General features: G+C 50.4%; 1 protein-coding gene across 1 annotated transcript; it reads right to left on the bottom strand.

Moving 5' to 3' along the window:
• Positions 1-43,225: 43,225 nt before the first annotated feature.
• On the bottom strand, positions 43,226-51,396 carry LOC115311837. Its single transcript, XM_040213472.2, has 5 exons — positions 51,295-51,396; positions 48,195-48,361; positions 48,018-48,112; positions 46,590-46,679; positions 43,226-43,461 (listed from the first exon to the last, which is right to left on the bottom strand). Exons 1-5 carry the CDS (start codon positions 51,394-51,396, stop codon positions 43,226-43,228), a joined length of 690 nt encoding a protein of 229 aa, XP_040069406.2.
• Positions 51,397-66,528: the final 15,132 nt, after the last annotated feature.

The following is a 66,528-nucleotide window of genomic DNA, read 5'->3' as shown; positions in this document are numbered from 1 at the left end:
CAGTGTAACCCCGGCTTTACGCTACGTTAGCGCGGCTCGGTTCGTTAATGTACCTCCGTCGGTGCCAATGAAAGCTATATAGTATGTCTTTCTCTTTCTCTCCAATCTAGCAGAAGAGGAGACACACCCACCAGAGTAAAATTATGACACTGTTCAAGGGTATTTATTAAACACTGTTAAAAGCAATGCTACGTACCATCCGAAATGCCCCCCGCGCCGGCAAGGTAAGAAAAGGTTCTTACCTGGCAGACATGAGGCGCTGAAGAGCCAAGATGTAGGAAGCATCGGAGAGGTCGCCAATTAAAGGGAAGCTACGGAACTTCTTGAAAAAAAATGAGCTAGAAGTGAATTCTAATGGATTTTTTTATTTTATGAACCCGAATACCCAAACCATTTGCTGCGCAAGAATTGTTGTACGCGAAAAAACGCGAAAGACAGTCGCTGTCCGTGACGTCATTGACGGATATTCGGGTGCCCAAGGCTGGGGAGGCGTGGCTTGAGCCCTATTTTGAAATTGCTCTTATAGCTCTCCGGCGCGTCGCATTGAAACATAATTGTGATATCTTATTCTAACGGCAAAATGAAAAGAATTCGAGTGTTTTTTTCTCAAATGCAGAACCGCCCCATCTTCTCTTTAGGGCCGGTTCAATCCAAACAACAAATCAAGTGCGGGACACGGACGGAACCCGTTTTTTTTATATCTTCCGGAGCCCGCTGTGGCTGGAAAGTGTGGGGTTGCGTTTCAATAAGGCAGGTGCACTCCGTTTTATGATAACTTGGGCGAACTGTGGAGGCTACGGGCCCCGCAACCCAATAAGAGCTTCGGAGCCAGGCACGTGACCTCACGTCACGGGAGCGTTTGAGTCGCTGCGCCAAATGCGAGGCCCTAAGAAACCGGCTGCCGTCTGCAGGCCAAAACTCTGCTGTAAAACCAACCAACTTGAAATGAACGTCCGCCGCCGCAACATTGCCGTCCGGTAGAGTAGCGAGCTCTTCGGGAACGGTTCATGAAACTGTTTCCGAAAAGGTTTTAGACTTCGCGGCAGGGCAATGGCGTGGTGCCCGCCGTCGTTGTTTTTGGAACATTTCGCGCGTTCGAAAGGAACCCAGATGCCAGGGTGTTGCGTCTTCGGGTGTAATAACAGACATGAGGCCGGAAAACAGCTTTTTCGTATGACGGAAGGTGAGAAACACTGCAAAGAACGACGTCTTTGCTGTTGTGGATCAGTGGGACGGGCTTCACTCTCATCTTTTGTACTCGGCTGTGTAAGGTAAGTTATATTATTACGATAATTTTTGTAACAGTTTAAAGAACTGAATGCACGCAAACTGCGATGTTCATTTTGACGAAGATCGGTTTTCTGGGGGCCGGAACCGCGGCAAAGGAAATTTTGCGCGAAATGCAGTGCCTTCGATCTTCACCCACAAGCCACCGAGAACTCGTTTTTTCTGAGGAACCGAGAAGAAGATATATTGCATGCGTAGCCTTTAAAACCTACGCGTTACTCGACTGCTACTGTACACACTTGCCACTAGCTGGCCATGAATTCCTCTGGTCATGTGACTTCATTAGCTCTTGTTAGCTTGGAGCACATAAAACCAAAGTTCGCGCTGTAGAAATCAAGAATCCTATGCTAAATCCTCGCCCCTTCCTATTTCGATCCGAATGAGCATCGTATCGACACGCTTTCGTGCATCACTACTGCATGGTGCACGTTACAGACACCGGGCTAGCAGTTGTATTGCAATGCACTCTTAGAAAAAAGAGTGTCGATAGTCCTCCTTAAAGGGATACTTCAACGAAATTTGAAATATTCCCGTCGTGTTCAAAAATAGGTTGAATATGATCCACAATATCCGTAAATGACAATCGCACGTTTGTATTTTGATCCTGGTGGCTGTATTTTTCGTTATAAACGGCCCACTCTGGCAAGCGCTCGGAGAAGGCCCAGCTTAGAGCACGTGACATCCAACGCAATCGTGACGTAGGTCGTCTCAAGACGAGCAAAGCTACAGCGAGGCTGAGGTCGAGAGGATGGTCTAGTCGTTCCAGCCACCGAAGCGGCTGCTTTTGTACGAATTTTGAGTGACGGGTTAACCTTCTATAATCTTCTAGGGGGGCAATAGCGACTTCTGCGACACACAAAAGGGATTCTCGGGAAGAGGGGAGTTCCTCCTTCCTCCCTTCTGTCGTCGTGGCCGAAGACGAGACAACCTCCGTCACTAGCTGTCAAGGTTGCTAGACGAGCATTACAAACGAGGCGTTAGCGACATCCACCAGGTGCTCTTTGCTAATCGTTTAATTCGTTTTAAAATTTCTTTTCGAGGCTTTTTTTAACAAGATATTGGTATGTTCCATGTGATACTGCTTTTTTGAACACATATAGACCAAAAAATGAGCGCCGAAATTTCGTTGTAGTATCCCTTTAAGGGAGGAACGGTCTTTAACCTATGTTCCTTTAGAAAGAGAGAAACTTTCGTCCCTGAAGCAGGGAAGCAAATAGTTCGTCCGTCGCCTGCATTTCATTATGACGGCCCTGAATCGAGCAAATCGAGCTCAATAAGGCTTAGCGAGGACGCTACGTCTCTTGTACGAGACGAGAGGAGCAGCAAATAAAAAAGCGTAACACGAGCTTTCCGCGAACTGTGTTTAGTTCCGAAGCCAGATTCCCCCCGAAGGTACAGGAACTTGGGCTTCGAAAGTAGTTACTCAGTTTTTTTGTCGTCAGCACTGCGATGTTGAAAGAATACAATCGATACCCAGTTACTTCTCGCACTTTACGTCTTACCTTTGCTGTTCCTCGAGTCACGCTTCCTTCGTCAACCGCACATCACAGAGGAATGGCTAACCGAGCCGCGAAACCATACGCCGCACTCAAAAGGACAAAATCGAAGCCGCTGTTTATCGCGTAGCGTAAAAAAAGGTTAAGTCGCTTGTCTCCAGATGGCAGGGTCAAGCAAAGTAGCCAGGATAGGTTGCGCTAGGTACCACCCAATTCATGTTCTGCAAAATATATTTTTATTTCCTCAGGCTATCATTGTGCTTCGGGATCTTCGGGAACCTATTCACACATGTAGACACATTACGCATACCACAAGCATCAGGTGAACTTACATTGAGCGCATACACATACATGGCACATACAAACATCAATACAACGGCACACTAACCCAAACACCACACCCTAGCTCTGCGTTTCCGTCTTTTATACTGGTCTTTATAACGTACGGAATTTCTCAGTGACTGCCTAAGCAATAAAAGATATTCCCAGCTTGTTGATTTTTTCCCAGCAACGTCATACCTTTGAGAGTATTCTGAATGACTCAAGGGATGAATCTCTTATTAAAAAGTAAACTCTCGATCATGTCGATATTATTTGAAAGCCAATAAATTAAGCCGCTCCAATGCGGTTCGAAGCCATGAGTTTGTTTCCCCGCACGGCACGTTCTAGCCTGCATTTCTATTGTAGTGTTTGTTTTTCTATTTGTGCTGTTCGCGCACGGCTACAATTGCCGTCTTGAATTAATCTCTGCAGAGCGGGTGTTTACTCAGCTGGAAGTGATGCTTCACGGGCAGAGAAATCGCTTTTCGATCAACCTGAATGCAGTCAAAGCTGCGACTTTGACTGCATTCAGAAGACAGAATTGCAGGAGGCCTTCGCTGCCGCTGAAGTTCAATCAACTCGACAGCATTTTTTAAACAACGTGCGCGACCTGCTCGAAAAACGAAACCGAAAGAAGATGAGTCAGGAGGGCGAAAGCTTTCTCCCGTCTGCCTGGAGAAGGAGAAAAACGTTTCGTCCCTTCCTTTTTCTCGTGTCCGCTTGGGGGCGCGTCAGTAGAAGGGAGGAAGACGCGCCGTTGCTACTTTTTTCCTCCATTTTTTCTTAGAGTGCGCAACCAGTTACGCAAGCCAGAACTCCACAGTCAAGGCCATCGGCGCGCCGGCGCAGTAGTAACTGCTTCGTAGAGCAGGGCTTAGTGGAGGTGGGAACGCGGTCTACAAAAACTCCCTATCAGGGAGTTGTAGATCGTTTTCCTCCTCCGATACGGTATCCGTGAAGAAAACGTTGCAGGTGCGCGTGCGCTCCGCAAGCCTTGTCTTCATACTTGAAAATCCTGTGGCGGATAACAAAGCTCCATACGGGTGCTTTGCGAGCTGCGGAAACGGTCTACTACAATTCTCTACTAGGCAGTTTTCGTGGGATGAGGTCGATTCGTCACATGTGCAATCGTCACAGGATGATTGGTCACAGGACGATTCGTCAGATAGGAATATTCGTCACAGGATGACTAGTCATGCGGGCAACTGGCCAAATCGATCGGGCAGGGGACTATAGTAAATTGCAAATTTCAACAACTGCCCACATTCCCTGAGGAGAAGTTTCACGACTTCCCACAACCAGATAAACCAGTGGTTAAAAAAATGAAAGCCGTTTACAAATCCCTGTAATGCCGAATTGGAGCGCAGCTCTTGAGGAGGAGGAGGGAAAGGTACTTAGGGGGGTCATGTCGCCTGCGGGTAGTCACGTGACCCCGGGGGGTCACGTGATCTCGGGGGAGGGGGGTCACGTGACCTCGGGGGGGATCACGTGACCTCGAGGGGAGGGGGTCACGTGACCCCCCGGTTACGCCGACGGCGACGCCGACGCCGCTCAGGCTGGAAACGGGCCCCTAAGAGCTGCGCTCTAATAAGGGGAGGAGGAGGAGAAGGAGAGAGAGGAGGAGGAGGGGAGGAGGAGGAGGGGGAGGGGCACTTTTACGCCGACGCCGAAGGCGACGTCGACGCCAACGCCGACGCCGCAGAGGCTGGAAACGGGTCATGCGACCCCCTACCCCCGAGGTCACGTGACCCCCTCGGACCATACTAGACAAAGGGGAGGAGGAGAGGAGGAGGGGGAAGAGGAGGAGGTGGAGGAGGAGGAGGGGAGAAGGAGGGGGACGGAGGAGGGGAAGGGGCGCGGTTACGCCGACGCCGACGCCGACGCCGCTCAGGCTGGAAACGGGTCATGCGACCCCCTCCCCCCGAGGTCACGTGACCCCCTCGGACCATACTAGACAATGAGGGGAGGAGGAGAGGAGGAGGGGGAGGAGGGGGAGGTGGAGGAGGAGGAGGGGAGAAGGAGGGGGACGGAGGAGGGGGAGGGGCGCGGTTACGCCGACGCCGACGCCGACGCCGACGCCGCTCAGGCTGGAAACGGGTCATGCGACCCCCTCCCCCCGAGGTCACGTGACCCCCTCGGACCATACTAGACAATGAGGGGAGGAGGAGAGGAGGATGGGGAGGAGGGGGAGGTGGAGGAGGAGGAGGGGAGAAGGAGGGGGACGGAGGAGGGGGAGGGGCGCGGTTACGCCGACGCCGACGCCGACGCCAACGGCGACGCCGACGCCGACGCCGACGCCGACGCCGCACAGGCTGGAAACGGGTCATGCGACCCCCTCGCCCCGAGGTCACGTGACCCCCTCGGACCATACTAGACAATGAGGGGAGGAGGAGAGGAGGAGGGGGACGGAGGAGGAGGTGGAGGAGGAGGAGGGGAGAAGGAGGGGGACGGAGGAGGGGGAGGGGCGCGGTTACGCCGACGCCGACGCCGACGCCAACGGCGACGCCGACGCCGACGCCGACGCCGCTCAGGCTGGAAACGGGCCCCTAAGAGCTGCGCTCTAAAAAAAAACTAATCGTACAATACTCATCGGCTTTTTCTTGCATTATATTACGAGTCTTCAGCAGGTTGATCTCAGTTGCTGGCTTGAACGACTGGCAACCAAATCAGTTTTTACTTTTGAATTGCATACATCATCATGGCTCTACATCTCTCTGTTGCGATCACCTCCATCCTTTTGAATGTAGCCTGAATTCAAAAATAGTCGCCCTTATGCGGCCTCCGCATTCACCGTTCGGGATGGACCCAGAAGCTAACACGTCTGTTACAAATTCTTCGCCTTTCAGAAGCCACAGACATACTAAGGTATGAGGTGAGCCACTTTTCCGCTCGAACGAAATTGAACACTACATTTTTGGGGGGACTATCTATTCCGGGAGGTTGGCCGTGTGACGAGTCATCTTATGACGAATGTTCCAGTGTGACGAATCGTACTGTGACCAATTGTCCTGTGACGAGTGTGCATGTGACGAATGGACCGTGTCCTAGTTTTCGTAGACGGCGTTCCCTCCTCCGCTAAGCCCTCCGCAACGAAGAAGCCGCGACTGCTCCTGCGCACCGATGGGCTTGTCAATAGAGTTCCGGGTATCGTAGCGGATTGGCGGAGAGTGCTGCGCGACGGCGAAAACGATCTACGAAAACCGCCTAATGTCGCTGCGCTCTCGAGTCGCGCGCGCTAACGTCACAGCGCTCTTGAGTCGCGCGTTCTAACGTCGCCGCGCTCTCGAGTCGCGCGCTCTAACGTCGCGGCGCTGTCGAGTCGCGCGCCGTAATGTCGCGGCGCTCTGGTGTCGCGAGCTCTAACGTCGCGTCGCGTTAGAACGCTCTCGAGTCGCGCTCTAACGTCGCCGTGTTCTCGAATCGCACGCTCTAACGTCGCCGCGCTCTCGAGTCGCCCGCTCTAAATCAAAGCGCTCTTGAGTCGCGCGATCTAACGTCGCCGAGCTCTATTGTCGCGCCGCTCTCGAGTCGCGCGCTCTAAGGTCGCGGCGCACTCGAGTCGCGCGCTCTAACGTCGCGGCGCTCTAGTGTCGCACGCTCTTACGTCGTCGCGCTCTCGGGTCGCGCGCTCTAAAGTCGCGGCGCTCTAGTGTCTCGCACTCTAACCTCGCGGCGCTCACGAGGTGCGCGTTCTAACGTCGCGGCCCTCTCGAGTCGCGCGCTCTAATATTACGGCGCTCTAGTGTCACGCGCTCTAACGTCGTGGCACATCGAGCCGCGCTCTCTAACGTCGCGGCGCTCTCGGGTAGCGCACTCTAACGTCGCGGCGCTCTAGTTTCACGCGATCTAACGTCGCGGCGCTCTCGGGTCGCGCACTCTAACGTCGCGGCGCTCTCGGATCGCGCGCTCTAACGTCGCGGCGCTCTTACGTGCCGCGCTCTAACGTCGCGGCGCTCACGAGGTGCGTGTTCTAACGTCGCGGCGCTCTCGGGTCGCGCGCTCTAACGTCGCGGTGCTCTAGTGTCACGCACTTTATCGTCGCGGCGCTCTCGTGTCGCGCGCTCCAACTTCGCTGCACTCTCAAGTCGCGCGCTCTAACGTCGCCGCGCTCTCGAGTCGCGCGCTATAACGTCTTGGCGCTCTCGAGTTGCGCACTCTAAGGTCGAGGCGCTCTCGAGTCACGCGTTCTAACGTCGCGCCGCTCTCGGGTCGCGCGCTCTAACGTCGCGGCGCTCTAGTGTCGCGCGCTCTAACGTCCTGGCGCTCTCGGGTCGCGCACTCTAACATCGCCGCGCTCACGAGTCACGCGCTATAACGTCGTGGCGCTCTCGAGTTGCGCACTCTAAGGTCGAGGCGCTCTCGAGTCACGCGTTCTAACGTCGCGCCGCTCTCGGGTCGCGCGCTCTAACGTCGCGGCGCTCTAGTGTCGCGCGCTCTAACGTCCCGGCGCTCTCGAGTAGCGCGCTCTAACTTCGCCGCGGTCTCAAGTCGGGCGCTATAACGTCGCGGAGCTCTATTGTCGCGCGCTCTAACGTCGCAGCGCTCTCGAGTCGCGCGCTCTAACGTCGCCGCGCTCTCGAGTCGCGCGCTCTAACGTCGCGGCGCTCTCGAGTCGCGCGCTCTAACGTCGCGGCGCTCTCGAGTCGCGCGCTCTAACTTCGCCGCGGTCTCGAGTCGGGCGCTATAACGTCGCGGAGCTCTATTGTCGCGCGCTCTAACGTCGCAGTGCTCTCGAGTCGCGCGCTCTAACGTCGCCGCGCTCTCGAGTCGCGCGCTTTAACGTCCCGGCGCTCTCGAGTCGCGCGCTCTAACTTCGCCGCGGTCTCGAGTCGGGCGCTATAACGTCGCGGAGCTCTATTGTCGCGCGCTCTAACGTCGCCGCGCTCTCGAGTCGCGCGCTCTAACGTCCCGGCGCTCTCGAGTCGCGCGCTCTAACTTCGCCGCGGTCTCGAGTCGGGCGCTATAACGTCGCGGAGCTCTATTGTCGCGCGCTCTAACGTCGCCGCGCTCTCGAGTCGCACGCTCTAACGTCGCCGCGCTCTCGAGTCGCGCGCTCTAACGTCGCGGCGCTCTCGAGTCGCGCGCTCTAACTTCGCCGCGGTCTCGAGTCGGGCGCTATAACGTCGCGGAGCTCTATTGTCGCGCGCTCTAACGTCGCAGCGCTCTCGAGTCGCGCGCTCTAACGTCGCCGCGCTCTCGAGTCGCGCGCTCTAACGTCGCGGCGCTCTCGAGTCGCGCGCTCTAACTTCGCCGCGGTCTCGAGTCGGGCGCTATAACGTCGCGGAGCTCTATTGTCGCGCGCTCTAACGTCGCAGCGCTCTCGAGTCGCGCGCTCTAACGTCGCCGCGCTCTCGAGTCGCGCGCTCTAACGTCGCGGCGCTCTCGAGTCGCGCGCTCTAACTTCGCCGCGGTCTCGAGTCGGGCGCTATAACGTCGCGGAGCTCTATTGTCGCGCGCTCTAATGTCGCCGCGCTCTCGAGTCGCGCGCTCTAACGTCGCCGCGCTCTCGAGTCGCGCGCTCTAACGTCCCGGCGCTCTCGAGTCGCGCGCTCTAACTTCGCCGCGGTCTCGAGTCGGGCGCTATAACGTCGCGGAGCTCTATTGTCGCGCGCTCTAACGTCGCAGCGCTCTCGAGTCGCGCGCTCTAACGTCGCCGCGCTCTCGAGTCGCGCGCTCTAACGTCCCGGCGCTCTCGAGTCGCGCGCTCTAACTTCGCCGCGGTCTCGAGTCGGGCGCTATAACGTCGCGGAGCTCTATTGTCGCGCGCTCTAACGTCGCAGCGCTCTCGAGTCGCGCGCTCTAACGTCGCCGCGCTCTCGAGTCGCGCGCTCTAACGTCGCGGCGCTCTCGAGTCGCGCGCTCTAACTTCGCCGCGGTCTCGAGTCGGGCGCTATAACGTCGCGGAGCTCTATTGTCGCGCGCTCTAACGTCGCAGCGCTCTCGAGTCGCGCGCTCTAACGTCGCCGCGCTCTCGAGTCGCGCGCTCTAACGTCGCGGCGCTCTCGAGTCGCGCGCTCTAACTTCGCCGCGGTCTCGAGTCTGGCGCTATAACGTCGCGGAGCTCTATTGTCGCGCGCTCTAACGTCGCAGCGCTCTCGAGTCGCGCGCTGTAACGTCGCCGCGCTCTCGAGTCGCGCGCTCTAACGTCCCGGCGCTCTCGAGTCGCGCGCTCTAACTTCGCCGCGGTCTCGAGTCGGGCGCTATAACGTCGCGGAGCTCTATTGTCGCGCGCTCTAACGTCGCAGCGCTCTCGAGTCGCGCGCTCTAACGTCGCCGCGCTCTCGAGTCGCGCGCTCTAACGTCCCGGCGCTCTCGAGTCGCGCGCTCTAACTTCGCCGCGGTCTCGAGTCGGGCGCTATAACGTCGCGGAGCTCTATTGTCGCGCGCTCTAACGTCGCAGCGCTCTCGAGTCGCGCGCTCTAACGTCGCCGCGCTCTCGAGTCGCGCGCTCTAACGTCGCGGCGCTCTCGAGTCGCGCGCTCTAACTTTGCCGCGGTCTCGAGTCGGGCGCTATAACGTCGCGGAGCTCTATTGTCGCGCGCTCTAACGTCGCAGCGCTCTCGAGTCGCGCGCTCTAACGTCGCCGCGCTCTCGAGTCGCGCGCTCTAACGTCGCGGCGCTCTCGAGTCGCGCGCTCTAACTTCGCCGCGGTCTCGAGTCGGGCGCTATAACGTCGCGGAGCTCTATTGTCGCGCGCTCTAACGTCGCAGCGCACTCGAGTCGCGCGCTCTAACGTCGCCGCGCTCTCGAGTCGCGCGCTCTAACGTCGCGGCGATCTAGTGTCTTGGGCTCTAACCTCGCGGCGCTTACGAGGCGCGCGTTCTAACGTCGCGCGCTCGAATATCGCGGCGCTCTAGTGTCGCGCGCTCTAACGTCCCGGCGCTCTCGAGTCGCGCGCTCTAACTTCGCCGCGGTCTCGAGTCGGGCGCTATAACGTCGCGGAGCTCTATTGTCGCGCGCTCTAACGTCGCAGCGCTCTCGAGTCGCGCGCTCTAACGTCGCCCCGCTCTCGAGTCGCGCGCTCTAACGTTGCGGCCCTCTAGTGTCTTGGGCTCTAACCTCGCGGCGCTTACGAGGCGCGCGTTCTAACGTCGCGCGCTCGAATATCGCGGCGCTCTAGTGTCGCGCGCTCTAACGTCGCGGCGCTCTCGAGTCAAACACTCTAACGTCGCGGCGCTCCAGTGTCGCGCGCTCTAACGTCGCGGCGCTCTCGAGTACCGCGCTCTAACGTCGCGGCGCTCTCGAGTCGCGCGCTCTAAGGTCACGCCGCCCTCGAGTCGCGCGCTCTAACGTCACGGCGCTGTAGTGTCGCGCGCTCTAACATCGCGGCGCTCTGTTGTCGCGCGCTCTTACGTCGCGGCGCTCTTACGTGGCGGCGCTCTCGAGTCGCGCGCTCTAACGTCGCGGCGATCGCGGGTCACGCGCTCTAACGTCGCGGCGCTCTAGTGTCACGCGCTCTAACGTTGCGGCGCTGTAGTGTTACACGACCTATCGTCACGGCGCTCTCGGGTCGCGCGCTCTAACGACGCGGCTCTCTATTGTCGCGCGCTCTAACGTCACGGCGCTCTCGGGTCGCCCGCTCTACCGTCGCGGCGCTCTCGAGTCGCGCGCTCTAACGTCGCGGCGCTCTAGTACCGCGCGCTCTAACGTAGCGGCACTCTACTGTCGCGCGCTCTTACGTCGCGGCGCTCTCGAGTTGCACGCTCTAAATTCGCGGCGCTCTCGATTCGCGCGCTATAAAGTCGCGGCACTCTATGGTCACGCGCTCTAACGTCGCAGCGCTCTCGAGTCGCGCGCTCTAACGTCGCCACGCTCTCGAGTCGCGCGCTCTAAAGTCGCGGCGTTCTAGTGCCTCGCTTCCTAACCTCGCGGCGCTCACGAGGTGCGCCTTCTAACGTCGCGGCGCTCTCGAGTCGCGCGCTCTAATATCGCGGCGCTCTAGTGTCGGGCGCTCTAACGTCGCGAAGCTCCCGAGTCGCACACTCTAACGTCGCCGCGCTCTTGAGTCACGCGCTATAACGTCGCGGCGCTCTAGTCTCGAGCGCTCTAACGTCGCGGCGCTCTCGAGTCGCGCGTTATAACGTCAGGGCGCTCTCGAGCCGCACGCTATAACGTCGCGGCGCTCTAGAGTCGCGCGCTTTAACGTCGCGGCGCTCTCGAGTCGCGCGCTCTAACGTCACGGCGCTGTAGTGTCGCGCGCTCTAACGTCGCGGTGCTCTAGTGTCGCGCGCTCTAACGTCGCGGCGCTCTAGTTTCACGCGCTCTAACATCGCGGCGCTCTCGGGTCACGCGCTCTAACATCGCGGCGCTCTCGGGTCGCGCGCTCTAACGTCGCGGCGCTCTAGTTTCACGCGCTCTAACATCGCGGCGCTCTCAGGTCACGCGCTCTAGCGTCGCGGCGCTCTCGATTCGTGCGCTCTAACGTCGCGGCGCTCTAGTGCCGCGCGCTCTAACGTCGCGGCGCTCTAGTGTCGCGCGCTCTTACGTCGCGGCGCTCTCGAGTCGCACGCTCTAACGTCGCGGCACTCTCGGGTCGCGCGCTCTAACGTCGCGCCGCTCTCGAGTCGCGCGCTCTAACGTCGCAGCGCTCTACTGTCACGCGCTCGAACGTCGCATCGCTCTCGCGTCGCGCGCTCTGACGTCGCGGCGCTCTAGCGTCACGCGCTCTAACGTCGCGGTGCTCTCGGGTCGCGCGCTCTAACGTCGCGGCGCTCTAGTGTCACGCGCTCTAACGTCACGGCGCTCTCGAGTCGCGCGCTCTAATGTCTACGCACTCTTGAGTCGCGTGCTCTAACGTCGCGGCGCTCTAGTGTCGCGCGCTCTAACGTCGCGGCGCTCTCGGGTCGCGCACTCTAACGTCGCGGCGCTCTCGTGTCGCGCGCTTTAACGTCGCGGCGCTCTAGTGTCACCCGCTCTAGCGTCGCGGCGCTCTCGAGTCGCGCGCTCTAACGTCTACGCACTCTCGAGTCGCGTGCTCTAACGTCGCGGCGCTCTAGTGTCGCGCGCTCTAACGTCGCGGCGCTCTCGGGTCGCGCACTCTAACGTCGCGGCGCTCTCGTGTCGCGCGCTTTAACGTCGCAGCGCTCTAGTGTCACGCGCTCTAGCGTCGCGGCGCTCTCGAGTCGCGCGCTCTAACGTCTACGCACTCTAACGTCGCGGCGCTCTCGTGTCGCGCGCTTTAACGTCGCGGCGCTCTAGTGTCACGCGCTCTAACGTCACGGCGCTCTCGAGTCGCGCGCTCTAACGTCTACGCACTCTCGAGTCGCGTGCTCTAACGTCGCGGCGCTCTAGTGTCGCGCGCTCTAACGTCGCGGCGCTCTCGGGTCGCGCACTCTAACGTCGCGGCGCTCTCGTGTCGCGCGCGCGCTTTAACGTCGCGGCGCTCTAGTGTCACGCGCTCTAACGTCGCGGCGCTCTCGGGTCGCGCGCTCTAACGTCGCGGCGCTCTAGTGTCGCGCGCTCTAACGTCGCGGCGCTCTCGAGTCGCGCGCTCTAACGTCGCGGCGCTCTAGTGACGCGCGCTCTAGTGACGCGCGCTCTAACGTCGCGGCGCTCTAGTGTCGCGCGCTCTAACGTCGCGGCGCTCTAGTTTCACGCGCTCTAACATCGCGGCGCTCTCGGGTCACGCGCTCTAACATCGCGGCGCTCTCGGGTCGCGCGCTCTAACGTCGCGGCGCTCTAGTTTCACGCGCTCTAACATCGCGGCGCTCTCAGGTCACGCGCTCTAGCGTCGCGGCGCTCTCGATTCGCGCGCTCTAACTTCACGGCGCTCTCGAGTCGCGCGCTCTAACGTCGCGGCGCTCTAGTGACGCTCGCTCTAACGTCGTGGCACTCTTGAGTCGCGCGCTCTAACGTCGTGGCGCTCTAGTGCAGCGCGCTCTAACGTCGCGGCGCTCTCGATTCGCGCGCTCTAACGTCGCGGCGCTCTAGTGTTGCGCGCTCTAATGTCACGGCGCTCTCGATTCGCACGCTTTAACGTCGCGGCGCTCTCGATTCGCGCGCTCTAACGTCGCGGCGCTCTAGTGTTGCGCGCTCTAACGTCGCGGCGCTCTCGATTCGCACGCTCTAACGTCGCGGCGCTCTAGTTTCACGCGCTCTAACGTCGCGGCGCTCTCGGGTCGCGCGCTCTAACGTCGCGCCGCTCTCGGGTCGCGCTCTCTAACGTCGCGGCGCTCTAGCGTCACGCGCTCGAACGTCGCGGCGCTCTGCGGTTGCGCGCTCTAACGTCGCGGCGCTCTCGTGTCGCGCGCTTTAACGTTGCGGCGCTCTCGAGTCGCGCGCTCTAACTTCGCGTAACGTCGCAGCGCTCTAGTGTCGCGCGCTCTAACGTCACGGCGCTCTCGAGTCGCGCGCTCTAACGTCTGCGCACTCTCGAGTCGCGTGCTCTAACGTCGCGGCGCTCTAGTTTCACGCGCTCTAACATCGCGGCGCTCTCGGGTCACGCGCTCTAGCATCGCGGCGCTCTCGGGTCGCGCGCTCTAACGTCGCGGCGCTCTCGGGTCGCGCACTCTAACGTCGCGGCGCTCTCGTGTCGCGCGCTTTAACGTCGCGGCGCTCTAGTGTCACGCGCTCTAGCGTCGCGGCGCTCTCGAGTCGCGCGCTCTAACTTCGCGTAACATCGCGGCGCTCTAGTGTCGCGCGCTCTAACGTCACGGCGCTCTCGAGTCGCGCGCTCTAACGTCTGCGCACTCTCGAGTCGCGTGCTCTAACGTCGCGGCGCTCTCGGGTCACGCGCTCTAGCATCGCGGCGCTCTCGGGTCGCGCGCTCTAACGTCGCGGCGCTCTCGGGTCGCGCTCTCTAACGTCGCGGCGCTCTAGCGTCACGCGCTCGAACGTCGCGGCGCTCTGCGGATGCGAGCTCGAACGTCGCGGCGCTCTAGTGTCACGCACTCTAACGTCGCGGCGCTCTCGTGTCGCGCGCTTTAACGTCGCGGCGCTCTAGTGTCACGCGCTCTAGCGTCGCGGCGCTCTCGAGTCGCGCGCTCTAACTTCGCGTAACGTCGCGGCGCTCAAGTGTCGCGCGCTCTAACGTCACGGCGCTCTCGAGTCGCGTGCTCTGACGTCGCGGCGCTCTAGTGTCGCGCGCTCTAACGTCGCGGCGCTCTCGGGTCGCGCACTCTAACGTCGCAGCGCTCTAGTTTCACGCGCTCTAACGTCGCGGCGCTCTCAAGTCGCGCGCTCTAACGTTGCGGCGCTGTCTAGTCGCGCGCTATAACGTTGCGGGGCTCTATAGTCGCGTGCTCTGACGTCGCGGCGCTCTAGTGTCGCGCGCCTTAACGTCGTGGCGCTCTCGGGTCGCGCGCTCTAACGTCGCCGCGTTCTCGAGTCGCGCGCTAAAACGTCGCGCCGCCCTCGAGTCGCGTGCTCTAACGTCGCGGCTCTCTAGTGTCGCACGCTCTAACGTCGCGGCGCTCTCGGGTCGCGCACTCTAACGTCGCGGCGCTCTAGTGTCACGCGCTCTAACGTCGCGGCGCTCTCGAGTCGCGCACTCTAACGTCGCGGCGCTCTCATGTCGCGCGCTATAACGTCGCGGCGCTCTAGTATCGCTCGCTCTAACGTCGCGGCACTCTACTTGTCGCCCGCCTTAACGTCGCGGCGCTCTCAGGTCGCGCGCTCTAACGTCGCAGCGTTCTCGAGTCGCGCGCTAAAACGTCGCGCCGCTCTCGAGTCGCACGCTATAACGTCGCGGCGCTCTAGTGTCCCGCTCTCTAAGGTCGCGGCGCTCTCGAGTCACGCGCTCTAAGGTCGCGATGCTCTGGAGTCGCGTGCTCTAACGTCGCGGCGCTCTCGGGTCACGCGCTCTAACGTCGCGGCGCTCTCGAGTCGCGCGCTCTAACGTCGCGGCGCTCTAGTGTCGCGTGCTCTAACGTCGCGGCACTCTCGAGTCGCGCGCTCTAACGTCCGGGCGCTCCAGTGTCACGCGCTACAACGTCGCGGCGCTCTCGGGTCACGCGCTCTAATGTCGCGGCGCTCTCGGGTCGCGCGCTCTAACGTAGCCGCGCTCTAGTGTCGCGCGCTCTAACGTCGCGGCGGTCTAGTGTCACGCGTTCTAAAGTCGCGGCGCTTTCGGGTCGCGCTCTAACGTCGCGGCGCTCTCGAGTCGCGCGCTATAACGTCGCGACGCTCTCCAGTCGCGCGCTCTAACGTCGCGGCGCTCTCCAGTCGCGCGCTCTAACGTCGCGGCGCTCTAGTGTCGTTCGCTCTAATGTCGCGGCGCTCTAGTGTCGTTCGCTCTAACGTCGCGGCGCTCTCGAGTCGCGCGCTCTAACGTTGCGGCACTCTCGTGTCACGCGTTCTAACGCCGCGGCGCTCTAGTGTCGTTCGCTCTAATGTCGCGGCGCTCTTGTGTCGCGCGCTCTAACGTCGCGGCGCTCTCCAGTCGTGCGCTCTAGCGTTGCGGCACTCTCAAGTCACGCGTTCTAACGTCGCGGCGCTCTAGTGTCGTTCGCTCTAATGTCGCGGCGCTCTTGTGTCGCGCGCTCTAACGTCGCGGCGTTCTCCAGTCGCGCGCTCTAACGTTGCGGCACTCTCGAGTCACGCGTTCTAACGTCGCGGCGCTCTAGTGTCGTTCGCTCTAATGTCGCGGCGTTCTTGTGTCGCGCGCTCTAACGTCGCGGCGCTCTCCAGTCGCGCGCTCTAGCGTTGCGGCACTCTCAAGTCACGCGTTCTAACGTCGCGGCGCTCTAGTGTCGTTCGCTCTAATGTCGCGGCGCTCTAGTGTCGTTCGCTCTAACGTCGCGGCGCTCTCGAGTCGCGCGCTCTAACGTTGCGGCACTCTCGTGTCACGCGTTCTAACGCCGCGGCGCTCTAGTGTCGTTCGCTCTAATGTCGCGGCGCTCTTGTGTCGCGCGCTCTAACGTCGCGGCGCTCTCCAGTCGTGCGCTCTAGCGTTGCGGCACTCTCAAGTCACGCGTTCTAACGTCGCGGCGCTCTAGTGTCGTTCGCTCTAATGTCGCGGCGCTCTAGTGTCGTTCGCTCTAACGTCGCGGCGCTCTCGAGTCGCGGGCTCTAACGTTGCGGCACTCTCGAGTCACGCGTTCTAACGTCGCGGCGCTCTAGTGTCGTTCGCTCTAATGTCGCGGCGCTCTAGTGTCGTTCGCTCTAACGTCGGGGCGCTCTCGAGTCGCGCGCTCTAACGTTGCGGCACTCTCGTGTCACGCGTTCTAACGTCGCGGCGCTCTAGTGTCGTTCGCTCTAATGTCGCGGCGCTCTTGTGTCGCGCGCTCTAACGTCGCGGCGCTCTCCAGTCGCGCGCTCTAGCGTTGCGGCACTCTCAAGTCACGCGTTCTAACGTCGCGGCGCTCTAGTGTCGTTCGCTCTAATGTCGCGGCGCTCTTGTGTCGCGCGCTCTAACGTCGCGGCGCTCTCCAGTCGTGCGCTCTACCGTTGCGGCACTCTCAAGTCACGCGTTCTAACGTCGCGGCGCTCTAGTGTCGTTCGCTCTAATGTCGCGGCGCTCTAGTGTCGTTCGCTCTAACGTCGCGGCGCTCTCGAGTCGCGGGCTCTAACGTTGCGGCACTCTCGAGTCACGCGTTCTAACGTCGCGGCGCTCTAGTGTCGTTCGCTCTAATGTCGCGGCGCTCTAGTGTCGTTCGCTCTAACGTCGGGGCGCTCTCGAGTCGCGCGCTCTAACGTTGCGGCACTCTCGTGTCACGCGTTCTAACGTCGCGGCGCTCTAGTGTCGTTCGCTCTAATGTCGCGGCGCTCTTGTGTCGCGCGCTCTAACGTCGCGGCGCTCTCCAGTCGCGCGCTCTAGCGTTGCGGCACTCTCGAGTCACGCGTTCTAACGTCGCGGCGCTCTAGTGTCGTTCGCTCTAACGTCGCGGCGCTCTCGAGTCGCGCGCTCTAACGTTGCGGCACTCTCGAGTCACGCGTTCTAACGTTGCGGCACTCTCGTGTCACGCGTTCTAACGTCGCGGCGCTCTAGTGTCGTTCGCTCTAACGTCGCGGCGCTCTCGAGTCGCGCGCTCTAACGTTGCGGCACTCTCGAGTCACGCGTTCTAACGTTGCGGCACTCTCAAGTCACGCGTTCTAACGTCGCGGCGCTCTAGTGTCGTTCGCTCTAACGTCGCGGCGCTCTCGAGTCGCGCGCTCTAACGTCGCGGCGCTCTCGAGTCGCGCGCTCTAACGTTGCGGCACTCTCGTGTCACGCGTTCTAACGTCGCGGCGCTCTAGTGTCGTTCGCTCTAATGTCGCGGCGCTCTTGTGTCGCGCGCTCTAACGTCGCGGCGCTCTCGAGTCGCGGGCTCTAACGTTGCGGCACTCTCGAGTCACGCGTTCTAACGTCGCGGCGCTCTAGTGTCGTTCGCTCTAATGTCGCGGCGCTCTAGTGTCGTTCGCTCTAACGTCGCGGCGCTCTCGAGTCGCGCGCTCTAACGTTGCGGCACTCTCGTGTCACGCGTTCTAACGTTGCGGCAATCTCGTGTCACGCGTTCTAACGTCGCGGCGCTCTAGTGTCGTTCGCTCTAATGTCGCGGCGCTCTTGTGTCGCGCGCTCTAACGTCGCGGCGCTCTCGAGTCGCGGGCTCTAACGTTGCGGCACTCTCGAGTCACGCGTTCTAACGTCGCGGCGCTCTAGTATCGTTCGCTCTAATGTCGCGGCGCTCTAGTGTCGTTCGCTCTAACGTCGCGGCGCTCTCGAGTCGCGCGCTCTAACGTCGCGGCGCTCTCGAGTCGCGCGCTCTAACGTTGCGGCACTCTCGAGTCACGCGTTCTAACGTTGCGGCACTCTCAAGTCACGCGTTCTAACGTCGCGGCGCTCTAGTGTCGTTCGCTCTAATGTCGCGGCGCTCTTGTGTCGCGCGCTCTAACGTCGCGGCGCTCTCGAGTCGCGGGCTCTAACGTTGCGGCACTCTCGAGTCACGCGTTCTAACGTCGCGGCGCTCTAGTGTCGTTCGCTCTAATGTCGCGGCGCTCTAGTGTCGTTCGCTCTAACGTCGCGGCGCTCTCGAGTCGCGCGCTCTAACGTTGCGGCACTCTCGTGTCACGTGTTCTAACGTCGCGGCGCTCTAGTGTCGTTCGCTCTAATGTCGCGGCGCTCTTGTGTCGCGCGCTCTAACGTCGCGGCGCTCTCGAGTCGCGGGCTCTAACGTTGCGGCACTCTCGAGTCACGCGTTCTAACGTCGCGGCGCTCTAGTGTCGCGTGCTCTAACGACGCCGCGATCTCGAGTCGCGGGCTCTAACGTTGCGGCACTCTCGAGTCACGCGTTCTAACGTCGCGGCGCTCTAGTGTCGTTCGCTCTAATGTCGCGGCGCTCTAGTGTCGTTCGCTCTAACGTCGCGGCGCTCTCGAGTCGCGCGCTCTAACGTTGCGGCACTCTCGTGTCACGCGTTCTAACGTCGCGGCGCTCTAGTGTCGTTCGCTCTAATGTCGCGGCGCTCTTGTGTCGCGCGCTCTAACGTCGCGGCGCTCTCGAGTCGCGGGCTCTAACGTTGCGGCACTCTCAAGTCACGCGTTCTAACGTCGCGGCGCTCTAGTGTCGTTCGCTCTAACGTCGCGGCGCTCTCGAGTCGCGCGCTCTAACGTCGCGGCGCTCTCGAGTCGCGCGCTCTAACGTTGCGGCACTCTCGTGTCACGCGTTCTAACGTCGCGGCGCTCTAGTGTCGTTCGCTATAATGTCGCGGCGCTCTTGTGTCGCGCGCTCTAACGTCGCGGCGCTCTCGAGTCGCGGGCTCTAACGTTGCGGCACTCTCGAGTCACGCGTTCTAACGTCGCGGCGCTCTAGTGTCGTTCGCTCTAATGTCGCGGCGCTCTAGTGTCGTTCGCTCTAACGTAGCGGCGCTCTTGAGTCGCGCGCTCTAACGTTGCGGCACTCTCGTGTCACGCGTTCTATCGTCGCGGCGCTCTAGTGTCGTTCGCTCTAATGTCGCGGCGCTCTTGTGTCGCGCGCTCTAACGTCGCGGCGCTCTCGAGTCGCGGGCTCTAACGTTGCGGCACTCTCGAGTCACGCGTTCTAACGTCGCGGCGCTCTAGTGTCGTTCGCTCTAATGTCGCGGCGCTCTTGTGTCGCGCGCTCTAACGTCGCGGTGCTCTCCAGTCGCGCGCTCTAGCGTCGCGGCGCTCTAGTGTCGTTCGCTCTAATGTCGCGGCGCTCTCCAGTCGCGTGCTCTAGCGTCGCGGCGGTCTAGTGTCGTTCGCTCTAACGTCGCGGCGCTCTCGAGTCGCGCGCTCTAACGTTGCGGCACTCTCCAGTCACGCGTTCTAACGTCGCGGCGCTCTCGAGTCGCGCGCTCTAACGTTGCGGCACTCTCCAGTCACGCGTTCTAACGTCGCGGCGCTCTACTGTCGCGCGCTCTAATGTCGCGGCGCTCTAACGTCGCGGGGCTTTAATGTCGGCGCTGTTTTGTCGTGCGCTCTAGTGTTGTTCACCCACCATTCTGCGACGTCGACGTGGAATGAATCGCAGCATGCCACGTTTTTCAAGCAAAGTTTTGCGGTATTACAAACCTCGGTAATTTCGCTGACGCAACTAAAGTAGTCAGACATTGCTACCAAGCCGTACAATCAACAATTCCAGCGCAAAAAAGAGCGCGGTGGCTCTACCCACACCGAAAACATCGCATTCCAATGGATTTTTATGGGCGAAGGTGCGCCTCTTGCCCACACTTCGTCGCGCATGCGCACCGCCGTTGGCATGCCGCTAGGGCGCTCCGGTGTGTTTGTAAACATGAACGAAGAGAGGGTAAGAGAAAAAAGGGAAGGTCTGGCGGCGCATTCATCCCATATAAAAAATGTTCTATGGTCGGCTATAGAAAATTCTTTGTATTGTCGGCTTTAGCTATTTGGCCCAATTTTCTGAAGAATTTTCTATGGCTGTCTTTAGCATTTTATGGTCCTTTTTATGGGCCTATTTGGCTTTGTCTATGGAACTATCCCTGTCAAGTCATAGCGCTCTCTAGCTTGTCGAATGGTTGGCTAAAGACTTCTCTCTGGCTTACCCTATGGCTCTGTCTAGGCAGCAAACGCTAGAAAAAATTTACTTTAAGTTCCCCCAACTTGTGAACGCTACATGGTAGATATACATCCATCTCTGAACACCCGTACAGAATACACAAAACCGAAGCAGAACACTACCCCACAATATAGCATGCAACGCAGCGACACCGCACCGACTCTACATATGCTATGTTCGCATTAGGTGTATATATGGCATTTTAATTTTTAAATCCGACTTAGCCGGTGACCCATCATTTGTCGCAAAAACACGAAGAGGCGGAGCAAATATTACTCGTACTTAATACATTATTTGTATTGTCTCTGGAAATAGCCCCCATCTCTTAGTTCAACACCCTGAAAAAGGCAAATTTAGATCATTAGGCTTATGAACTAAAATTTATTACTTATCTTTTTAATAAGTGTGATGAATAACGTTCACAATGCAGTGATGACATGCAGTACACCGGTGTTGAAGATTGCGATCAAGCTGTTGCTTGATTGCAGTGTTCGGCGCCATTGTAATTTATTTCCACTTTTGGAGGGTAATAATTAATTTTAATTGTTGCGCAAGTATTTTAATGGATTTTTCAAACAAACAATGTTACGGGTTTTCACGACTCGTTGGTACAGCAGAGAACATATCTTGGGTCATGGTTTCTCACCTGAATTCCAGAAATTCAGTATTGATTTAATTAAAAAGTAAGCGCCGGAAGGGTTTTTCTATAGGCGTGGAAATAACATTTATTGGTTCTTAGTCTTTAGACTCGGAGCCATAAATTTTCTATTGACGGGTTTAGACAAATTATTGGTTTCCAGTCTTTAAACTTGGGGCCAAAGAATTTTCTTTAGGCGGATAAAGAACATTTATTGGCACGCTGTCTTTAGACACAGTGCCATATATTTCTCTATAGCTGGCTGTAGCTCTACTTATGGATTTCTATGGCCGATCATAGAGGGGCATAGGGGGTGATAGCCTGCCATATTATTTTCCATAGACGACCATAGAGCTCCCTGCTGTTTTGTGAGCAAAGAGGGGAAGACCCGCATGAACGACTTGGACGTGTGTGTTGTTCCAAGTTCGTTAATTTTCTTCGCGGTTTCCTTCTATTTCTTTATTTTCAGATTTAATTTGAGCTAACAGATTTAATGATTAATATCCCCATGTGATTGGGACACCATTGTTCGGTAATATGTTGCACGAATAAAAACCGAAATGCAGGATGTTATCAGACGACATCTATATCGCGCACCTGATGCGACAAGGCAACTGCGGCTGCAATGTCTTCAAACTCCATCGCTTTCCAAATCATCAAGACCTCCGGCGGCAGTAGGTTGCGTCTGTAAACCGGCAAGACTTCCCCGACGCCATCTTCTAGAGTCTGCTCGGAACATTTTGTGAATGGAGCGCGCTCTACCGTCGATGAGCATGGGATATGTACTCGGAAGAGGGGTGCAAGTTTTCTCGTGAGAATCCCCGTTTCAGCTTGTAACTATATCATCATTGTATAATAACTGTATTATTTGCAGGTAACGCTGATGATTTGCAGGGGTGACATTTACTCGATTTTATCGTATACCGCTTAGTTTAAGGCTCATTTTATTCGCCGGGTCTGGCTGGAAATTTACAAAAAGTAAGGTGTAAACCCACCGATCATGTCAATATGCTTATTTTTGAGACCCTTAAACTTTTTATTTATGCAATGTTCGATTAATAGCCCTTATACCAAATTAAAGAGCTGCCATTCATTAAAAAGCTCAATGTCTAGAAAATAGGGTTATCTTTAGCAGCCTTTTTTCCTTTTACATCTTAGTGGACATCACTTTCAAAATGCAACATTTATTTTCTCTAGCTAGAGGGGCATTTTGGATGGGGCGCAGCATTGCTTTTAAGAGTGTTTAATGAATATTCTTGAACACTGTCCTTACTCTGGTGGGTGCGTCTCTTCTTCCGCTATAATGGAGAGAATGAGAAAGAGAGACTATTTAGCTATCATTGGCACCGACGGAGCTATTTTAACGAACCGACCCGCGCTAATGTAACCTAAAGCCGGGGTTACACTGCTTATACATTATGCAGAAGACAGTCTCCATGCAGATTCGAACGCGAGTCACAGCGAGGCCGGTGCTTCGAATGCCACATGGAAATGAGTTCAAGGAGAAAACTTGGCACGTGGCATTCGAACCAGGGATACTGCGGTGACTCGTGTTTCCAGACTGTCTTTTTTTATGATGTATGAACAGTGTGCCCCTTGATTAAGGCTGCATTCACACTGACGTTCGAATTGCAACCGCGAAGCGCGTCCGCTCGTTTTCATCATCAACTGCGGCGTGAATTCGTATAGTGTTTATACGCAACAGCGTTCGCAACTGCTTTGCGGATGCGGTTAAGTCGCCAGTGTGGATGCTACATAAGCGTCGCCAACAGCACTGCCGCGGAGATCTGGGACCGCGATACATAGGCTTAACATCTGCTTAGAGGTCGCAGCCGCTGTTGAAAGAGCCCTTTGGCTATGCTCGGCGACAACTTTTCTTGGCAATGCAGTGGAAGGTACAGGCCCGCGTCCCCTCTCCCATTTTGAGTGTGCGCAGGCTTTCCTCCTCCCCCATTTCCGGGGAGAGGAGGAGAGCCTGCGTACACTCAAAATGGGAGAGGGGACGCGGGACGTACCTTCCACTGCATTGCCAAGAAAAGTTGTAGCGGAGTATAGTCTCTCAGTACCTCTGTTGGTAGCGAACACCCCACAAGATATACGTGCATTTCTGGAAATTTCAAAGGGACGGCAGTGGTCGACGGAGCCCTCGAAATGGCGCCGGTCGCCCTCCCGCGGACGAACGGAGAACCAGAGGAGCGGGGACGGCAGCGGCGGCGGCGGCGCGGAAACGGTGGCAGGGACTCTCGGCCTTGATGCGTGAAGCCGTTTTAAAGAAAAAAGTCAGCGCGTTAAAAAAGGGATTCCTATGCTCCGCCTTGCAACAGCCTTGCACGAAGGACCGTGTTGTCTAATTTCATTGGAGACTTTTCGTGTATCGCATACGCTGCGGATTTCTGGTCTTGTGCATGGCCGCCAGATCAATCTCTGCTCAACGTGACGAAAAACGCTCCCGCTAATAATGGACTCTATAGTGCGGTCTACAAAAAGTCTATTCTTTGCCATAAGTACGAGAAAACTGGTCGCGCAACGGTATGCCGACCAATACAAATCGGGAATGGGTTCGCGTTTTAAGGCCGTTACAAGGAACATGACCATTTATTCCAAGCACTTTAAAAAGACAGAATACCCGTACTCGCTTTCAGGGAATTACAAGGCAAATAAAGAAATGCTCGAAGCATTTTAAGCGCGTCTGTATTAGCCAGCCGTTCGTGACGAGAGCTTAGAACGCCCAGTTTTGGCTAGAGGGACCGCAATGTTGCAAATAACAAGGTACAAAAATGTACTGTATATTAAAATATTCCTTTTTGATAGAGCAATAAATAAACCACCTAAACACGTCGATTATATTAAAAGGCAGTTTTTGCATAGCGTACGACACCCCTAAACTTCAGTTGGACATACAGCGTACTGACGTTCAACCGGCGCTACCAACTTTCACGAGATGCTTGATAGCCGAGTTGTGTAAATGGCTGTAAAGAATAAAAAGGATCGGGCCTTTTTTTAATCTTACTGCAAAACCTCTGCGTTTTTTTCTCGGTACTCTTTGATGCGTACTGTAGCTGTTTAATATCTTATATTGGGCTGTCATCAAGCCTCTCGTAAAGGTTGGGGCCGTCAGTTTGACGTCAGTGGGCACTACGGCGAACTGAAGTTTTGGAGTGTCGTATATGTGACAAGAAACGTAAAATCTACAACATTTTTTTTTTTTTTTAGAGTGATGAGCACGGCAGCGCTCCTGGCGCGCACTGAAAATTGTGCTTCAAAGGCGCAGCGCGAGCTTGCGGTTGTAATGCTACACCGCACGGTAGCCTGCGGTAACAAACTTTCCATCAATAACCATAGAGTAGTTTGATTACGTGTTGCAATACACTAAAACCGAGACGGTCAGCAGCGGGTTTTGAGGCTGTGACTAGAAGACACCAATACTGTGAACGCTGCTCTTCCGAAGCTTAGCGGTCACCGTTCGCGGCTCTCCTTTTAGAGCACTAATGGCCAGGCAAAGCGCAAACATAACTTGATTACCCTCAAAAATATTCTGCCACAAACAGTAACGTGGCCGGTGCCTAAAACGCGCTCGCTCACCGCAAAGCTTCGCAATTTGAGGTTTCTGCAACTTCTAATTAACAGCATGCTCGTCTTTCTAACGTGCACCAGCATCTCCGTCACCTGTAATATGATCCCTCCCTAACCGCTTCGCATTTGTAGACAAATAAATCCTTTTTAGCGCGCTGAACAGCGTCAGCGAGTAGGCACACGGGATACCCTGGAGAATCTATCCCCGTCTCTTCCGCCATCTTGGAACTACCGCCCCGCCAACTATAGGGCGTTGGAGTTGCGAATAAGAATGGGCCCCATTTTTACGTTCAAATTTTTAAAAATACTTATAACTTTTGAATAAAGTAAGGGTTAACTCTGCGACGTCGGAGTCTGGTTAGATCCGCTAGCGCTCCATTTGGGTCAGGCTGAGCGTTCGGTGATACGTTGTTTACTTTTGCGGTGAAGAAAACACTTTTTTTTTTCACTGCATTTTGATCTTGGGATTCGCTCTACAGTCAACTGGCCGTGTGCCGTCAATCATGTATCAAGTCAAAATTCGGAACAATATAACACTACATTTCTCTGTTGACGACAAGGCATATAAAGTTCGTGCGTTTGATATTTGAACATGATGCTCAGCGCACATTTCGTTTGAGCTCATGTCACTTTTCTCATTGTTCCTTATTTTCCTTATACTATGTCTTGTCTAACAGGACAAGAAAATTCACAAATATATAGACGAGCAGCTGTCCCCCCGATGCTCTAGAGACGGGATTAACACCGTATAGTCAGCTAATCTGGGCATACAGGACTTTCGCAGTAACCCTAACTACACCGTACTTACACGGGGTAAAGAGATACGGGAACGATATTTAGGAGCTCATTTTGTTATTTCGTTGCTTCAACTTAATGCGGGTTGAAGAAGAACTTCACAAATATCAATATTTTGTAGGAAAACGCATGAAAACGTGTTTTAAGCTGAATAAAACGATAACCAAAAACCCCCTTGTGGAGGTCCATGAAGTTTCGACGGAATGTCGGGACGGCATCAGATCAGCAAGAGCAGCTCCACAACCGAAAGCACGCCCACTCATAAATACTAAATACTCAGGTCTTGACGCAGTACCAGGGCGATTTGGTGAAAGAAAAAAATCAAAGCAAAGTTGACCACCCTTTGTTTCAGTTTTAGGTGACCTTTCCGGCAAAGTTTGTTTGGGGTGGTTTGGTACACGACCGTGGTTTGGGGATTTTGTTCGTCCGATGTGTCGACGCTACGAAATTTCAATTTAAGCCGGCCTGATTTGCAAACTCTGCCGATGACGGGATAACCGCCTTGATATAGTACTGGTACGAACTCGATCGCTACGAACACAACTACCATTGATGCTAAAGGAGGCGGCCCGCACGGCTATCTGCAAATGTGCACTCACGGAAATTAGACGCTGCGGCATTTTTCCTGGCCTCGGGGATGCCGGAGGGAGCCGACGTCATGGAAGATACGTTTAAGCTACTGGAGTGTCAGCAAGAGCCACGTAAATGCATTTTCATAATGGGAGCGGAACCGCGCTGGCACCGCGCTGTTGGACTGTGTCTTACAATTTGGGAACAATCATTTACAGTCAAATAAATTAAGAGCTGGGCGACTAGAAAATCGCAACTCGATGCTGACGTAGAGGAAGCTCGGTAGAGGAAGATTGGACCGGCATTGAGTCGCTTTCAAAAAGTGCTCTAAGCCGACATGTGTTGGCGTACTGTCATGTCGGAATAGAAGGGGCTAAGCGTACGTACCCATGTTGTCAATGCAATTCATATGGCGTTTATGTGCGATATGTAACTTGCATTCCGTGTTTTCGGAGCTTATTTTTCGTCAAATCCGGTCTGGCGTGGAGGCGAAAGTCGCCATGATGGCTGATTGCTGTGTTGTTTTGGAATAAACCAGAATAAAACCTGCCCTCTCAGCAAAACGCCGCGACTGGGGAAAGACGTTAAGATTAGTTTTTACGTGTTTTCTGCCTGTCCGGTTCGTCCGAGGACGTGAATAGCTGCCATGAAAAGGGAAAACCAGACGCCGTCGGACCATGACTGCATGTGAGGGAAGCACTTTGGGTTGAATTTATAAAGAATCGCGTTCGTCTTGTTTATTTATTTTATTCCAACATGAGCGCCGGAAAACCGCGAAGTTGCCCGAACCAAACGCGTACCACGTTCAGTGCGTCTTCATGTTCAAACGGCCGTGTTATCGTTCAAACTGTCGTCTGCTTTTTCAAACTTTCGTCTGCAGGTTCAAACGACAACGGCCCGCAGACCACACGCTGACGCGGTAATTTCGATCTGAAGTCGAGGCTTCTAAATACTTTTAAATTTAAATTTTGTTTGGGGCAACTAGGCTCGATTTAAACAGTGGATAGAAAGGTATTATATCATTGTTACCAGTGGTCACCGCCCACTTATTATGCCCGATTGATATGGTTCGATTCTGCTTGCCGTTTTCAGTATTGACGTCGAGCATCGCAACTACCGTCCACGCCAGGCTTGTACACGTTACTAAAAAAGATTAACGAATTACATTTACAAATACTCAAGACTAAATTGTAATTAGTTGCAATTACAATTACCCTCCAATAAAAGTAAGTGAGCGTTACCCCCACAAGTAATCCCTTACTTTTGTGGCGTTCCTTCCGACATGGCTGTTCTTGAGTAAGAAACAAAAAACATAGTGTTATTCAAGCGTTCATTGTTGCCGCCAGTAACGCATTATTGACTCAGTATCTTGAGTGGCAGCTGACTCTCAAAAGCCTCGTCTGTCGTCTTGCCTGGTTTCTTCGGGAAGATGTCGACTGCCACGCTGAACACCCTTTCAACTGAGGCATGGACTGGCAAAGTCGTATTGTTCTTCACGTATGTTTGATACACTGCATCGTGCTTCTCAAGGGAAGCGATAGAAGCGATTTTTACCCTCGCGAAAGAAAAAAGCACCTTTGCAGCCTATGCTTGACGCTGTCGGGATAGTGAAGATGTAGGAATCGTAAAACCACTGAACAGACCTGGAATAAGAATCGATTTATGTACATCTAACTATGCCAGCCGGTTGTACTCATATTAAGGAGACGTGGAAGACTAGCTACACGTGACAATTAAATAATAAACAAAGTTTGTACATTCGTTTTCCTCTGGCTCTGAACACGTCGAGCCTCGGTTAAGACGTTGGAGAAAAATAGGAATAAACTTTTTATGATTGAAAAGGTTTACTCCGACTTAACATAACAAATTAATAACAAAAGGTACAGACGTTTCGCCACCTATGCAGGTGGCATCTTCAGTATACACTGACACAAATGAGGTGAGGTCGACCAGTCTACTTATCACACACGTCCCCGTAAACGTCCGGCAGGGGGCCACGGTTGGTGTTGCACACCGATGAGTCACGGCGAATGCACCAGGACTCGACGAATTTTCTTTGTCCCCACCTTTGTTCTCGGGCCAGCGTCGTCGCATTGTCCAGGTCGAAAGTGTGTCCTGTCGTCCAGCAGTGTTCGACAAGTTCCGTCTTGGACCGCGTGGCATGGGTGGCCTTGGCAACGTCCCTTTTGTGTTCTTTCAATCTCGTTGCCCTCTTTCTGCCCGTTTCGCCGATGTAGGTCGCGTCACAATCCCCGCACTGCACTTTGTATACGACCCCCCTCTGACCGTCTGCAGAGGTGCGGTCCTTTGGTTTCGGGAACACATTCGCTAAGGTATAATGTGGTTTAAGGTATAATGTGGTTTCGGGAACACATTCGCTAAGGTATAATGTGGACAATGCGACGACGCTGGCCCGAGAACAAAGGTGGGGGCAAAGAAAATTCGTCGAGTCCTGGTGCATTCGCCGTGACTCATCGGTGTGCAACACCAACCGTGGCCCCCTGCCGGACGTTTACGGGGACGTGTGTGATAAGTAGACTGGTCGACCTCACCTCATTTGTGTCAGTGTATACTGAAGATGCCACCTGCATAGGTGGCGAAACGTCTGTACCTTTTGTTATTAATTTGTTATGTTAAGTCGGAGTAAACCTTTTCAATCATGAATTCACCCGGCTTTTGGAACATTTTTGCATAAACTTTTTAGATATAAATATAAATTATATAGTAATACAAACACCAGGGCACTCTTAAAAAAATAAGTAGACCATCATATAAATGTAAACGCACGTTTACGTGCCGTTTCTTTATACGGTTTAAAAACTTTATGAAGCACGGGCCGCCAGTAGTACACTCAAGTGCTCTTGAGGTGGATGTCCGCTGAGGCAACTGGAGGCTTGAACGGCGGAGAGCTAAGCCCCACTCAAGGGTTCGGAATCTCAAACCAACCATTTCGCATTTTTTCTTACTAAAAATACGCATTAAAAAAAATGTATCCTGCTGTGATAAAAAAAAAAACAGAAAAAGAACAACATACCATTACTATTTTTCAAGAGCTCACTAATAGCTGACGTACAAAAAGGGCTATGGTAGGGATGCAGACTACTTAAGGCAGGTCCTAGAGGTGTGACTACAAAAATGTTAGCAGCTTTTAAAAAGAAATTTGTCTTGGTCAAATAAAATTAAAAGCAGCACAAAAAATAGAGACATCCTGTTATTGAAGTGAAGTGTTCCATTGTCCTCTGAGCAGAAACGCACGAGGATGCTTGTGGATATTACACCTTCATTAACTATCCCATCGCTTTCAGTGCGCTGCCTTCAGTCGTGACAATATTAAGATGGTCGTATTCACAATAGCCGAGAGGGGCATTGTTCGTTATTTTCATAGCACTTACTGCCGAGAACTTTCCGAAGAGGCAAACAATCGCTTGGTGGCCTACTCTTAGGATCCTCGATCAGAAATTAACAGAAAATCGGAAAAAACAAAGCTGTTATAAATACACTACGAAAGCTTCCTCGCACTTTGAACATATTTTCTTTTCTTTTCTTAGAAACAACAACATCAACAACCTTGCTGTTACGTTCTGCAGAAACAATAAAAAAACAAGAAAAAAAAAAGAAATCGGTCTAGGCATTGTAAGGAAGGCTTTGAGCAGCGAAAGAGCGCCAGGTCACTTGCTACGTTTGTCAATGCACAGAAATGACCTTTTCTTATGGATAAAAAGTAACGATTTATTGTGAAGCCGTTATTTATATAAGTAAGGAAATTACAATTACTTCAGAAAATATGTAATCATTCCGTTAAAAATTTAATCATAAATATAGGAAATTACAAGTAACTTCGTTTCTTGTAACGGATTACGTACAAGTGTTGTCCACGCTTCTTTCATAGCCCGAGCGACGTCGCCACTGAAAATTGCGAGCACAATCTCATACCGTAAATCAGGCGTTAGTGTCCGTTCTGCGAGAGAGGGTAAGAATAAAAGGGAAAGGGCTGGCGGCGCTTTCCTCCTTGCTGGGTGGTTAGCAAGGAGCGGAAGACCCGGATGAACGACTTGGACGCGTGTTGCTTCAAGATCGCTAGTTTTCTTCGCGGTTCCTCCATATATTTCTTTTTTTTCACTTTCAGATTCAGTTTGAGCTAGCGAATTCAAACGCCACCATCCCCAAAGCATTGGGACACCATTGTTCCGTAATATGCTGCACGAATAAAAACCGAAATACAGGATGTTATCAGACAACATCTGTATCGCGCACCTGATCCGACGAGGCAACTGCGGCTGCAATGTCTTCAAACTCCATCGGTTTCCAAATCCCCAAGACTTCCGGCGGCAGTAAGTTGCGTCCGTAAACCGAAAAGACTTCCCCGACGCCATCTTCTAGAGTCTGTTCGGAACATTTTGTGAATGGAGCGCGCTCTACCGCCGATGAGCATGGGATATGCGCTCGCAAGGGGAGGCAAGTTTTCTCGTGAGAAGCCCCGTTTCAGCTTGTAACTTTATCAGTCTTATATAATAACTATATTATTTGCAAGTAACGCTGATATTTTGGAGTAGTGACATTTACTCGATTTTATCATACACCACTTAGTTTAAGGCTCATTTTAATCGCCGGGTGCAACGGGACATTTTCCAACTTCAGAGCCAGATCCAGCACAAACAAAATAATAAAAAACAAAAACGTTAATTTTAGACCTTTTTGAAACAAAAGAGATCTGCATTACAGGTCGAAGACTTCACGGGGTATTGATGCATACCAAAGTTGGTGGCAAAAAAGGTGCGCATCTATTTAGAAAATTTGCGCATTGACAAACACAAAGGAGGCAAGTCTAAGGTAAAATGTTGTGTGGTGTACCGGTATGACACATTTATTTAAAAAAGTAAAAGTCAGTGGTCCCTGCTTTCTCGTTTAAGTGCTTGTTACTCATTTTATTGTTGGTAGGCTCCTTTGTAGCTTTGTTGGTTGCAGATTACCTTTTTAAGCGATTTCGCCTAGGTAGCTTTATGCCATCTTTTTTTAACTGGCGAACCTGTGTGCATAGACCAAAACCGGTAGGCATAAAGGTCCTGTACGTTTACAGGTCCTGCATGCATGGAGGTCCATACTGAGTACGGGTCCGGTATGTGTACGGGAAGACTAGTTTCAATACAAGTCCTGTATCCCAAGACACCATATGATTTAAACTGGGCAACCCGCGTACATATTTTACATGTTTTTGTTTTCGGTAGGGTGAAGTATACGTTCAAAGCACAGCATGACAAAGCAATGAAATCAATTTTTAAAAGAGGCTGCTCGGTTATCTATTGGGGGGATACCCTTCGGGAGAATATAAAAGAAGGAAGAGCTCCCTAAAGAGAAATATCGATGGCTCTCCGCGCTTTCGTTCCTTTTTTTTTTTTTTTTTTTCTTTTTGCATTAGCATTGGCAGGGCTGTTTTGTTTTTGATCACCGTAGTACCATCTCGTCCCACTTCATTACTCTACTGTACTGTTTCCGAGTAAATTGCGCAACACAGCGTTTTATACATAATTATACTTACCTCTTTTAATTGATATTTGTCCTTAGTGCCCTTGTGCATTTCTAATTGTACTCCATCGCTTACGCAGGCATTTTTCCTGAATAGGGAAAGGGAGCGCAAGAGAGACCTATTAGCCGTGAATGAATACCACACTTTACGGCTCATCGTAATCCGTGTACTCAGCAGACTGGTTAAGCTGGCTGTCAAGAAGGACATTTAGGACTGGTGGGCTTCTATGAGACTCTGTGCCTGGAGATTTAGGAGATCTTTCAGTGCGACCATTGCAAGGCCAAGGGACACAGGTCGTGGGTGTGCCTCAATTTCAAGAGTCGCTGTTAGTGTTCCGCCTTTGACAGGCTCCCTCGTTAGTTTCCCCAGGACAAAGCTATTTGTTTTGCACACTGACTTTTTCGCTTGTTCTCGCTGTCTTCGCCACACTTTAGTTACACAGGAAGTACATTTTAGTTACCACAGAAGCACATTTGCATCTATGTAACGTTTCACACATCTTCTCCTTCCTCTCTGCTGCTAGCAAGCCGAGCCGTTCACCGCCCACCTTGACCGAACTTCCACCCAATGGTCGGCGGGCTGTCAGCCTCGTCGACCGCCGCCACTTCAACGGTCAAAACCAAATTCGTTGTACAGTCGCTACATACTGTGCTCGCCGCCTGGCCGACGCCACACAGCTGAATTATTGCCTCGGGTAAAAAGCGAAACTTCGACACCAAGCGTTGAAACACACTAAATACAAGCACAAACTGTTAAAAGCTAACAGTGGGGCCGGAGCCCGACCCGGGTTCCCAAAACTGCATGTCTGGAGCAAAGCACGAAACCCAGTCCGTTTTTTTAACGGCCGGGGGTTTCGTCTTGTCCCAGAGCGCCCCGTGAAAATTCCGACGCGCTCCAAGCGGTCGGCCTAGCCAAACGCTCGCTCCAAACTGACAACACATTCTAGACAAATAACTTTTCTGTAAACTAACCTTAAATTGTAACCGAAAAAAAAAAAAAAACGCGTTTTCTTAAACAGCCTAAATGAGACAAGCAGGCCGCAAAACAAACCTTCCACCAAATTTTTTTTTTTTTTAGCAATATTTACGCCACAGGACGTAATTTAGTCGGTGTCATAACCTCTCCATATTTTACACTCCCGCTCTATCGGCCGACGTGGAAACGTACGCCCGCCCCTCGCTCTTGGATTTTCTCTTGGATTGCCTTGGCTGCGGAGTTGAACGACGTACGCAGCGTCTCGAGTCCCGGTGTGTCTAGTGTGCGTACCACAGCCTTTTGTAACTTCTGTGTGCTGTGTAACTAGTAACGTTGGCTCTGTGCGAAATACGCGCAAAATGGAACCTGAATTGAAGCGTCAGCTTCTTGGCCGCTGCGAGCAACCTGGACTTCGGGCATACGAAGATACGCCGCGGAGGACGACTGCCAGCAACGAAAACGGCGCACCGTTTGAGCCTCCCGAGCCTTCGGCGCGCTCGGTAGGAAAAGCGTCGGGACCACCCACTCTCTCAGTCGCAGACGTTCGGTGCACCCGGTGCGAATCTCGAAGGCCTCCGGAGCGAAAGGACGAGATCATTTGTTTTGACTGATTTCCAATCAGTCAAAACCGAGATAAATCTGAATAAGTTAAGCCTTAGCTTCTCCCGCCACGCGGGTAACCTCGAATTCAACAGAAGTGTCGAAAACCCGTTTGTTGCGCATAACGGGTAAGAGGCCAATTTGTCCAGTATTTCGGTAGTTGGCATATTTCCGGAACCCAGAATTTGGCTAAGGTTAAGACTGAAAGTTGGTCTAGTTGGAATTCTAATTTATCAGCAATTTCATGCCAAAACCAATTTGACGAAAAAAATAGTGCAACACGCGACAAGGCTTTGTCGCCTTGCCTGTGTTGCCTCGCACATTTTGTCGCTGTATTTTCTGGCGTAAAACCTCCATATGGGCTAAAGTGGCATTCCATTGGGCTCTTAGGGAAACGCCGGTGACCACTCTGAAACATCCAAGAGGTTCCAATTCAAATTATTCTTTGCAGTAGCTTCCATGCAAGCTCATTCAATTACATACTGTAAACGACTTAATTTTCGCGAGTACATAATTTTCTCAAATTTCGCCAATCGCCTAGAGTTCGCGAAAAATAGGTCCCGGGAACAGTTCTGGTAAAATGAAAGCACATTGGATCTATAGTGAGATCCTGCCGCGTCGCGAAAATTAGAACCTGCGGATTATTCCGAAACATCAGCATCGACCTAAATCACGAAATATTGAGCCCGCGAAAGATAAGTCGTTTACAGTATATAATTATCTCTAAACGCTGTCGAGTGTTTTTGTGCTTATAACAACATCACGACGAAACCGCAAACGGCAAAGTAGCAAGCGCCAAGGCGGCATAGCATCAAAAGATGGTAGCGATAAAGCAAAAATCTTCAAAATAGCAAGGAAAAGCAAAACAGCGTGCAAACGACTTAGCATTAAAGAATAAAACATGGAAACGACACAGCGACATATGTAAGCTTGTCGAAATAGCAGAACCTCGAGACTCTAAATTTGATATACTAACTATATAAAAAATGTTATTTACCAGAATAGTTTTTGCCCAATATACGGCCATGGCTGCTAACAGTGGCCACGTAATTGTCCCTCTGGCACGTCTGGGGCTCCTAACTGTGCTGAAGTAATGGTAATGCTTTACTTGAACTTTTTAAGAAGGATACCATAAAGAGGTCCCAGGATCAATGCCCAAACCAAGCAGATTCTTTCTGGCACACCAGTCACCTAGAGATTGAGCGGACTGCAGTCCAGTCCAGGTGGAAGTCAATTCATTAATCGGTATTCCGGAATAATAGCATGCACAGTGCCAATCACAGGAAAAACTGAACCCCAAACAAACTTACTTCCGGATTGAAGTGAGGTTTTCTATTTTTGACTACTTTTCTTGGTAGCATATGGTTCATAGGCATCGCTAATAAGCTTTTGCTCGCGAGATTAACTGACTCTGGTCAGCATTAAATGGCCACTGCGTCATCACGTTATGATATATTTTCATGGTGTTCATTGGCCATCAAAGAAGTGTTAAGTTTTTGTAACTTTCAAATGTGCATATTTACACTGAAACTATTCAACAATAACATTTTATTCGGAGTTGTATTGTGGCGAACGAGGTGACGTGTATCTAACATCTTCACTGAGGGGATCCAGTAGATTTTGAATTGATCGTACTTTAAAAGGGTCAACTAGTACTGAAATAGGGTATAGTGCTAAAAATATTAATGTAAACGCTCTTTCAAACTCAAAATCAGCATGTTTATGATCCTGCATGGAGCCAACTTTCAGGTGCGATGCAAACATCACTTTACCCACGCGCTTGCTGCTTCAGTGCGGTGCAGTATTTATATACACGTGCTCTTCTGTCGCTGTGTCGTTTTCACTCGCGCCGTACTCTCGCATGTTAGTTTGAGGCGAGTTATTTTGCCGCGGTGTTGTTTTTCTTTCCTGCTGTTTTTAAGCCTGGTCAACCTCTATCTTCGGGATGTTTACGGCACCCCTAGCAGTCACGTCACGGTGGACCACCGGTTGATTTCGTCATTTTCTGACGAGGAATGGTTACTTCAGAGGCAACATTTCACTTCCGCACAGGTCATAGGCTATGGCTCCCTTTATTTAAAAAAACAAACACATTTTCATACTTTTGTACCTTGTGTGAGTGTTCAATTAACGCTAACCTCTGCAGTTATAGTTATCTAACATGTATTTCTAAATACCCTGCTTGTACGCATTGCAGAACAGCAGATGTTTTCGGCTTGTTTCTTTATTTTATTTTAGATTACATTTCTTTGGTACCGGAGACTCATGCATTGATGTCATTAACGTGAAGTATTATATTTAACAATATTGGTTTTTGAAAGAGTATTGTTTTATTCTTCGTTATTTCCATTCCCCATTTCTTCACGTTGCCCATCGGAAGAACGGCGTCGGAGTCAGCATCGTTCTTGCGACAGCTGCCGGCGATTATCGTCAGTCTATTTTGTTTAAAAATGGTTGTGAACTGGTCCATCCCCGCTTGCGCAAAACGCTTCTCGCCGCATTCGAGCCTACAACGAGCTTGTTTTTGGTGGTTATTCCTGGTGGATGATGTCGGTCAAGAGGTCCTGAGGGCAGATGTTTTGTAGCATCATTCGCTGCTAGTCGACTATTCGATATCAAGAGACCACGCCTACTCAATTCAATGACAAAACTGCAAGGCGCTGCCGAAACGGAAACTATGATGTTCGCCTACGCTTCGAATCAAGTGCAAATCACTGTTTAAGCCTCGCTCGACCTCCCCACTGGACGCCTGTTGGACATAATGGAAGCATTAGGTAGCAACAACATGTCTCATCAGTTTTCGTTCATTCACGCCGCCTAGCCCCGAAGGAGCTAAGAATTGCTTGGGCAGAGTTCGATAACATGTTCATGTCGGGAACAATACCACCATGCTCCAGCATTGGGGCATCCCTGTGTCACATGGTCTCCAAAACGAACGGCGTTTGGCAACCATGCGGAGATTGCCGCATTCTGAACAAAAACACCGTTCCAAACCGGTATCCGCACCCAAAAGACGAAGGTTTCACCGTCAGTCTTCGAGAATCTACCATTCTTTTGAAGATCGACCTTCCCCGAGCCTACTATCAAATTCCGATATCTAAAGAAGGCATCCCCACAACAACTGTCACAACGTCCTTCGTCATATTTTAATTTCTACGCCTGCCTTTTGGCCTTAGTAATACTTTGCGACGCAATTACTTCAACGATTTATTGAATCTGTGTCTTCGGGCTTGTCTTTCGGTCTTTCATACTTTGATGAACTGTAGGTGACAATGATGATGATTGCGGTTTTATGGCGCAAAAGCGACTTGAGCCATTGTGCGCCAAAACTGTTGGCGACAAGTTCATCTGCAGAAGAGCACACCACACACCTACGCCTTGTCATAGAGCGCCTCTTCAAGCATGACATCATAATCAACACCGCGAAGAGCGAGTTTTAAGCGCGCAACCTAAACTTAAGCCCGTTCCCACAACTACGACCGACTACGACCGACTACGACCGAGGGAGACAAGACCGGTTTTTAAGCTTTTTGCGACAGGTTACGACATGATGAGCTACACCACAGACGGTCTTAAGCCGTCGCAAGAGACTTAAAAACCGGTCTTGGCTCAGCCGGTCGTATATTTAAACGCCAGTATGCGAATGGGTGGTTACTCCGCCAGCGTGTTGATAGCTCAGTCTTTTAGAATGCACATTTGGAGGAGTGGCGCTGTTTTTCACTATCTCGGTCATTTGTCTTCTACCTGCTAGCCAGCGCGATCTCTCACATACCACGGCCAATGTCACTGTTTTACAGGCAGTTTATATTGCACACCGCGCCAAGCTGCTTCAATTATTCGAGCTTTTCTTTGGCAAACAAAGGATGTTTTTTCTCTCTTCGCTGGAACAAAGGAGCCGAGGAAGCCTTTTATGCAGCGAAACGATCGCCCTTCTGCAACTTCTACATGCGTCGCACCAATGTCGATCACGGCGGCCCCTTCGACAAGTTCCTTAAAGGAAGAAAATGTGTTTTTAAACAGTCTGGTTAGGACACTCCTGTAAATAAAATTAATTATACGCGAAAAAAAAATTAGAGCAATATTGACGGCGCGAGATACGACTTAGTCGGTGGTCACCTCATTTCCACTTGTTTTCACTCTCGGCATTTCGGGCGCGTGGAAGAAGGGTGGGTCGGCTTCGCCTTCACGTTGAGGTGGAGAGAGCGAATCACCATCTCGTTGAGCGAATGACCATTCCGTGACGTCATGGATTTTGCGCGCAGAATTTCAAATAAATCATTCGCGGTCAATATTGCCGTAAATTTTATTTCGCGTAAACTTTATTTTATTTTTTCTTCTGACACGCTTATTCCAAACAGGGATAAGGCAATTCTCAGCCATCATATTGACGGTCAGTGGCAGCCACACGCCTACTTTCTGAAGAAGCTCAGACACGCACAAGGGCGCGCTACAGCGACTTTTACTGAGGGGCACTGGCTGGCTCTATGGTGACTTCCGAAACTTTAAAGAGATTGCAAGCCTCCGACTATTGCCATCCCCAACACAGGATCTTGATACGTAACCAACGCGACGCTTACAAACAAGCCTGCGTTTGCCCACACCAGAGGTGGGCACTGAGCGTGCGCAGAAACCAGATTGGCGAGAAGCGAAGCATCTGCTCCGTCTCGATAGCAGCGCTTCCGTAGCAGTGGCTTGACGTCCGGGCCGCCCGTTGGTTTACGCAGTGCTGAAAGTACGTCAGCTGCCCTGCCAAGATTCGACACATCAGCCTGGTGTAGAATATGTGCCAACATCTTCAGCCGTATTAATTCCGTCTTGTTACCAAAGTTCCAGGACCCTGCAGAACTCGCTTGTCTGCGAGTCAATACCTTAAAGGGGCGGTGCAACGATTTTATGATTAAAACAATTTGCATCTCGTCATTTTTGCCTTGTTTATCGTGTCCCGGAGGATAAAGAAAACACCTCCTTCATTAAAAATGTCGCGATTCCGCTGCATAATCGCAAAGCAAATGTCGAGCTTTTTCCCCCCCACCTGCAGCCCCAAGTGGCAGCCGAAGGAACTACGGCGAAAAGATTACGTGATCTCGCTTGGCTCTAAGCTGCCCGCTAATGTCAGCTGAGAGAGGGAGAGGAAGCGTCCTCCGAGATAGCACACGGGAACCTACACGGCGCTCCGAATGACGTCACTGGGAAGGGGACCAGGTGTGACCCTGAAGGCTGGGAGTGAGTTGAGGGGTGCCCGAAATGCCAATATTCATATTTTTTTACGCAAAAACTAGGACACGCAGGCGAGATCGGTTTTCTGTTCTTTACTTCAGAAGTGTCAGAGGACAACCTCAAGAAATCTTTGTCCGAAGTCCGGAAATTGTTGCACCCCTCCTTTAAGGAATCGTGTGGGGCTACTTTGCCGGAAAGCGTTCAGGAAATTCAGTCGCTGCAGTTTACGAATGAGCTCGGCGACTGACGAGGCTGAGGACGTTTTGGTCTAAGAGTACAACCTGAGCTGTGGCCCTGTACAAGTGTGTTTACGTCCCCTTCTGAGCCACAGTGCATACTCATTTTCTGGGTGTAAACATATTTTGAACATCGTCATTCATCGAGCTCCGTAAATTACAGCAATCGACTCTCTCAAGTGCTTTGCGGGAAAGCAGACGCAGCAGTGTTTTTAAAGCTGCTTCATACACTTACGACTGCTTACGACCGAATGCCTTGAATTTTCACGAGATCTCTTACGACGGAGAACACAGTCGCGCCATCTATTGGGTAGCGGTGGAGCACTTGGAATGTCCGTATATTTATTTTTTTAAGGCATTAGTACCACTGCTACCCACATGACAGGAAAAAGCTGGCGGCGTGCGTCCGCGGAGAAAACAGTGGAAAGGTGACCGCGCCGCGTAGAGGGGAGAAGAGTAGAGAAGGACAAAGACAAGAAGGAGGCGACGTCACGGGGCGGAAGCCAATGCGCGCGCGGGAAACCAGTGAACAACGAAAGCAGTGCCAGGCGGCAGATGACGCTGCTAATCGTGCACGGCGGGCGATCGGGACAGAGGAGTGGAAGCAGCGCCTAGCTCGGCTGGACGAAATGCGGCGCAAGAAGCAGCAAGCCGACGCGGGTCTGCGTGCGTCAGAGGCTAGGGTGCCTCCATCTGCCGGCCGCTTCCGCTGACATGGTGGAGACACCAATGGAGCCAAAAAAGCGCCACAATATGGCGCCTGAGGTCAGTATTAGCGCCACATTGGGTGTGGGTCCTTTAGAGTGTGTGTGACAAAGTCGTAGCGCGAAAACGTTGTGTTTTGCGAGTTTTGGAAAGAGAGACGCAATATGACGCCGGTGAGAGCATCGCAAAGTTCGCCTCGCATGGCCGCAAAAAAAAACAAAAAAAAACGGAAGATATTTTGGTGGATTCTTAGGGAATGCGTTAGCATGACTCCTGGAAAACGCCACAGACTCCTTTGAAATCAAAAAGAAGCAGCCAAAAATAGAGGAAGCAAAAGAGAAGTCCAAAAGAGAAAAGTGAAGGTGGCAGCATTGACGTTTCCCAAAGGCAGACAGACGTGTGCGGCGTTTGCCAAGGGCCATGCTAACGATTTCCCTAGAATCCACCAATGAATCTTCCTTTTTTATTCGCCCATAATTATTCCTTTTTTTATTAGAAAAACTTTTGACAATTTTAAAAATGAACATTTGTCACAGAGAGTACGAACAATTGATCTCACAAATACTGCAACACCGTCACTCTAATGAGATGCAGTTTCACGGTCACCACATAGATGGCGCCAGCACGCCAGCGTGTTCTCTCGTCGTAAGAAATCACAAAACTCGGTCATAATCAGCAAACTTAAACGTGCGAACTGGCCTCTAGAGAGAAGGACGAGGAGCTCGAAGCGTTGCGAATGCCATCCTCTCTGCAGCTCCAAGACGTCGAGTTTCCGGGAGACATCAGAGGGCGTGTTAAAGGGGTTGTCCGGTCGAAACCGGAAGTACTTAAGTTTTTGCGCTCGTTACGTCGACGGAGCCTTCATGTAGACAATCGTGATTTTTATTTTGATATATGATCTCCCCTTATTAACGAAAACTTTCATGAGCGGATGTACGAAACTGCACCCCGAATTTCGCCAGTGTCAATGGCTGACATCCGTAGCTGCTGCGTGACGTCACAAAACGCAAAGGTTTGTAAGATGGTCGCGATAACAAGCGGTGGTCGATGGATGTCTTATTTTGTTTTGAATTGTAGCCTCCCCGGCTCTTTTAATGCAGTTCCCAAGCGTGTGCAAAAATATTCACGCCTTTTAGCAGGATATTACTCGAAAACAGCCATAAAATTTGAACAAAGTTATGGCGTTTCGCAAACACAACTGCGACGGCCACCGATCGAACTAGGAGCGCTTGCAAAGCAAAGGAATCAGAGTTTGCCTATGAAGGCATGCGTAGGTACTATCGGGGAAAAATGAAATGCGAACAGAGGAGCGCGTGGCTCCCGCTACAGGCTGCGCCGCCTGGAAGTAAACCTAGGGGCGAGGGTGCGGGGCCTACTTCGATGTGTTCACGCCCTTCCATTGGCGCTCCCCCAGCTTCGGCAGTGCGCCTCTCAGTGCGCTGAAAGCTGTCACCGCTATCTTTGCCTGCTCGGCGAGTGCGGCGAGCTTCTTTGCACCGCACGCGCTGAGCCAGCAAAGATAGCGGTGATAGGTTTCAGCGCACTTAGTGACGCACTGCTGAAGCTTGGGGAGCGCAGAGGGAGGAGCGTGAACACGTCGGAGTAGGCCACGCACCCTCGCTCCTAGCCTCACTTCCAGGCGGCGCAGCCTGTACCGCGAGCCACGCGCTCCTCTGTTCGCATTTCATTTTTCCCCGATAGTACATGAAGCGGCATCTGGGTACACATATCGAATCGGCGGATCCCCTGGATCGGTGATGAGGCTGCGTGTCGTTCCCTCGGAGGCGATGTCCGCGGGTCGAAGGCAAACGGCGAATCGTTCAAACGCATGTCGTCACTCGGACGAGCTTGGCGAATCGTAGCCACGCTCCATTTTCACACGCGGGTCAAACAGAATCTGGCTGCACGCGTGCTAAATACAACTTTTGGCATCGTTTCCAGATGGCCTAGCTGCTGGTTTCGGTTTCGCTGCATAATCAAACCGACTGGTCCGATTCGGGCGAGGAGTGGGTGAACGTAGTTGAATACCGTTGGCACAGCATCACACCCCAGCTTACGAGCCTTCTGTCCGCTTAGAGCTCAGCTCGTAGCTCTCTTCTGTGAGGTGATTGCTTCATAAGCGGGATCTCGATCTTGACGGGAACTCAGTCCCTACGCCCGGCAACGATCTATTTTGCTCGTCTTTGCACGTCTCGCGAAAAAGTGTGGAACGTCACGTTTTGGCTCGCATGTGCTGCCCGGTGGTTGTGCCACCCAACCGCGCAACAGAAATCTCACACATCCGCGTAACAAGTTGAGCGCAACAACAAAAACGAAGCACGCTGCAGCGTTCACTCGCAGGCAAACGACGAGACGGGAATGCTCGCTTTGCGTTCTGTGACGTCAGAGCTTCAATGTTTCCAACGAAAGCAGCGTTTATGCTAGGATGTGATTGGAGCCGCATAAATTTAATTACTCACGCAGAGGGGCATATAAAATTCAGATATTGCACGTACGATGCCTCTCGAGGCAATAACAATGATATTCAGTTGTTTTCTCGAATACAAAATTTGACCGGAGAATCCCTTTAAGTCCGTGCTCCGGAGCGCGAGAGTTTGGCGCTCTTCCCACTAAACGGACAGAAGTGCCACCGGAGACTGACACTCGAGTGCGCTCTTCGTGCACCGAGAATTTCTCGAAGTGCTAGTGACTTCTTTGCGCTCCGTGATGTCACTTAAACAAACAAGATAGCAACGCTGCTGTTCAGGCCGTCGAGACGAAAGGCGAAGCCAGACCGCTGCCACTTTTCAGTGATTAGTGCGTCCCAGCAAATAAAACGATTTGCTTTGACAACCGAGACAGCAATTAGCGTTTTGAGAAAGGTTTGCTCGTGCATCTCGTCTGAAAACGAAATTCATCTATCAAACGGTAGCGTGCCGATAGCACAGCGACAGAAAAGCTGTCGAGATGACGAGACATTCGGACCTCTCTGCCTTTTTTATATTACTTAGACCAGCGAATAAAGATACTCTGATTTGAAAGCCGAAACAGCAGGGATCGTTGAGGAAATGGTTTGTTCGTGCGTCTTGCCTGAAAACGAATCGATCAATCGAACGAGCGTGCCGATAGCTCGGCGACAGAACAGTTGTGATGAAAAGACAGTCGGAACCCTCCTGTTTAGCCCAGCGAATCAAGATATTTTTATTGGAAAGCCGAAACATATCAGTTAAGTGTCGCGGAAAAGGTTGGCTCATGCATACCGCCTAAAAACGAATTGACGTGATATTAGCTTCCGTCTCACAGCTTAGGACAGAACCACGGAATCTCTGACAAATTTAACGGTTTCTTGAGTCGACGAGCGGGTTCAAGAATGTTTTCTTGAACCCGCGGCAATCAAGTTGCGCCAAAAGTGCATCGTCATTGAGCTCGATTCCTTTCTGGGTTGTCAATCACCGCCTAAACCAATCGCACGCAGATAGAAAAGCGCAAGATGGCATCGCATTCACAGTGCGATGCCATCTTGTTTAGTTGGTGGTAGCAACGCAAAAAGACAATGGGCGCTGTGAGGATGCCCCTCTAGGCGCGGCTCGATTGGCTCAGTGCGAGGAGAAAGTCGTCTGCTTCCTGCGCAGGAGTCGCGGTGAAGACAGAACGACGCCAAGCTCTGATTGGCTTTGATTGAAAGTAAAAAGGGGAGACCTCAATACTAAATGCCTTGAGGTCTACCCACTATTTTTTTTTTCAATAAGCCAATAAGAGCTCGGCATTTTGACTTCATCGCAAGCCATGGGCTTGCGATGAAGTCAAAATGTAGACGAGATTGCGCTCCGCGTAGGATCGTTGCGTCGGCTACAGTGAAGTCGGTATGGTAGTAGCAAGCATCGAAGAAAAGAGAGATGTCGAAGCTCCAGCAGGAAGAACGTTATATGTATAATTTAAATAAAATACCGTGGCTTTATCTGCTAGCGCTTTTATCTGTCACGAAATGGTTAATTAGAGCTTCCCTAATCTGAAATTTTAATGTCTTCTATTTTTAAATACCAGCTAAAACAAACGTCGTAAATTTCTATGCAAATTCTAAGTTAAGCAGAAAATCAACTTTATCAAATGTTATTCTGAAAAAAAAACAAAAAAAAAAAACGAACAAACATTGTTTTGGATATTGTGTGAGAACAAAAAATTCTAAATATTTGTTCTTCGAACAGCTTTCTAAATTTACTAAAGAATCATTATTTTGCTTTGACAATTCATTTCTACAAACAACCATCCCATAACCACTAAAAACTAAACAATGATTAATTTAGCGCATTCCAGAGTGCTCTAAATTAATTGCCGGCAATGCTGTGCCTCTTGATTGGTCATTTCTCATCACGCTCAGGCGTCCTCAAGCCTTCCCCCCCATGGGGCAATTTCATTGGTGAACTGCATATATCTCTGTCGTAGATTTGGTATTTCACTTTGCATAGATTGTCGTATTCTTGTTTGCATTTGGTTATGTTTTTCTTGATATTCTCACTGTCACCGTCCCTTGATTTGACTTCGGAGTTGCCTTCAATGTGTTGTTGTTTGCCATCTTTGATCCAGAGTTCACATCCTGAAAAGAAGAAATTGGAATATTCTAAGTTTTTGTTGTCTTATTTTCTATTGCTTAATTTTTTTTATGCGACAACTTATAGCGGATTAATATTTCCGTGTATTTCCTAATTAATGTTAGCCTCCACGCAAGACTTTTTAATCGAAGACAACTCCACTGCTTTAACAACCAACAATAAAAGAAATAGAAGTTGATACTAAAATATAGTTTCGATACCAACATTTTACTTGCCCACGTAAGGATTTGCCAGGAATTGAAGATAAGAGACGGTAACGTGCTCGGTTATACCACCCGAAAAAGTGATGTTTTACATTCACGTTAGAATAGTAGAAACATTACAGTACAAATTGACGCACGCAATATCACTTGAGTACCAAGAAATAATAACGGATCAACAAGTTACAACCTGGTACAATAAATTTATCATAGTGTCTGCAACATGTAGCAGCAACGAGTCGGTTATCCCTAAAAGCTTATATAATTAGTATGGAATCGTATTTTATTTAAACACAACGAAGGTTGTATTAAACTATTCATTCTCCTTTATACCGTAAAAACAGCTTGAAAAGTGCGCCTTAATCTGACTAACGAGTTTCACCACGGTGATGCAAAGCAGAGTTTGTGGATGATTGCCATTTTGCATGTACGCGCTATTCAAATTAACTGAAGTCTAAATTCCTAACTTAAAACTGCGTGCGACGTGCTTTGATATTGTCTTACATCAATTGATTTTTTAATCTTTATTTTTTTATTGCTCATCTTGTATCCAAACGAATCTGAAGCATGTTGCGTCAGAAGCTGCGGAACACAATGACTGGGTCACATAAAGTTCCAGCCTGAACAGCTCATTCTGATTAGTTCATTTCGTAATGGATTAAGTATTTAAATGTTAAGTTATTAATTAATTTATTCATTCATTCATTAATAATGTATTAATTATAATAAATAAAAAAATTATTTATTTATTATTTCAAACTCTTCGAAGCCTCTTCAATGGACCACTTGATGGAATAAGCCTTAGAAATGTTCACCATACATCGGAACAGAGATAAATATCTAATGACGTAATGAAAATCTACGCACGTAATCGAGAATCCTGACAGCATGTAGTGTTCACACCAATGTGTTCAATATCCCTCTTCGTTACACGCGCTTTTTCTGCGCTGCATTATATATTTAATTTATTACAACTTTTCGGTTAGAGTACAGATCGAAGAAAAAGAGCGGCCAGTTTTCTTATGCTCGGTTTTGTTTCGGTTTGATACCGTCGATAACCCATCCACCAGGCATCCTTTCTCGTCGGCGCAATTAGGCAGAAAGGAGACACCCTGCATGACGACCTTCTCTGTTTCACTTGCACTACGACTCCAGCCGACGCTACGGTCCGAGGGAACCAATTAAGCAGAACCGAAAGTGCGCGGACACGGAAATCATTCTTATTTTTTTTTTTTTTGCGTTTTCTGCTACTGTTTATACCAATCACGCACAGTGAAGGTGCCTTGCCTGCGCTTTATTTTATCGTGATTAATCTAGCCGGTGACAGCAAAGCCATAAAAAAATTGCACGCAAGTTCATTCGACCAAACGCGATGAAATAGTAGCTCTATAGGAACATCGTCGGTGAAAACAATTAGGAAAGCAAATGGTACGGTGATGAAATAATTAATAATATTAATAATGCCTTTATTGTTGTCATCACATGATGAAGGCTAGGCCGGGGAAAAGAGCTGTGAAAACAGCTTGACAGCTCCCCGACCTCCTAAAGTGGCAGAAACATAACGTAAATAAACAAACAAAAGCAAAACAATATAGCTGTTACAAAAACAACCCTGGCAGGACAGATTGTCACAAAAACCGTTACACTGTGCGGTTATTGTACATAGTAATTTCGAAGCTCATTCATGGAGAGCGAGTCCAGTTGAAAGTCACGACTAATAAAGCTGTTAAGTAAATGCGGTAAAGGATATTTTAACATTTCCAGGTCATAGTTAGTTCTATGAGGTACCAGCCTCCAATATTCAGCGTGCCGTGTAGGATAGGTTACAACGTTTCTAGTTAACATCGCGAGAGTCGTTAGAAATTGTGAGTTTCGTTTTTTATCTCTTTTAAATCCAGCGGTCAACCTGTAGCTGTACAAGTTATGTATGGTTATGACAGCGTATTTTTTTTAACAAATCAGCAGTATAAAGGTCATGTCGGGCGTTGCAGATAATTGCAACCATTTTCTTTTGAAGCAGGAATATCTTTTCTAACTTTCCAGCTGTAGTCGTGCCCCAGATAAGGTGGCAATAGCTGAGATAAGAGTAAAAAAGAGAGTTGTAAATAATGAGTTTGGCGGAAGTCGGTAAGATAGAGCGGTTGCGGTTTGCTAATCCGACAACGCAAGATAATGTAGATATTACATATTGTACATGGTTATCCCATGACATGCTCTCAGAAAAGATGACTCCAAGTGTCTTAAAGCTGCCAACGATTACAATGGGCGTTCTGTTTAAGAAACGAGGCTATTAGTGCATGATACAGCCTTATTTTTCGGACGAAAAATAATGGCTTTCGTTTTTTGTTTTTTTTTGTGTTTATTTGCAATAAATTTGCAATGAATATGCCTGTGACCACGACTCGAGTTTTGATAACTTATATCTGCATGGGCTATCAGTAAATTTGGCTCGTCAGCAGAAAAAAAAATATGCAGTATCGTCCGCATAAATGACTAGTTTAACCGTTTGATCTATGTTCACTATATATATAATAAATAGAAAGGGACCTAGTATGCTATCTTGAGGGACACCTGACGTGATAGTTCTAGTTGCAGATGAATAGCCGTTTGGGTAGACGTACTGTTGTCGATGTTTAAGGTAACAGTTCAGGAGTAAAACAACAACAACAAAAAAAACGAGGGTCGTGATGATGCATTTTTGGCGCTGCCTGATAGGCTCCATTGGATTGTATCATCGGCGGCGGTCGAACTTGCAGAGAAATAGAGTCGTTTAAGATATCACCGAACCAAGAAATATATTTATTTATTTGCTCATTATAGTGTGATGTGCAACGACACAACTAGTCTAAATAAAAAAAAGAAAATGCGTAACGAGGCCCGAAAGCTGACCCTGCAAAGGTCGGCCTACTCACTCGGTTCCAGTGTTCCAAAGACAACCATCACGTCGCAGGTGGAGTAATCCGAATAAACGAGCCGATATTCAGCTGTCGCTGCATTAGCGGCTGTTGAACAAACGTAATATACCCATGTTAGAAACAGCAACCGCTTTAAACCCCGACAGCTTCACGAACGCAGGGTGTGGCTAATCATGTCCCCTCTCCTCGCTTCGTGATTGGTTCTTCAAGGCTCTCATCTGCTAATGCTGCAACTTGATTGGCTCGGTAGCGATAACGAGTTGCTTGGGGCTCGCCACGCCTTGCGTTTCTAAGAGCCGTCGGTGACTATAGGAGGATGCACGGCAGTCTTATGGTACGTGTACACTTGCGGATCAGCCAGCGATTCCGCCCAGCTCTTGCCGCTGGGTCGAAACGCTGGGCGGAAAACGCGGCGGCGAGCCGTCGAGGTCCAGGACATTTCTGCGCCGAACGAGGCGTTTCGCTGACCGGAAGTGACTTTCTTGTGCAGCGCTACGCTGCCTACGTCACGAGTGCGCATTCTTAAGGGGTGTCCAAACAGGACACTACAAAACGCACGACTCCGACAAATCGTGAAAATTGAAGCGGGCGCGTCCGCTTCAATTTTCACGATTTGTCGGAGTCGTGCATTTTGTAGTGTCCTGTTTGGACACCCCTTTAGGGGAGCAGCAACGCCCGGGAGAGACAGCCGAGGTTGGAACTCTCACGCTTTCTCGTCATCTTTGACGGGATGTTACGAGAACAGCTGGGCCGCAGCCGGCGCCGCCACCGCCGCTCGAAGGAGATAGATACAAGTCTATTAGATTATAAATAAAGTTGCGTCCTCCTCCTCCTTCTCAGGTGTAAACGTAGCATTAGGCGGCATGTTTAACCGCCACAGATAGCGTGCTGTGTTAAATATAAAGCGAAGTCCCGAAGCCGCGTGACGCCTTTAAAGTAACCGCATAAATCGGCTTGTTAACATATCGCGCTATGATTTATCAGAAAGGTGACCGAAAATTCTAAAAGACACGCAAAAAGAAAAAAAAGAAAAGAAAAGATAATTAAAGTGAAAGAAGATCCGCTAGCTGCGCAACCTCTCACTGGCGCAAGTACCGATAGATGGCGGCAGCGGCCCGGCGGTTGCTGAGCTGCCGGGTTCGCTGCCGCCATCTGTCAGTCCTTGCACTAGAGGGAGCGCTGCTAACAAACAAACAAAACAGATTAAAAAAGTTTCTTTTAATTTTTTTTTTTTTTTTTTTGCTTAGTTTGTTGTTTGACATTTTAACGCGATCTATATTTCCACCGTTTTGGGCAGCTCTGTGGTGAACCGTCGTGCGAAACGTTACCAAACCAATTTTTGCGGTAATTTTAAAAGCTTTAACAGGCTTTGGTACGTTTCCGTACAATAAGTTAAAGATATCAGGAAATTCAATTCCGGCTTACATGCGTTGCAGTTATCTGCATCGCCAAGTCGGATGATGTCATCGACTGTGCTGTTCCACGAACGAGCCATCGTGACACGCGCAGTAAATCCTTTCCTGGAATATGAATTGTTCGCAAGTTAATTTCATGCAGTCGTGAAAAACCGAGATGCTTAGCCAATGACGATCGCACACTTACAATTGGGTCGTCTGAGCATCCCTGTACATAAGTCTGCTCGTAGCAGTCCTGGTTGCGTCATTTTTGTTGCATAATTTCACGCTGACACATTTCCCGGTGCCTCCGGTGCCAGCATCATACTCGTAGGAGCGGTACATCAGATAAAAGGTTTCATCCTGACTCACTGTCTGCAAAAAAGATATTGAAAAGAACCGCTGTCTTCATACCAGTGCGTGGCAGTGTTACGTTAAAAATATTTCGCTTTCTATTGCAGCTATTGACATCAAAGAAAGTTCTCAAAAATAAAAAATCGCCTTCTGCGAGCTATACACTTTGTACCTCAACACTTCATCTCAGTATAATCTAAACCCTGAGACCACCATGTCATATCTGTATTAGGTATTCCCCTGCCATATGCAGGGGTAACCCTCGGGCAAACGCCAGTTTCTACACCTTCATCATACAAAAACCTGCCCCAGGGTAGGCACTCCTTCAAACAAGCAAGCATGACAGGATGTTTTGGCTGGACTCTTTTCTCTGTCGACACACAGGGGCTCGACAATACTAAGTCTTGTCGCCCGAGCTCGGCCTTCCTGCCATCTCATACCGGAGAAGGAGTTACACTGATCTTGGGTTACGATTCAGCTCCCATTCTTCGAAAAAAGTTACGGAAGACAAGCAGTAACGCACAAGACGACACGAAATCTCGAACGCAGTCGGATTTATTTGCAAGGGAACAGCAAATATATCGCAATCCACACGGAGCGAAGAGAAGGAAGACAAAAGACCTGCCGCGCAAAAGGTTTGGTTGAATTCAGCCAGAGAGACTGACCTCCAACCTAGACACCGCACCAACAGCAGATAACCTCCGCCAACCGATTCGACATAATAATCCTCGGTAAGGCTACGTGAACGAAGCAAAATACAGCAATATCCCTATCCAGCCTCCGCGGACCATTTGCCCTTGACATCACCAAAACAAAACAAAAAAGAGGATCGGTGGTCGAGTGGGCTAGAGCACATGTACTCGGAAAACTTGGAGTGAAAGCTCGCGTGGGGGGGGGGGGGGGGGGGGGGGGGGGGGGGGGGGGGCAAGGGGCAGGGCTTTGGGATTTTGGGTTCAATCACCAAATCTGCACATTTTTATTTGGATGAGCAATGTACCGGCGTGCAATGGTGTTGGATCAGCAGTCTCAGAAAAAACTTTAGTAACACGGTCAGCGCGCTGACGTCGATCGGACGGTACCTACTTTGACGAGCTGCTTGATAGCTGAGTGTTACAACTTATTGAAATAGCTAATGTACGTGCTACTGACTAAAAAAAATAAGTAATCGGGGTTCTCTCGGCCCCACAGCAAAGCCTCGGTGTTTGTTTTTCTTCTTCTGTAGTCCTTGATGCGTACTTATCTGTTTTATGAGGTATATCTCACCAGTATCAAGCCCCTCCTGAACGTTTGGGCCTGTTCGACGTCAGTGCGTTATACGTCGAACGAAAGCTTTGGGGTGCTTTATATGGGAAAAAAAGAGTGAAAGATGACTACCTTTTTTTAGTTAGTGGTGCATGAACTCCAGGCTAGCGGTTGTACCGGTAGCATGGAGTTCACGTGGGGGTCACCTTGACGGTCACGTGAACTTGAGGTGACCTTGGAAGGGGTCACGTGACCTTGGTGTTACCTGGCGGTCACGTGACCTGGGGGGGTCACGTGACCTTGGTTACGCCGACGGCGACGCCGCTCAAGCCGCAAAAGAGCTGCGCTCTAAAAGCAGGAACTTCAACGATTCAAAAAGTACTGGAGTGTATGAAATAGAGACCGCTGCTCAGTAGAGCTAGACGCGGCGTGGGCAACGCGCTAAATGACTCGCTAACACCTGGACGTCACTACAACGAGCAGGGTCTATGCCCACTACAGACCAGTGCGCACCACAGTGCTGCGGCTAAATGGTGACTGATTGCGAGCTCTGGTACTCCACGTCGTGCGTCGTCAGCCGGCCGAACCGTTGCCGTCCGCTTTTCCAACAAGCCGACCGACGACCCCGTGCTCAACCGAGCCACCGTTTACTGAGAGCGAGAGAGAGGCGAGTGGAGGGACAGGGCGTCAGGGCGATCGCGTGCTCAAGAGGTTCCCGACGTTCGCGAGATGTGGCCACGTGACAGCGGACATCAGTCACTCACCGGTTACTCAACTCGATTCGACCCAACACTCGGCCGAGAGTCGTAGCTAAAAGCATGGTTATGTATTTTTTTTTCTTAAGTTTGTTTATAAACTATACTTGTGTGTACAGACATAAAAGGTCTGCAGCTTTCAGCCTGGTCAGGAAACGACATAAACGTCAATTAAGAACGCTAACCATAAATTAATAAACAGAATCCCAACGTTTCGGCCGCACAATAGACTTCGACGACAGCACCGTTCTGACCTCGGAGAAGAATCCTAGAAAACATCAATTCGTGAGACATGGATCATCCAACACGCCAAGGGAAAATGAACAACTCTTCGGGTACTTTTCCCAGCATCTACTTGTCGGGGCTCCGTGACGTCACTAAACCTCTGTTCATTTGTGGGTGTATATAAACGAGGCGGGCTCTTACAGGGACTCAACCTTAGACTTCTTAATTTTCGTTAATGTGCGTACGAAAACACGCAACGAGTTTCAAAATGCCCCGCCATGAAACATTAGGACTGTGTTGTATGCTAAAAAAAAATTTAAAAATACACATTTCGGCAAAAATCTGCCTGGTTAGGTGACTATTAATAAAAGAAGCTGCAGGTACTCTTGCCGACTGTGTTTAAGCACAACGTTTAAATAGCCCGACGCCGCTCAAGCCGGAAACGGGCGCCTAAGCGCTGCGCTCTAAAAACAAAACAAAAACAGAGCGGAAACAAGTACGTTGCGATTCCAAAACCCTGCACGTTTCTTGGAGATGCGGCAGTAGACTAAAGCAGGGTTGCACGGTGATTTCTGTGTAGGAAGCAGATATATTGAATGCCGACTACGCTAGGTAATGAAAATAACGAAAGAAAGTGCCTTTCTAACAATAAATTTGAAGTCGAATTAATACCAAATCAATTATGAGAATATCGCGCATTGTTACTCAAGTAATCAGGTTTTTCCTTCTCACCTTCCATGCGTCCGTATGTGTTTTACTTGTCGTGGTCGTGGCCCTCCCCTCGACGATTGCGGCCGCAACAAGGCTAGCAAACACGACGTGCGTGAGATACATCTTGAGCTTTTCAGTTGGACCGGAATGTGAAATCTGCGTTAGATATGAAGCGGTTGCTTTGTTTATTATACAGACAACTGCAATTAAAAAAGAAACGTAAAAATAAGCTTTTCTTAAATTGTACGCTCCGCTTCGTTGATCTCAGCGATCAATTCCAGAGGTGGCGCAGGAGTTTAACAGCTACAGTAGAAACATTTCGCCATAAATCAACAATGGATATTGTAGTATTATGTAATAGCAAAACACCAGGCTATTTCTTATTGTGAGGCCTCCGAAGCAGATACTGTGTAAACGGGAATTGTGTAAGTGTTAGCAGCGTTGCGAAAAATAAAAGAGCAAAACATTTTTTTTTTTCTTTTGTGGGTGGTGCAATTCGCGATATTTTTTTGAGCAAGACCTGCGACACGCTTAGATGAAGCATCTTATCTACATTGCTCAATATTAATTTAAAAAGAAACACTTTTTTATCATATTTTTTTATTACTCTCGTCTTGTAGACTGACAACTAATATTCGCATCAGCGTTGGTCAGGCATTTTGTTTATCAAACTGTCCTAATTTTTGCGGGAATAAATTCTCTGACGTAAGGCTGAACTCCGTGGAGCGAATTCTGCGACGAATAACTGACGAACGACGCCCGTCGGCACGCTTGCTTTGCGCGCGACGTAGCAGCCACAGTGCTGATTCTACGCGCAGAGCAAAAGCCGCCGGGCGAAATTCATCGATTTTTCGCAGCATATTCGTCCCATGGAGTAGGGACGAATATGCTGCGAATAAGCTCGTCATCGAAACCATGCTTTACTGGCATGGTTTCGATGACCGCCGAACATCAAATCATTAGGAGGTAAATCACGAGTGATGTTTTCCAGACGACCGTATTAATTCGGAATGCAGCAAAAGGCGTCTTCATTCTACATCCCTTTACGCTACAATAACGTTTGCAGAACACCGGAGATCTTTAATGCAAAGTTTACTCAAATGTGCGAGAGCTTGGATAGCCCTTCTTGAAATTAAAGAGATCAAAATGATTTGTTATCTAAGAGAACTGGCAATTCGAATAAATATAAATAAAACCAATTAAACGCTTACAGCGGCTGATTGTGTGCACGAAAATAATCCTTATATTAGTGCAGACGCTATTCTTCTGCTGGTTTTTGGGGCATATACGTCGAAAAACGACCCTTTACCGGGTGGTTTGGCGAACACTTTAAAACATTTAAACATTCCTACAAATAGGGTGGATGAGAAAAAGTGAAAGCCATTTACAACTCCCTGTAACGCCGAATTGGAGCGCAGCTTTTGAGGAGGAGGAGGGAAGGGGACTGAGGGGAGGGTAGACCCCTCCTCCTCCTCCCCTGATTCTTTAATATGCTCCGGGGAGGGGGTCACGTGACCTCGGGGAGGGGGGCCACGTGACCTTGGGGGTCACATGGGGGACACCTTGGTGGGTCACGTGATCTTGAAGTGACCTTGGAAGGGGTCACGGGACTTTGAGCGTCACCTGACCTGGGGTGACCTTGGTTACGCCGACGCCGCTCAAGCCGGAAACGGGCGCCTAAGAGCTGCGCTCTAAAAAAAAAACTATTCTCGGGAACAAACTGCGTGCAAGCCACGGCTCACGTCCCCCCATGAAGTGCAAAACACAATATTTAACAAAATAATTAACTCAAATTGAATAATTAACTTTATAATCAACGAAATTAAACGCGCGATTCCAACTAGAAACTTGCTGCGCGTCATAAAACACCCAAGTCAGTCAATGCTCCGAAGAAATGAGGGAGAGGAGGAGAGGATAGCCCAAGGGGACTTCAGAACACCGAGCTCTGATTGGAATGATTAGTGGGTAGACCTAAAGCTAGCAGCCTTTGTTTCCACTTCACACGTTGTGCGCTTTGGTATCCGAGAATCAAACGCCGAACGCGGGCGTTCCGCACTTTAAGCATTTGACAAGTGCAGAGGAGACAAAGGCTGCTAGCTTTAGGTCTACCCACTAATCATTCCAACCAGAGCTCGGTATTCTGATGTCCCCATGCGCTCTTTTCTCCTCCTCTCCCTCAGCTTTTCGACGCATATCAGAAACACTCGAAGCACGAGGGTGGTGCAGCAGTCGGAAGGCGCAGCAGTCGGAAGGTTGGCGATGTGAAAATGTGGATGATACGAGAAAATAATCTGTTTTCGCGTAGCGCCAGATTGCTAAACTGTGGCAAAGCAGCAAAACCTTTGCGGTGTGAAGGGGGCCGGGAACCTCCAAAACGAACATCCAAACTGAGAACGTTGCTCTTCCGGAGCTTGACGGTCACCCTGTGCGGCTTACTCGTTCAAACGAGTAAGCCGTACAGGGGGAGGGGGGAAAAGCGACTGGGGAAATTGCCGACCACAGTTTACGGACATGTTGATGTGTGTTCAGAAAGCAAACATGTCAGTATTTCTTTATTTTTTTCGAGTGTTATGTTAATCTGGTACTTTGCGAAATTTTGTTAAGAAGAGCTCGTGTTGGGCGCCCGCCACGTCATTCTGTAGGGGAAAAGAAATTGGACAGCAGTGAACGTATTGTGGGGTTTATGATGTGCCGGCCACCAGTGCATAGAGCACTGGTGGCCGGCACAGCCTAAAGATATTTGCGTTCTGAACACACGTCAACATGTCCGTAGCCTGTGGTCGGCACTATCCCCAGCCGCCTTGTCTCTCGCGTGGGTTTGATTCGCGTTTGCAATACCGCCTGCGAGGAGGTGTCAAACGCCTCTGCCTTTCCGCCTGCTTGACTCCTTTACGCGCGACAACGCAGCGCATGCACACTTGCGACAAATCGGCGCGAGAGGTGTCCGCCATTAAATTGCAAACGCTCCCCATGATTTCAGGTGGATTTTTTCTCGAATCTAGGTTCTCTATTCCCGACGCATCCACCATCTTAAAACTACCGCCCCGCCGTCTACAGGGCGTGTGACTTGCGAATGCTAACCACCATAACATTCCTCATCTCAGTGCCGCTCAAACTCAGCTACAATGCGAGCTACCGAAAGTCAGAAAATACAGTTTCAGTCATACTATTTGTGCTTTTAGAAGAAGCCGGAGTTGCGTTTCTGTAGCAGTGAAAGCTATGAACCATAGGGAGTTCATAGAAGGGGAAGATTGGGTTGGCCGTTGAAGCATGTATATTACACACTTTAACACTCCACCCCGCGCAGCAGCGGGATGTTACTGGAAGGATGGAATAAAAATGAGCTTCCTGACGACTATACCTCTAGGGGTTTATTGTTTTGAAGGTATCCAGGTTTATCGAAGCAACTCTTGTTTGCAACCACTTTCGTAGGACTAATTAGTACTGACTATGTCAACGGCACCAACGCCGAATTCAGCTGAAGGGATAAGAATTGAAGCGCGTTGTTTTGTATCTAACACATGTTTATACTCAAAAAATATTTATTCTTATTATTGGAAAAAAAGAAAAACCTGCATCATGTTTTGAATTTCGGAGAATCGGGGACTGAACAAAAATAAACTTCCATAAGCTCCTAATTTTCGGGAAAATTAAACTCCATTGAGCGCAAACAGACACCAGTCACGCTGGTCACGGTGCACAAACTCTGCTCATTTACAATGAAACAAATAACAAGAACACAGCGGCTATAAGCTGGTGAACGCCGTCGGTGTGGAGATCGCCCACGGCCGAACGGTCGTTCACAAAGGTACAAAGGACAGGGTAACGCTCACCGGTGCGCCGGACGGTTCCTCGTTGTCGCCGCCGCCGAATCCCAGGAAGACAGAGCGAGATACTGCTGTTCGCTGCTTTTAAGACAACGGCGGGGCGAAGTGGCCAATAGACGAGCGACACGTCGATCTCATTTCTGCGAGGGTTCGTTACGAAAATCGCCCCTAGGGGGGAAAGGAGGAAGCCACTCACAGTGGTAAGCAGCGCCACCTCTCGCTACTTCAGCGCGGCCGCCACGGCGCGCCAAAACGCTGACGCGACAGAATGTTGAGGGATCACGATCAGTGTTGCCAGTTTGGGCTATAAATAGCCAAATTGGGCTACTTTTATTTGCACTTGGCGGGAAAAAGTGGTAGTTGGCTGTTTGGCTAGTATTGGTAACGTGACTAGAGAGTTGTTTGTGTCGAGCGCGCCGGCTCTGCCATGCATCGCCGTGGCCGGTTTGGAAAATCACCGTCAGGGGCGCGCTACTCAGCGTGTATGTAGAGTTCCTGTATGTAGCTACCTACGGTAGCAGAGTTGCGCATTCAGCCTCGGCGGGTGGCCGTAGCGCCGGCTTTCCTGCACGCCCTGGATGCTTTGCTCCTCACGTGACTAAATTTGGCGAATAGGGGTGCCGCGCGCGCCGCTGCACACGGAAAACAGGAGAGGAGAAGAAGGAGGCGAAAGCAGGGGAACATACGCCGGGGCGCGAGCAACGTCGGCGGAGTGACCGTAAAGGTGGCTTTCTTGCACGGTGCCGGATGCTTTGCTCCTCACGTGATGGATCTCGGCGAATAGCGGCGTGGCGGCGCGGGGAAAACAAATCCGCAACTCTGCGCATTTGTTTTCCATATCGAGGGGTTCTACGTGTATGCTAGGCGCGCGCAGCTGGCGCAGGGATTTCCGTGCGGCAAGGCGGGTAGCGACGAGTTCACGACCGCTTTCTTCTGTTCTTCAGCGCTCGTGTGAATTTATTTTAACCGTTCTTGCATGCCCGTCCGTCAGGTGACACGTGGAGACTATGGACGTTGCCCCATCAACCTCCGGCGTAAAGAAAAAGCAACGAGCGAAGCACTGCTTCATTCCAGGATGCACGACAAGGTCTGCAAAAGAAAAACACGTTTTTTGCCGTCCCGAAGGACCCAGTTCTCTCTCACTAGGACAGGAATATTCCCAGGGGAGACACGCATCTTCAGGAAAACTCCGGGGTCTGCGCACTTCACTTCGACGAGCGGTACATCGAGCTGTACTTCTCTAAAATATCGCTCGATCCGTTCGAGATATCGCTGTATTTGTGGTGTTTTGGGATTAATAATAATAATAATAACTTTTTTCACAAAGAAAGCATACATACAATTTACTCAGTCTCACAAAAGCACTTGCGTGCTTGTGCGTGAATACTTATGCTCAAGCACGTAGTGTTCGTATTCCGCTGAACACGTCTGCGGCCAGTGTTGGGAAGTACTTTAAGTACATTGTACTTAAAGTACTATTTAAATTAGGTTTAGAAAACTTGTACTTTACTTGGGGTACATTCTCTGAGTATGCACTTTTACTAAACGTATTCTTTTCAGCTACTTCCGAGGAAAGTACAATTCCCGACTTCAAAGTACATTCCCCAAATTTGGTGTTGTTAAATTTTTATCACGAGGTGATGCCTTCTCAATTCCGAAGAAATACTGGGAGGGATATTCTACTTTCCCCAGAAACGCGAGCAGACGACGCATCGCCCCGTTTGTACTGGGAGCGGCTTTCCCGTAGGTGTTTGAACTCTTGCTACTTCTCGGACGGTCAGCGCAAGCGAGGAGGTTTAAAATATTAGGAGAGAAAAAATAATCATAATATAGCACCGAAGTCTGTGGTGCGAAAAAATTTAATTTTCAAGTCGAAGTATAAACCTTTGCCCGGAAGTGTTTTTTTTTTTTTTTTTTTTTTTTTTTTTTTAGCCTCGACCATAAGGAGCAAAAGCGAACAATAATCTTGAACCCAGACGCTCACGGAGAGGAGGGGCTGCGTAGGCCTTGCTGTTTCCCGCCGCGGGCTGCTTCGCGGGTGTGCCGACTGCCGTTTCGCCGGCATCGGTCCTGTTTACCGCGGTATGTGAGTGTAGTGCCAGGGACCCCGGAACCGGCGGGCAACGGGGGCTTGAGCACCCGCTGTCATTTTCCAGGGGGAGCTGGGCAGTATGCTGAGCCCCCGTACGCTTGGCTCAAGGCCTACTGAATTCAATGCCTGCACCCTCCCCTCTGTGCTCCCATTGGTACGTGGCTTGTTCTTAGCCAACAACGTGGCTCTGTTTTTGTTACCGCTGGTTACCCAGGGACACAACCTTCACACACAAAATTCCAGAAAAAAAAATGAAATAAAACAAAGTGTCAGAAACCGCGGACAACGCCGCATCTAAAAAAAAAATGAGAATAAAAAAAATATAGGCTCCTGCGGTTTCTATAGAACGGCCAGGAAGAACCGTACTTAATCCAATAAATTAAAGAATTAAAGTTTTCAAGAACCAGGCGAAAGCCAAAATAACGGCGGAGCCAGGATTTGAACTCTGGGGCTCCCAATGTCCGGTCGGGTGTGCTAACCTCTACACCGCTCCACTTTTTTTTTTTTCTTTATTGTCACATGCTAATTCAATATTTTTTTATTTATTTCCGGTTAAGACAAAATGAAAAAAGCACACAGTCATTCACACACGTACAATTTGTTTAATAGCGAATCAGCCACTTAGCGGCGGTTGCCAGCGCATTCAAGTCTCCTTAAACATACCAACACATCTAGCATTGGCAACCAATCAGGGGGTTCAGGGAATGCACGGTATACCACGCGAATATATACTACACTTTCGATGAAATTTTCTCTTGCTGTTTTTGTATTCACGTCAGTATTATTAACAGTCATTCTTGTCCTGCGCAGACTGTGGAAGCCGAGGAGCATGAACATGTCGTAGGGGACTCCCCCCTCGTTTTCCAGGGGCAAAAAGCGCATGCCGTGCGCAGTTAAAGGTAGATGTTTTTTCAGCCTACGCTGAAGAATGTCCCATTGAAACACGGCGTCCCAACGTTCAATAAATGCGTGTTCTATCGTCTCGGGTATCTTACAGAGGATACAATTCACTGACCACGGTACGAATATACATTTCTGTTCTAGGCACGTTTTTAGAGAAAGTACGCCGTGGTGCAATTTAAAAAAAAAAAAAAAAAAAAAAAAGATTTCACCAAACTCCACATCACTCCTCCTTGACTTTCTGGCGTTTCCTATTTGTCTTATTAATGCAAAAGAAACGAAACGTATCCAATCGGAGGTGTTCTGGAAACACACGCCGCCGCGTGGAGCGCGGTACGACGCTTGGTGTCACGTGGTACGTGCTCGTTTGTGCTCCAGAAATCCTCCCACTGTTCTGTCTCGTCCCGTGTACATGTAGTATTCTTTGTTTATGAGCTTTAGAGACACGGCATCATCATCTGCGAGAATCAAGAGCCACGTTACTGAATGTACAACACGGGCACTTCCCACCATCGTACGTGGTCTCCGAGGAGGATATAAACGAACATATGGAGAATAATGAACCGTACTTAATCCAATAAATCAAAGAATTAAATTTTTCAGGAACCCGCCGAAAGCCGAAATAACGGCGGAGCCTGGATTTGAACTCTGGGCCTCCCAATGTCCGGCCGGGTGTGCTAACCTCTACACCACTCCGCCTCGACTTTCTGGAGTTTCCTGTCTGTCTTATTAATGCCCAAGAAACGAAATGTATCCAATCGGAGCGTTGAAAGACTATTGGTCCACGTGAATTCAACTTCCCCGTTAAATGGTTCGGGAAATAAACAAACAAGCAAACAGACAGACTTTTTTTTTTTTTTCGGGGGCAGGGGTTTGCGTTAAAGACCATTTCATGCTTTAAAAGTCAGAAATTAATACTAAACAGAAAGGAGCGTTGCCAGCAATTTCTATTTTGTTAAATAGTAATATTTTTTTTTTTATAATCCCCTTTATCACGATATTAAAAAGTTATATTTTTTGTGTTTGAAATTATGTTTAGATGTTGCTTACAATTCACTTTGCGGTTAGGGTATGCATTTACTTAATAATAGGCTAATTAATTATTCTCAGCCGGTGTTTATTTAAAAATTATTCCTCACCGCAGCTTAAAAAAAGAAAGAAAACGAACGTTCGTCGTGGGCCATACCGTTAGAGGACATGGTACGTCCCGCTCGAGGAACCCTTTTTTTATTGTTAGATTTAAGGAAACTTTCCACATTCGAGAGGTTTCATAACTGAGCAAGGAAACGTTAATTTTGGCGCGAATGTGATCCCACTTTGTTCTGGGCTTGCCTATCGATTTCTATTGTTGAGTAAGGAGAGTTTATTGCTTGCGTCCTCTACTTGTCCTTGAGTTCTCTCATTTTACTGACGTTCAAGCAAGCGTCACTTCCATACGTAAGTTGTTGATTCCAAGACTGTAAAATAAACAATCTTCATTGTATGCCTAGCTGAGACAGTATGTATCGCGGAGGCATTGTTCGTACCCCTACGGTGAAGCAAGCGCGGATTGTTTTGCTAAAAAAAGTAATGGTGGTACCACCGTATTTTATGCAATGTATATGCCTAGAAATTCTAGCAAACTTGTTCGAAAACTGTTGTCCACAATGTCGAGTCATTTTTACGCCATCCCCAGCATGGGATTGTTTTCATCACTCTGAAAAAGGGTGTAGTTTTACACTTTTTGCCACATATGCTAAACCCCAAAAGTTCAGTTCGACGTACACTACCCTTACTTCAATTATAATTCTATATAAAATTTTTAAAAAAATCTTGATAAAAAAAATTCTCCGGCGTAGCTTTGTGGTAACGCGCTCACTTTACACGCAGGGGGCCAAGGTTCGAATCCGGGGAAAACCGCAGCGGCGGGCGATCTGCTTCAAGCATTTGGCGATATCTACGGCAGTCGCCCTACGCGCACTTACCCCACCTAAAACATCAACTACAACAAAAATGGACGCCATATCTAGTGGAGAGAAGAGCCCACAACGGACATCGCTGTAAAACGAGGCATGAAAAGTGAGGTTCACCTCACTTTTCAGGAGTGAGGTTCACCACGAGGAGTCTCGGTCTATTAGTGCGTCCTGCACGCGTACGCGGGATGCGAGAAGCTCTTGTGCCCCCCGCTCCCTCGCAAAGCATTTCAGAACAAAATGGATACCGAGGAGAGGTTTCAGGCCACGGCGCTTCGGGCAAGAATGAACTGCCATCCTGACCACAGCGCCACTTTTGTCGTCATGAAGCGGCATCACGTGGAACAACCCAAGAACGCAGAGCGCACGGAAATCCTCCAGTTATAGCCATTCTAGTGCAGAAAAATCTACTTTAAATGGATCATTAACTAATTTTTTATCTTCTTTCTTAGCACAATACTTCAACTCAAGTGGGGGTACACATGTGACGTACCGGGTTTCGAAACATAAAAATACGACTTTCAGGCGCTCTCAGAGCAAGCAGAATGTTTGGAGGCATTTGAGAGAACCATAACTCCTTCCCTAAAATTCTCTGAAATTTTTCACAAAGAATACACCAGCTTCTTAACGTTCAAAACAATATAAAACAATATCAATTAAAGGTCCGCAATATATGGATAACTAGATTTATAATTTGTATGCAACACGCATGTAGCAGCTGATTATTGCGTAGGAGGATGCATCCGAGGGTGTTTTTGTAATCATAGATTACCGTACAGCTGATTGCGACGCGGAAACTCGACAAGGATGCCACGTTTCACAAATATATAGATACTGCTTCAAAGGCGTCATTTCAGTAAACAGACTATTTATTAACGCCAGCAAAGATACGATCGAAATCGGGTGAAGACACTAACTATGCTGGCGGTTCAATCATTTCCATTCCATACATACTACGACACTTATATAAAAGAGTTTGGTGACTGCTGCATTTTAACGTCGCTCCACGGAAACCACTGCGAATTTAAGCCGATGCCGTCACACTGTTGAGACGCAATCTGAGGCAGACAGAAGCAGACGGCGTCCGACGTACGATCCTAAGCTTTACACCCCCATCGAACTTTTCGATTACAATACCACCCCTGGAATCTCAAGCTGTCGCGCAGACCCTATTACGAAAAAGGTGGACGTGGTTACCGCTTAGTGACGTACGCTCGTATAAGTGTAAAACCGGAGTAAATGTACAGAATAATTGCTGCAAGAAGCTGGAGTCGTAGGAAATCTGCCCGGCCGCCATATTGAAAATATTCCTTCGCAAGAACAAGATTGGTTCACGCAGGTCGTAACGTCACGGAAATGATCGGATGCGATTGGCTGCGAAGGAGTACAAAATTTCCTTCGAGGTGCATTTTCCATGACATTTTTGACTGGTAATCGACCATAGCGACGATTCCAACCGGAGAGGATTGAAAACAATGATGTCACAAGACTCGGGGCGTTTTTGGACGGCGTCCGCAAGGCCCCCGCCACGGAGGAGAACGGCGCCGCGAGGCGTCAAAAAGGGATGACGTATGTCTCACGTGATACGCGCTCCGCGGAGGAAAGGGGCGGATTTCTCCTTCGTGTGGATACCCCTTAAGCAGAGGCGCGCTCCTCTTTGGCGTGCTTTCAGCGAATATTTGTTTAAGCTCGTTATCGCAGCGATTACACTAGTGGTGTAATGGTACACAAATAAAAAGGAACGGACGATTGGTTTTGCACTACATCCAGCTAAGTGATCAAGTAATTTTGGTTTCAAGTAAAGAGTGTGTCAGGAAATGTCGACAGGTTATCACTCTAAACAGAAGGGTGTAGTCTTACACCCCTTGCCACATATACCATCCCAAAACTTCAGTCCGTCGTACAGTGCACTGATGTCTAACAGGTGGTACCAGCTTTTCCGAGCGGCTTGATGACCGAGTGGGACAATTTATTAAAGAAAGCTACTGTACGTGTTACTGACTACAAAACATATGCTTGGACATCGAAAGGTCCGCAGTGAGTACTAAATAAAAAAAATAAAAAAATCGGGGTTTTCTTGGCCCTACTGCGAAACCTCACTATTATTTTTTTTTATATAGTCTTTGCTATATACTTTATCTGTTTAATAAGTTACATAGCACCGTTATCAAGCCGCTCGCAAACGTTGGGGCCATCAGTTTGAAGTACGTCGAACTGAACTTTTGGTGTGTAGTATATATGTGGCAAAAAGTGTAAAACTACACCCTTTTTTAGAGTTATGAAAACAATTCCATGCTGGGGATGGCGTAAACATGAACCAACATTGTGGACAACTGTTTTCGAACAAGTTTGCTAGAATTTATAGGAATGTACTATCGGGAAAAAATGAAATGCGAACAGAGGAGCGCGTGACTCGCGGTGCAGGCTGCGCCACCTGTAAGTGAGCCCAGGGGCGAGGGTGCGTGGCCTACTCCGATGTGTTCACGCCCTACGCTCTGCGTTCCCCCAGCTTCGGCAGTGCGCCGCTCACTGCGCTGAAAGCTATCACCGCTGTCTTTGTTCGCTCGGCGTGTGCGGCGAGCTTCTTCGCACCGCACGCGCCGAGCCAGCAAAGATAGCGGTGACGCTTGCAGCGTACTGAGAGGCGAACTGCCGAAGCTTGGCGAGCGCTGAGCGAGGGGCGTGAACACATCGGAGTAGGCCACGCACCCTCGCCCCTAGGCTCACTTCCAGGTGGCGCAGCCTGTACCGCGAGCCACGCGCTCCTCTGTTCGCGTTTCATTTTTCCCCGATAGTACATTGTATAAAATACGGTGGTACCACCATTACTTTTTTTAGCAAAAAATCCCCGCTTGCTTCACCGTAGAAGTACGAACAATCCCTCCGCGAAACATGCTGTCTCAGCTAGGCATACAATGAAGATTGTTTATTCTACAGTCTTGAAATAAACAACTTACGTATGGAAGTGACGCTTGTTTGAACGTCAGTAAAATAATAAAAACCAAGTACAAGTAGAGGACGCAAGCAATAAACTCTCCTTACTCAACAATAAGGCTTTTTTTTTTTTTTTTTTTTTTTTTTTAACCTGCGGTGAGGAATAACTTTTAAATAAACCCCGGTTGAGAATATATAATTCATCTATTATTAAGTAAATGCATACCCTAACCGCAAACATCTAAACATAATTTCATACACAAGAAATATAACTTTTTAATATCGTGATAAAGGTTATTATGAAAGAACATTATTCCTGATTCAACAAAATAGAAATTGCTGGCAACCTTCCTTTCTGTTTAGTATTAATTGCCGACTTTTAAAGCATGAAATGGTCTTTAACGAAAGCCCCCGCCCCCGACAAAAAAAAAAAAAAAAAAGTCTCTCTCTTTGCTTGTTTTTTTATTTCCCGAAACATTTAGCGGGGAAATATAATTCAGGTGACCAATGGACTTTCAACGCCCCGATTGGGTACATTCTGTCCCTTGTGCATTAATAAGACAAATAGGAAACACCACGGTCAAGGTGGAGTGGTGTAGAGGTTGGCACACCCGACCGAACATCGGGAGGCCAAAGTTCAAACCCGGGCTCCGCCGTTATTTTCGCTTTCGGCGGGTTCCTGAAATTAATTCCTTGATTTATTGGATTAAGTACGGTTCATTAATCTGCATATGTTCGTTTATATCCTCCTCGGAGACAACGTACGATATTGGGGAGTGCCCATGTAGTATACTCAACAACGTGGCTCTTAATTCTCGCAGATGATGATGATACTCTGTCTCTAAAGCTCATAAACAAAGAATACTACATGTACACGGAACGAGACAGAACACTGGGAGGATTTCTGGAGCACAAACGAGAACGTACCACGTGACACGAAGCGTCGTACCGCGTTCTACGCGGCGGCGTGTGTTTCCAGAACACCTCCGATAGGATACATTTCGCTTCTTGCGCATTAATAAGACAGATAGGAAACACCGCAAAGTCAAGGTGGAGTGGTGTAGAGGTTAGCATTGTGCAAGAAAAATAGTGCAAGAAAAATAAAATTTTATGATGACGATGGCAAATTGCAGCAATTGGTTGCTGCGTGTGATCGCGGGCGGCCCGTGTTGCTGGTGTTGCGACTGGCCTGAGTGGCGTGAGGGCCATGAGTGCGTGAGGGGCGTGAGGGGTGTGAGGGCCGCAAGGGCGGTGAGGGGCGTGAGGGCGGTGAGTGGCGTTAGGGCGGTGAGTGGCGTGAGGGCGGTGAGTGGGCGTGAGGGCGGTGAGTGGCGTGAGGGCGGTGAGTGGCGTGAGGGCCGTGAGGGCGGTGAGGGCCGTGAGGGCGGTGAGGGCGGTGAGTGGCGTGAAAGCTATGAGTGCGTGAGGGCCGTGAGGGCGGTGAGGGCGGTGAGGGCGGTGAGTGGCGTGAGGGCTATGAGTGAGTGAGGGCCGTGAGGGCGGTGAGGGCCGTGAGGGCGGTGAGGGCCGTGAGGGCCGTGAGGGCGGTGAGTGGCGTGAGGGCGGTGAGTGAGTGAGGGGCGTGAGGGCCGTGAGGGCGGTGAGTGCGTGAGGGCCGTGAGGTTTAGTGAGGGTGAGTGAAGGGCTGAAGGTGAGTATGACTGTGAGGGTGAGGATGAGTGAGGGGCTGAAGGTGAGTGTAGCTGTGAGGGTGAGGGTGAGTGAGGGGCTTAGGAGAGTGTGGCTGTGAGGGTGAGGGTGAGTGAGGGTGACCTGAAATGCCGGCATCTGCCTTCATGTGAGCTTTGTTTAGGGTTGAGACATCTGGCCATTGTGTCCCACACTTTTATTTTTCTTTTTTGTTCAGAAGTGCGTGAAAGAGCGTGTTCCTGCACGCGTTCGTGGCGCTGAGTGTGCTATGGCGGCATTTTGTTTTCGTCGATTTCTTTGTATTTTTCCCGTGAGCGCGTGCTGTCGGCATCGGGTACTACAAAGGTTGGCATCACCCTAAACAGAAGGACATTGAGGCACCCTAGCCTTGGTAGTTGGGATGCTTTATTCCCTCAGCTTGCTACATGTGTAGGCAGTACCTCGTTCAAGAACGGCTTACGTCTCGCGGAGACCACCTCCCCGCCTCGCGCTTCGGCTCTCCCCACGGGAGCAATTACACGACCCTCATGGTTGCTGAGACCGCCAAAACAACAACTACAAAAAAGCACAGCCGCAAGAAGAAAGAGATATAGGAGAAATCCTCGAGTCCTTCGGGAAACGTCACGGCTCAAAATACAAGCAAAACGAAGAAGCGGGCTGACTGGGTGGACAAAAACAGTGCGCTGCGCTTTCCGCCGCATGGCCAACCCGCGAGTGCCGTATGAAACGGCCCCAGGACAATGACGAAGCAGGGGAAGAGAGGAGATTTCCAGGCGCCTGACTTTTTTTTACCCCCATTTTTTTTCTTTTTTTTTTTTTTTAGATGCGGCGTCGTTTGCGGTTTACTAGCACTTTGTTTTACTTCATTCTTTTTTCTGGAATTTCGTGTGTGAAGGTTGTGTCCCTGGGTAACCAGCGGTAACAAAAACATAGCCACGTTGTTGGCTAATGGCGAATTCCACTGGGCGTTTTGGAGCGCGCCGGGATCAGTTGACCATCCGGACTGGAGCACACGATCCGAACGGGGTCGCGCCTCCTACGGATCCCCAGTGGAACATGACCACTGCTCCGGGATCGGCGGATGCCTTCCCGTCATTCAACTGCCCGGGAATCCCCTTTCTGCGGCCGCCGCGGTCGTTTCGAAGACATCCTCGCAATCGCGACGCTAACACGTGTTCGACGCACGAGCGGCATGAATGGCTCAGGCGCTTCTAGCAAAGATTGCCGGAATGCCCGTAGCGCGGCAAATACCTTCTCTTCTCCTTCCTGAAAAACGAACCAGCTGTCGAGCCAAGGGGTAAGCAAGCGGTTATTACGAATTCTTCTGATGTCGAGACAATCTAGGAGCCCAGCACGCGACGTGCTTCTTCTTCTTCTGAGGTGAGATGGGCGAGATCAGGCGAGATGCCCCACGAGAAAGGCAGTCACGTGTGTGCGCCGAGGGCTGGTCCGGCTGGCTTCCGGTTGAATCCGCCGAAACCGTGGGAGCGACTTTTCTCGGATCCAGATCGAGATCTGGAGCGGGAGCTAATCCAAAACGACCATTGAAACACGTCGGTCTCGATCCCGATCGCCCTGTGAAATAGGTTCGCTCCAGAAAAGTCGATCCTGGAGCGCTCCAAAACGCCTATTGAAATTCGCCATAAGAACAAGCCACGTACTAATGGGAACACAGAGGGGAGGGTGCAGGCATTGTTCAGTAGGCCTTGAGCCAAGCATACGGGGGCTCAGCATACTGCCCAGCACCCCCTGGAAAATGACAGCGGGTGCTCAAGCCCCCGTTGCCCCCCGGTTCCGGGGTCTTTAGCACTATACTCACATACCGCGGTAAACAGGACCGATGCCGGCGAAACGGCAGTCGGCACACCAGCTAAGAAGCCCGCGGCGGGAAGCAGCGGCG

Source organism: Ixodes scapularis, unplaced genomic scaffold, assembly GCF_016920785.2.
Source record: "Ixodes scapularis isolate PalLabHiFi unplaced genomic scaffold, ASM1692078v2 PGA_scaffold1__304_contigs__length_218370807, whole genome shotgun sequence".
NCBI classification, from domain to species: Eukaryota; Metazoa; Arthropoda; class Arachnida; order Ixodida; family Ixodidae; genus Ixodes; species Ixodes scapularis.
Note: the sequence above shows the minus strand (reverse complement) of the source record. Positions and strands in the feature narration are given on the sequence as shown.

Bases quoted from the DNA above. Each gene is read 5' to 3' on its own strand.
- LOC115311837 (XM_040213472.2), bottom strand. From the start codon at position 51,396: ATGTATCTCACGCACGTCGTGTTTGCTAGCCTTGTTGCGGCCGCAATC. The intron at 48,113-48,194 runs GTAAGTGTGCGA...TTCATATTCCAG, and splicing joins GATGCTCAGACGACCCAATT to GAAAGGATTTACTGCGCGTG. The intron at 43,462-46,589 runs GTGAGTAGGCCG...TCTTCTTTTCAG, and splicing joins CTTTGGAACACTGGAACCGA to GATGTGAACTCTGGATCAAA.